This window comes from Poecilia mexicana, unplaced genomic scaffold, assembly GCF_051168715.1.
Source record: "Poecilia mexicana isolate PSO_F unplaced genomic scaffold, ASM5116871v1 scaffold_6, whole genome shotgun sequence".
NCBI lineage: Eukaryota > Metazoa > Chordata > Actinopteri > Cyprinodontiformes > Poeciliidae > Poecilia > Poecilia mexicana.
Window position 1 is genome coordinate 32,179,182 of NW_028263375.1, and position 59,587 is coordinate 32,238,768.

Below are 59,587 nucleotides of genomic sequence, written 5' to 3' on the forward strand. Positions count from 1 at the left end.
TCAAAAAATATTGCCACAACACTCTCTTTATTCACTTGAGCCTTTCTAATCTCATGTTCTAAACATAAAATTGGATCCATTGTACTTCTCCCTCTTCTGAAACCACTCTGATAAGATGATATAAGTCCCTTCTTTTCCATATAATATATTAATCTTTCATTTATCAATCTCTCCATTATCTTACATAAGTTGGATGTTAACGCTATTGGCCGATAATTTTCTGGTTTGGATTCATCTTTTCCTGGTTTTCGAATTGGAATAATCACTGCTTCCTTCCAACTTTTTGGTAATTCTCCATCCTCCCATATCCTGTTGTACATTTCTAATAAAATATTTTTAGAAGACTCACTTAAATTACTAACCATAACATAACAAATTTGATCTTTTCCTGGAGCTGATAGCTTACATTTTTTGAGTGCCATATTTAATTCATTTATTGTAAAATACATATTCAATGGATCATTTGTATCTTCCATTTGTTGCAATAAATTCTTGTTCTCCAATATTGTCTTTTGCCTTCCTTTTTTCCCCTCTTCACTAATATTTTCAGAACTATGGATTTTAACAAAAGTATTTACTAACATTTTTGCTTTTTCTATATCAGTAACTGCTGTTATTTCTCCATCATTTAGTATTGGATATCCACTTATTCTCTTAATCCCATTCATCCTTTTAATTATTGCCCAGACCTTAGAAATATCTGTCTCCTTCCCTATTGAATTACAAAAACTCCTCCAATAATCTCTTTTTGCATTTTTAATAATCCTTCTTACATTTGCTTGCAATTTCTTGTATTCATTCAGATTCTGAAAATTATGATTTCTTTTTAATACTTTGAATGCTTTATTTCGTTTTTTTATAACTTTAGTACATTCTGATGTCCACCAGGGCACCAACCTTCTGTCTCTTCTCCCGCCTTCCTTCCTTATAGCCTGATCAGCTGCTTCAAGTATGGCATTACTTATAAAAGAATTTAAATCATCAATACTACTATTCATGTCTACTTTTAACATTTTTATTTCACTACTTTTCCTAAATTTTCCCCAGTCCGCAGACCTAAAAGACCACTTCTTTATCCCTTTTATACAATACCTCTCTATATTTAGCTTTACTTCCATCCTAATAGGATAATGGTCACTTCCTATAGTTGTTTTATTTAAAACTTGCCATAAACAAACCCCTGCTAAACAATTTGAAACTAATGTTAAGTCAACTGCTGACTCTGTGTTATCTCTAAAATTAATTCTAGTCCCACTTCCATCATTTAAACAGACCAAATTTTTAACATCCATTATTTCTTCTATTATATCCCCATTTTGATCATTATGATGACTCCACAAAGAGCTATGCCCATTAAAGTCCCCACACCAAATAACTTTACCCTCTAGAAATACCCCAATTTCCTCCATTAAATCTAATGATAGTCTTTTACATGGATTATAAAAGTTGATTATTTTAAATCGTCCATTTACTGTCCAAATTTCAGTAATGATATATTCTAACTCTCTTCCTTTAGCTAATAATCTAAACTGAATTCCTTGTTTAATAAATGTAATACACCCTCCTCCAGATCCCCCCTCTCTGTCTCTTCTAATGCTTTCATATCCTTTTATAACAAAATCAAGATTTGGTTTAAGCCATGTTTCTTGAATACATATAATATCTAAATCATCTTTATACTCTCTAATAAATCCTTTAAATTCCTGTCCATTTGCAATAAGGCTTCTAGCGTTCCATTGTAGGATGATCAGTTTTTATCTTCCTGTCCTTCGACCTTTCCTTCTGCCCCTAACCTCGTATTTATGTGTTCCCAAGATATGTCCTTAATACCAAAAAACCTCTCTGCCCCTTTCACAATTATTTTGATTTTTTCTGTTTTGTGCTTAACTTGATCTGTACAATTAATTACATATGCAATGAACAATAGAATTTTTTCAACTGTTAACCCAGTTTCAGTTCCACTCGGTCTCTGTTCTGTTGTTGGGTTTGGTTGAACTTTCCTTATAACTTCCTTAGGTTTCACTCTTTTAACAGCTTCAGCATAACTTATATTATTAGTAGCTTTGACTTGTTCGATTTCCATTGCTTTCCTTCTGACTTCACATCCTCCATAAGTCACCCTATGTTGCCCTCCACAATTACAACACTTATCCTTCCCATTTTTACATTCATCATAATTATGCTCTCCTCCACACTTTGGACATCTTTGTTTTCCCCTACATGCAGCTGCAATGTGTCCATATCTCTGACATTTATAACACCTGAGAGGAGGAGGGATATATGGCCTTACAGGGAAGCACATACACCCGACTCTTACCCTTTCAGGAAGAACTTGTGTTTGAAACTCCAACATTACTGAGAGACTTTCCACCCTTTCACCTTCCACTGTTCTCATCAATCTTTTGATTTTACTTACTTCACCTCCATTAATACTGTGTCTAAGTTTTTCTAGATCTTCACCAACTGGGATACCTGTGATCACTCCTCTTACCACTTTACCCTCTCCCAAAATCTTTATCTCAGTAATCAGTTTTTTACAAATACTGTGGGCGTTCATCACCTTGTTTTTCTGTTCTTCATTCCTCACTGTGATCAACAGATTCCCATCTCTAAGAGTCTTAGCAAGTGTCAGATCTCCAAACTTCTTTTTTAATTCTCTTGACAGAGCTAACGGACTAAGTTGTATCCCTTCATCCTCCTTCCTAAACTTTATGATCAACTTAGTTTCCTGCCCAACAATCCTCTTGCAACCTGCATTATTTTCATCTGAACTATTTTCTTCTAGACTCCGTTTGCTACTACTTTGTGTCTCCACCAACCTTTCTTCCTTTCTACTTCGTTCTCTTCCTGATCCTCTACTACCACGTACTGGAGTCCAGTCACCAAAATCCATTTCATCGTCTCCCTCATCCTCAACTTGAGTCGCCATAGCAGTCCAGTCACAAACCAGTTTATGCCAACCGCCAAGATCAGCTGTTTCTGTATCAATTCTGCTCTGTCAACTCCGCGATCCACCTTCCCTATAAGGCGCGTCTGACGGTTTGGGTGTGGATCCTCTTATGAAGAGCCTGATTGCTGATTGAACGTGCAGGGTGAGGTCCAGGCTGAGGACGGGGATGAGCATGACGTCAATGGGTGAACGGAGGGGGCGGAGTCTTCCAGCTTGAACCTCTGCTAAAGCTCCATAATAACAAGAAAATATTTCTGACAAGCGCAAATAAGTTTGTTTTGCAAAAAGGAAAGTTAACTTCATGAGTCAAAAATGTTTGATTTAAACATTTTTTTTTTTTAAATTTAAGCAAAACTCAGTAGGCTTTTCTCATGGTGACATGCATTAACAATTCAATTTTTGCTTTTGTTTTTTTTCTGCAGTTCCACGTTAAAGTTTGATGCAGCTCTGCTTTCCTGAATGGACCATCTTCATCTCCACTGCAAGTGTAGCAAACAGGCAGCTCTTTTTATAGATTACAGTACACTAAAAGGTTGCATTGTGCCCTTGTTTATATTTTTAATAGTGTAATTCTGTAAAGACAAAATATGTAAATCAGAGCTAAACCACCAGCTCTGATTTACATATCTTGCTAAATTGCGGGTTTGAATATTGCAATACTTTCCTCTAACAAAATAGACCTGCAGAAAGAAATTACTAATAAAATATCTTACATATACATAGTGTTATGCTCTATATAGAGATGTTTGTTAGCTTTGATTGTATATCTCACAATCTTGTAATTTATCATTGTTTATTAAACTCTGAAAGCTGAGAGGCTTTGTTAATATTCTGTCCTAGAAGGCGGTTAGATGTGCCCTTTTTTTTTTGTTGAGCACCTGCCCCTTTAGTGGTCTCTGCATGGCCCTGGTGGCTGCAGACACTAGTGGAGTTTTTCCTGCAGTGTATTCTCTCTGGAACTGTTTTAGTGTGGTTTAGATCTCACCTAGACACCTTTGCAAAGGCGGTGCCTGTCGGGCTGCGAGGCCTCAGTCAACTATCCTCCCTATTCCCCCCCCTCGTATTGTTGCGTGATGGATGTTTGTAACTGAAACTGCAATTTGGTTGTCTTTGTGACAATGACAATAAAATTCTTCTGATTTCTTCTGACTTCTTAGGTTTTACAAACCTACTGATCTGATGCATGGGATACCTGAAGGCTCTGTTCTCCACCTACTTTGTGGACAGGACTGTCTTACCTGCCCACTAATAGGTCCTTTCAGCTTGGTCTTTGTTTTTCCTTTTTGTTGTAATTATTTTGTAATGCTTCTACCCTCTTTATAAAGCACTTTTTCTCATAAAAAATTTATAGTTTTACTTTGTTACTTAAAATTGCAATTTTAAGTAACAAAGTATTTGTACACCATACTTTTAAAGCAAGTTTTGGCATTAATTATATTTAAAGTTTTTTTTTTTCTTGTCACTTTAGACTTCAATAAATTGATCCTTGTGCCTTATAAGCCTGAATGTAACCCGAGTGAAATGCTGAGCTCTATTTTCTAATTCAGTATTGCCCTCCAAAATCTCGCGATAGTTTGATTATATAACTGCAATTCTCGCGAGATTTACTAAGCAGCCAATCACTGCTGAGTGTCTGAGTCACATGTACCACCGTAGCTCATTTGCTGGGTATATTAGCTGGAGCGAAAAGCATGGAGGATTAGAACGAGTTTGGGAGAGCAGAGCTGCAGGTCGGTTAAGCGTAACATTCTGTTTTTCTTTAATCTTGCATGATGCTGATAGAATTGTACCAACTTTAGGATTCTCCGACCGTGAGCTGAGGGATAAGGGAAACAAAACCGATTGTATGCCTTATGAACTGCGGAATTGGTGAGTCATTTTACGAAGACTTAGCGTTGTCAATCTGGATGTCCTATTGCGACTCTGAACAAACAAATTGGAGAACAAAGAGATGCCTTAAATATTTGTTAAATTAATTGTCTAACTTGGTGTTTTTCATTGTTTGACTTTGTATTGAGCATATTTATTGACTTTTTATGAATAAGATTTATCTAGAAAAATTTGTACTTGGAAATGCATTGATTAGGATTATTCTTAGTGCAATGAGTGCCGATATTTTTTGTGTGCACACTGGAATGTTTTGATTATACATGTATATATATTTGAGACTGGTCCTGCTTTATTGTACAGGCCAGGATTCGATGGCGAGCTGAAGAAACGGGTTTAAGAGCCTAGAGGGATTTTACCTGTGGTGTTGAAAGGTTGGGTTTCCCTACCAGGCTGGTGGAACACCTCCTGCAGCCCATGAACAAACCCGTTCCCACTTTGATCTGACTTTTGTCAGCATATGAACTGAGCCCCATGAACAAAACTGTTCCTACTTTGATCTGACTTTTTGTCAGCATATGAACTACAGCAAGCGCTTTAATCAACTCATCTGATCCCGTTGAACCACCTTGGTTCAGGGAGGTGTATGAACTGAATAGTGTGGCTTGCTACTGGAATTATGGAACCGATTTCCTCTTGATTTGTTAATTTAATTTGTTTTCTTTGTGTATTTTCCTTATTTTAATATGGCCATTTAAATGTTTCTTTTCTTTTTTTATTGTAATGTAAATAATTAATCACTGTGAATACAAGGCACTCGCATCTGCAACTTCTAGTCTGTCTACTCCTTCCTGAGCCGTATCTAGACTTCTGAAAACTAGCCTATTGACTTTGTTGGTCACAATCTATTTTTAATTATCCAGAAATATAGTATACTGGTTACACAGATATGCTACATGAAGCACAAAACAAAATATTTCAAGTGAATCAGTGAGTGAATCATCTTACAAAATGATCTTTAGACACATTTTAATAGCAAACATATTTGTTTCTACATGAAGTACAACAGTAGCAGATTTCTATAGCACTTTAATAAACATGTTTGTCCATGTAAAAAGCTTAAATCTCTCTGGCTCTGCCTAGTGCCCTCTACAGGTCAGTTGGCCAGTTGTTGTAAACAGAAGGACACATGTACTGTTTGAGCAGCAGGTTCACTTTTTCCACATCTCCTCCAACACCACTGTGAAAAAAAATAGAATTGTGAGTTAGGTTTGTTTTGTAAAATAGCTCTGAACCATCTCATTATTTTCTGAAGCTTTTAATTTGAAACTTGAGTAGGGAACATTGAATGTAACAGAAACTGTGACGATAATCAGTGGGGCAAAGTCAGCTGACATTTATAAGTTTTATCTTCTTCTTATCTGTCTAACTTTTGATAATGGTGCAGATGACTTTACTGTATCTAGAATTGGCGATTGTCAAAGTCACTTCCTTAAGTTGTTGACCTGTTCATACCAGGCAGTCTGTTTTATTAGGTTTTATTCTGTGTGTTCAGTAGAGTTGTACCTACAATTATCCAGGCCTCATTAAAGGTAGGTTTATTGGCAAAATCCCAAACTGTGTTGTGTAATTTGTAATAAGCAAATTACACCGCAGTACATGTTAAATGAAATAAATGGTACATGGCCTGTATTTGTTTAGCACTTTATCAAGGCTGCTTCTGCCAGCCTGATGGTGGTCAGCGACCTCCTGGACCTCTGACCACCACCAGCTGATAAGGTGGGTGAATTGTCTTGCCCAGGGACACAAAGACTGAGATGGAGCAGAGGTTCAAACCGGCAACCCACAGGATGAATTCCTGTCGTTGTCGTCTACAATCGTCTTATCTTACCTACAGTCTTGCAGAAAATGTATCCTTCTTTCAGACTGCAGTCTCAAAGTGATTAACCTAAGAACTCACATCTGCGAATCAGGTGATGTTATGATTCTGGCCCCTCTGCCTGCTCATATCATCTGTTGCACCTGTTCACCTGCCTTCAACTCTCCTGCTTTTTGGGATCTGTAGTGTGAGTAGTCTTCAGGTCCCCTCTCTAAACCTTAAAGGTTTCCTTGCCTGCCTGATCTTGATCATGTTCTTGTCTCCTGGATTTGGCCTGCCCTGTTCTGCCCTTATCAGATACCTCACCAGCTGGGTCCCCATGACCACCAATCCACATCTAGCCCACGGATTTGTCCGCCTGATTCTTTCTGCTTGTGTATGACACCTGCCTGTCCGACTATCCTGTCTGTTGCCAAAGTTTTCCTGCTCCATCTTATCAAAGCTACCTTCCTTAGTCAATCAAACAACTGTTTTGTTTCAATCAATTAGAAACAAAACAATCCTTTTGTTTCTAAGGAACTGAATCAGGAGTTGCACATCCAGCTGGATCCTCACAGAAACTCACTGAGTTTTCTGCTGTTCCCTGAATCTTCAGCAGCCACTGACCCATTTGTCCACCAGAAAACAGAAACTTTTCAACTTTTCAAATTATCTGCTCTGTGTCTGGTTGAAACTTCAGGTTCCCTCTCTCAAACCTCACAAGTTTCAGGGAGAGCTTCCTAGGTTGCGTTAGGTGTTCTTGAGATGGAACCCTACAGATTCCCTGGAGCCTCATGGACCAAAGGTGCCTACACACTAAAACTCTGTTTTCTCTTTTCCACACTAGTCAGGATGTAACAATGAAATAATCAAGGAAATATGTATATGCAGTTTCCTTTCAGCATTTTTCCAGGTTCTGATAGCAAATCCACAGAAATCTCCATGGGCCCCTGGCCTGTTGATGGGGAGATTTCATTGGGATTTTGAAATATGGCTAAGTCAAAAGAATTTACCAAAAAGTCCAGAAAATATATATCGGTTGGTGGGAGAAAACATCCATCTATCCATCCATTTTCTTACACCCTAGTCCCTTAGTGGGGTCGGGAGGGTTGCTGGTGCCTATCTCCAGCTAACGTTCCGGGTGAGAGGCGGGGTACACCCTGGACAGGTCGCCAGTGCAGGTGGGAGAAAACAATGAACAAGAAAAGGCTATGCCACCTGGTGGCAGAAAGAGGGAGCTTGTAAAAGTCTACTGTCATCCGGTGAATCCAAAGTAAGTCGCATTCTATACACTGAAAGACTTCATATCTGCGCAACTTACCCAAAAGACAATCAGCTCCAATTTGCTAAAGTCTATATAGATAAATCCAAGGTTTAGGGATTCATAACGGTAACATTTGGATCAGTGAGAAAAAAAGATGAGGCGTACACTAAACAGAACTCCATGATTACAGGGAAGCAAAGGTGTGTCTCTCTGATTCTATAGGGCTGCTTTGTTTGCTTGCTGTGGCCTTGCAAACTGACAGCCTGTCTAAGGCCAGATGGATTCAATCGAGTATCAGGAAACCCTGGAAGAAAAGGTCCTGCTGTTTGTGAGGAAGGTGAAGCTTGAACAACATTGGTTCTTCCAGCAGAACAAATATCCTTTGCAAACCCTTCCAAAGCAAGGTATAAGAAAACCTTCAAGATATTAGAATAAGTGAATGAACTAACATAAAAAGGGGTTGCTATCAGAACTACCTGACTTAAAGTCAACTTAAAATATCTGGTGAAGATTTGAAACTCATTAATCTAAAAACCATATATTATGGTTGCAGCAGTTCACAAGCAGGAAAATGGTCCTCTACTAAGTGCCAAAAATGCTTGTCATAAAGGGGTTGAATCATTTTGAGACTGCTTTAGTTTCTAAAAATAGAATTTTGTGTTGAATCCACTTTTGCTGAGCTATTTCAATCGTTCTTGTTTGATTAGTTTTATTGCCACTAATTTGAATATTTTGTCTATACCTAATTTCCTGTGGTGGTTGAAAAATTGCAGGTGCAACTGTTGTGTTAGTTTGCATATTGCATTTCACCTTTTCTTGACTCCTTGCATGCGGCGCAAGAAGGCACAGATGGTTGTGTGTTTAGCTTTAGACCGCAAGAACTCTGCATATCTGTTGGAGAACTCAATATCTCCCAGCTGCCTCCTGCGATTCAAGCCTGCAGACAGCTGCCTGGAACATAAACACATACAGAGATGAGTAAAGTCACCAAACTGTGCTGAAGTAAGAGTAAGAAAAGCAAAGAAAAAATAGAGAAAAGGCTGCTGAAAAGTACTTATCTGATTAATAAAACATGTAATCAAAGATTCTTTTGAAGTTATGTACAAATCCTGCTATTTTAAAAACTAAAATAAAAACATTAATATAGCATAAGTTTGATATGTCAAGAGGAATAAAAGGATTTCTTTTTCATAAAATAAATCTTTTGAATCCGGTACTTATATAATTGCATATAGAACCTGAAATGGCACAGCATGCTCAGTGGATAGAAACAGAATGATGAAGCCTGTGTAGAACCAAGAAGTCTCATTTTAAAGTGAACTGTCTGTGTCTTGCGCATCTTTAGTTAGAACATGTTAGTTCAGGGAAGCAACTAGAGATGTAAGATGTAAGAGTAATGATAATTCAAAATGATATTACTCAAAAAAAAAGCATGGTGCAGTAAAGCTGCTCCTAGAAGTAAATGTAATTGAGTAAATGTAACTAGTTACTTTTTGTCTCTGTTGGCATGTTACAGTGGCCATTTCAGTCCAGTGTATCTGAGGACAGATCAAACTTATCTTATCAAAGCAAGATAAGATTATGATTATGTGTAGAAGTAAATACATAAACTACAAATGTACATTATCTGAAGGCAAAGCATACATTTCTGAGATCTTTTAAAATTAAATAAACTTTTAAAATATTTTTTATTCTTCTATTTTTGTTGTTCTGCTCATGGTGGCAGAATGGTGAAGTAGTTTTTTTTACAATAGTTCTTATTTCTTCTTTTTTTTGGTTCATAATTATTTTTATTTATATATCGCATGTTTGGACAATTGTTATCATGCATAACTGTAACAAGGTACAACCAGAAGCAGATAATTAACATCTCCAAGCTCAAATATTATCTGCAGTGTTACTCCAGATCCCAGTGGAGTTCAAAATCAGGTTTCCTGGATGCAGTGCAGGACCAAAGAGCAGAGAGAGAACTACGACATTCAACCTCTTTTCCATCATTCATAAGAGGAAAGGACATTATCCTTGACTCCAACATCTGTCTGCCCAGATGTCTAACCATACAGCCAGACACAGACTTATAAAGGCGAAAGCAACTGAGATGGATTTGCAACTAATAGTGCCAACCAGGAAACACTGCTGTGGAATATCGTCTTAGCCACTCAGAAACTGAGTTGCTAAGAGTGTCATGACAACCATGAGACTGTCATACAGTAGCAGTCTTCAGTCAGAGGCGTCTTCAAATTAGTTGCAAGACTAACTGCTACCGGAGATCCTTCCTGCCCACATCGTCACCATCCACAACAACTCTTTGAAGATACTTGGAGGATATGAGTTATGACATTTAATTTTCCTTTGGGATGAATAAATATTTTTGAATGGACCTGAATATTTTATTTTATTTGCAACAACACATTCTAGCTTTTAGAACATGTCAAACGCCCTTGGTCCTGCGCATAACAGCCTGTGACTTCTGAGGAGCACTCACCTGAGTCTGGCCTCAAGCAGAGTTTCTACTGAGGTTCCTGGAAGAGACCATGGTGTACTCAGCTGACCCACTTCAGTCAGGAAGTCCTCTACCTCTTCCTCATCCCTGCAAGTAGAATACACCTTTCAACCAATACACTCAGGAAACCTGTTTTTTCAGTCCAGATATGCACTCTTAATTCAGTTAGGTTTAATTAAGAATGTACTTATACTCTTAAGTTGACTCCTTTGTATCCTGCTGATGTAATGGTACCTGACAGGAAGTGATGCAGTGAGAGTGAGGTAGAGGAAAGCCAGCAGCAGGAAAGCCTGAGTGACGCTGACAGATGGCATCATGACGAGGATTAATACAATGATTTCCTGAGGAGACATGTTGACTTATCAAACCCTTTGATAAATACAATAACTAGTTACACCTCGCATAGAGTTAACAGGTTATCTGACAGGGCTGAAAAGATATGCACCAGGTTACAAAGACATGACACTCAGCAAACTGAAGTAAAACCTCGTCTCCCGTGATTCTGAATTAGCCAATTTAGGACATCAGAATTGCTCTAAAAAGAACTAATTTCTAGTTCTGAAATTCCCCTTTAAATCTTTTAAACTTGTGTCTGTATTGGCAAGGTTTTAGTTAAAAATGTCATTGTGTTACTCTGCACCAAACCATTAGACTACTGACTGGTTTGTTCTGAAGAACAAGTTGCTTTGGAACCTTTTAACAATAGCAGTCTCCACTGACGGGAGGTCTGCTTCTTCAAAATTGATCCATTATTCAATAAACACATATTATCTAAACTTTAAATTAAATTCTAAATTTTAAATTTTAATTCTAATAAATTATTGAAAAAAAATGAAATACATAATTATCAAAGATATTTGAGTCTATCTGTTAATTTTATTTATTTATTATCTAGCATATCTAAAATTCCTCGATAAAGAAATCATTATTTGGTAGTTAAATACTGCAGCTCATTTTACGCTTCATACTTCAATGTGCCACAGAGGGTGAAACAAATTTTGTTTTATCAAGTTTCTGCATTAATTAATCAAAATCACATTTTGCATAGAATCACACTAACACATTTTTAAGCTGTTAAAATTTGGAATTTCTGACTTCAGAAACAATAAGTTAGTATTCAAACGTTAAATATAAGTGGAAGGAAAGAATTGACTGGAGAATTAAAGTATACAAGTAAAAAATATAGAATAAAGCATTTTTTAACAACCTCACAGGTTGGGTTTTTTAATTGTTTTTTAAAGCACAAAAATACCAAAATGTTTCTCATTGTTTCCCCATGTCTTATTTTAATAGCATATAAATGAAAACAGCTGGAATATTTGTAAAAATGTATTATTCCTTAGATTTAGACTTCTTGCTCCTTACAAAATATTAACTAAGGCAGCTGTGACACTAATAGAAATGTGATTTTAATAGAAAATGCCACAATGATATTGTTCCAAAATGTTGGCTGGTTATCTTGCTGAAATTGGTTCTGCATGCAGACTTTGGGCTAATGCTTGCACTGAAACATTACCTTCTTTTTGGAAAAACAACTCAGGTGAAAGTAACATTTTACATATTTCCTGTTGCAATATTCAAACTTTTATTTAGTAAATCCTTTGGGTAACATAAGCAGCCCAATAATATAAAATATGTATGTAATAAAAGAAATCAAACTCACCTGGATCCGTTCTGCTTCAAAACCCGGATGAGACGTGTACACTGCCAGTCTGGGCCCGTCGTGCCTTTTATACCACATCAGGAATCGACCTTCTGCCAGACCTCACTCGCACTTTACCGTTGTGATTGTTTACCGTGTCAACACTTTGAGGTTGAGGTCAAAATATCCAGCTGCGTTGCTTTGTTGACTTCCTGAAATCTTAATGAAATTACTGGCTCTTACTTCCCTAATGAGGTATAATCACCTTTAGAGAGATGGGTGCTGTTTGCTCACATGAAATCACCCACACGTCAGAACACACTATTGATCCAATAACACTCATTTATGTTCTTTTATTGCCATGGTTTGAACTATTTACCTAGTCACATCTCTGCTGGTGCTCATTTGGAGGTTAGAAGATTATTTGAAGGTTTTTGCTTTTTGTTGGATTTTTAAAATTATGAGTAAAAAAGCAATTACTCATAATTAGTCAAGGACAATTTTTTTTTCGGTTTTTGGTGTTTGGTTTTTATCCAGATTGTGGAAATTATATTGTGAAGTCAGATTGGGGCTGCCCAGTGCTCTTGGTATCTATAATCAATTTTCAAGATCAAGCATCTTCATCATATCAGGACTGTGTAACTACTTCAGTCATACTAATTTGGTATCATTTGTATTCATGAACCTTACTGGATTCAATTAACCTTAATTGAAGTCATGCAACCCAAAAGTCTGAACTCTCATACAACAGCAGTTATCAAACCGCGGGTTAAAAAAAAGAACAATCTGGACAATTACAGGCCAATCTCCAACATTCCAGTAAAAAGTTGCACTTCAACAGTTAAATTATAATAACCAATAATAATAATAATCAAGGCAAACTCCTGCCGCCGTCGCCCCCAAATAGTTTCTTAACAATGACAAACTGCTTTGACATCTTTCAGTCCATTTTCCATGTTCACCACAGTACTAAGACCAAGACTGCCCTTGTCAAAGTGTTCAATGACAACCACATAAAAACCACAGTCTGACTTGACTAAAGAACAGGGACTTTGTGTCGATAGGTAACGTCTTATTGGAGCAGACAGAAGTCACATGCGGGGTACCATAAGGTTTAATCCTGGGGCCCTTTTATTTAATATCTATTTAATCTGCTAGCTCAAATCATAACAAATAAGATTAGTTACAATAACTACATATATAATACACAGATCTACAATATGTCACTAAGTGACTCAGAAACCATCCAAGCACTGAACACACATTTTATTTATAAGCACTTATAAAACATTTATAGCAAGAGAAATTTCCCATATTATAAAAGAAACAATCTGCAAAGGAACAAGTACTATTTTATCAATTTTAAGGACTTATTGACTTAAAACAAGCTCCTATATCTGGCTGAAAAGTTACTTACCAGTTAGTTTTGTTTTATTCAAAGTCTACTAAGATATTTTCACTAGAAACTAGACCAAAAATACTTGGTAAGATTGTGTTTTTGCCCCACTGTTTTAATCATGTAAAGCATTTTGTTGAAATGTGCTAAAAAAATAGATTTTATTTCATCACCTGAGATCTTTAAAATGCTAGCCTGCAATGTACTGATAGTATTAAAATCTCCACAACAATCAGTGCCTACATTTGATCTAAATAGGGTTTTCTACGTAGATTATAAAAGTTTCATTACAATATTGTCAAGTAACTAAATTTCTACAACTTTCAAACTTGTTATTTTCCTTTCATAATAACCTATGTTGTATTCCATCCATCCATCCATCCATCCATCCATCCATCCATCCATCCATCCATCCATCCATCCATCCATCCATCCATCCATCTTTTTCTGTTTATCCACAGTCGAGTCGCAGGGGTAAAAACCTAAGTAAGGAGGCCCAGACTTCCCTCTCCCCACAGCCACTTGAGCCTACTCCTCTGGCGCATATATGTATATATATATAAAAAAGTAAAAATTCCCTTCTCACCCTCCGCGGGGTGGTATCTCTCATCCTCTGAGCTCGGGTCCTCTACCAGATATATATATATATATATATATATATATATATATATATATATATATATATATATATATATAATATGGACTATATCATATACATATATAGATATATTTATGTAGATTATCATGAACCACACTATACAAATAGTGTGGTATTAATGGTACTTCACAGTTTTTGCCAACTGCCGATAAAAATCTGGAAGAAGATGAAATAGTCTTTGCTGAAACGTGGGGCGTGGTCCTCTTGTGACTGTGCAGCGTTCATTGGCAGATCAGCTACAAATGGATGCTGAACTGACGTAAGCTAGTAAAAAAGCAACAGGAAATGGTTCATGCTAATTTTGGTGTGACGATTTGACAATGGTACCTTTAATCTGTTTTAATATTCACAATGTGTTCTTTAAAAAAAATATTCTGAGTTTGTCTTGTTTGGAGTCAGAGAACAACCATGCACAAAGTGATGTGTTACTCTCTCTAGGAGATTCCAGTTGCAACTTGGTGGAGGTGCTATGCCATTCCTTATCACCAGATGTGCATGTTTCCAACAAGCAAGAGCTCGAGAATAGAAATATGGAAGGCCCTGACCACCTTTATCTGTGGATTTCTGAACACCGGCTTTAGAGAGCCTGTGTGTTTTACATCCTTTCCCCATGAACACGAAAATCCAATAAAATCTTGAATTGGCTTTGCATTACAGTTCTCTCCAAAGAGCGGTTGTCTCTCATTCATCGTTTCCTACTACACATTTTCCATATAATTAATTTTTCATAGATATTATTTTACAATTCCTGAGAAAATTTATTTTCGTTTTTCATTAGTTGTGAGCCCAAATTATCAAACGTAACATTGAAAATATAACCCTCTGTGTGTAATGAATCTGAGTTTGTCGTTTAGGTTTATTTTACTGAAACAGAAAGACCCATTATCATGCAGAATCACATTGTTTGAACCTGTTTGCCTGGGGAGGCATCTTTATTTCATCAAGAGCAACGTCACAGATTTGATATCAAGACAAAATGTATTGTAGTGCCATCGTGTGGCCAATTGCAGAACTATTCAGCACCATCATATCGTCACATTCCTAAAATAATGGCCCGAGTCATTTTTTGCCAAAGAGTGACTGCATAATTCATCTTTTGGCAAAAAAGATTTTGTGATTTTTTTTTTCTCACTTGGCAAGAAATGGCATAAGCTATTATTTTAGGAAGGTGAGATTATACCTTTCATCACTGCAGGAGCTCTTGTCGAGCACAGCACATTATACTGATGAAATATGCCACTGGTATAGCAAAAAAAAAATAAATAAATTTTGGTTTTAGAGTTGTCAGAATGACATGTACAGAACACCACAGGATGAGCTGAACTGAGTTTATTTCTGATGACAGCGACTACAGCAGAGAAGAATACAGCTGGTGTACCTGGAATACAGATGGAACAAAACAGGAGGTTCCCTGATTTGCTCCATCCAACTCATTTTCTCGCTCAGAAAATTATAAAATTGTATGAAGAACAGAGGCTTTAGACTATGTTTAGAAATTCTAAATTCTTCAGTAATAAAGTAAATAATCAGTTTGAACTTAACAAGAATCAGAAATAAAAGATGTTTTTTCTGCATGCCTCTGTTGGAAAAATACACAGCAGATCACAACAAATATGACAGATGAATTCAATATCTGAAGTGAAATCTACATGACCTTATGTTAATAAAAAATATTGAAGGTTACTGATTTATCGGCTTTAATGTACAAATAGTGAAACTGAATTTTTTTTCATACCCCTGGCAGATTTGGGTTTAGTCATCTTTCAGTTTGACAAATATATTTTCCTCTTGAGTATATGCAGGAACACTAATGTTTTAAAGTACCACAGACAGCGACCTGGTAAGTCTGATAGAATCAGTGGAGGAAGAGGAAGATCAGGGTGCTGGAAAAGAAAACCTTTGAAGATTTGTATAAATTATCAAAACACCATGGGGAATATTCAAAAAGCTGTTTAGCAATTAGAAGGATTTGATTGCTGAAATATTTTTTTCCATTGATTATTGAACAGGATGCCATTTTCAACATACCATTTTTGAAATAAATACTTTACTTAAAAAAAGATTCATCCTCTAACATTGTCTATGATCATTTGAGGAGTGTCTGGCTCATTTTCTATTCAACATCTTGGTTAAATAAAAACAATTTTAAATTTAAAAGTTCCAGGAATATGGATTGAATTTTGAAATTATTTGCAGTTACAACACAGGTGAAATTGAAAAATCTAACATATTTTGACCATTTTTCCCCCAAAATTGCAATTATTTCCAGTAGCAAGCGTGAAAAACAGATCAATTCTAAATAAAACTGAGAACTGATTGGTTAGTGATCTTAATCAAAAAGACCTGCTACTGTTTGCTGTTGTATTTGCTGAGAGTCCAGCTTCACATATGCACAAAGGAAATAGAAATGCTAGCCAACAAACAGAGACATAAAAAACAGTCCAGCGCTGCTCCTCAGCTTCCTGTCACAGTACTCCACATCTGCCTTTGGTTTCAGAAAGATACAATGTCACAAGAAAACAAAGTTCCAGCATTGTCTTACTATACATCTAACACTGCAGCATATAGAGCATGAACACAGTGTTAGTTTGACTTTCCCACATTGTTTTGTTTTGGAAATGTCTGCCCCACAGCTTTCACAAGTCATGTATGTAGGCCATGTGAAGCACTGCTTCAGAACCAACTGAAATAATTCATTAAGTAATATTATCTAATCTCTTGAGACACTGCAGAAACTTTACTCACCTCTGAATGCTGGATACCTAAAACCTACACAGGCATGGCATTTTCTTATTAAAAACAGACAAACTTAAAGATACTGAATAGTGTAACGTGAGGTTTCAAAAAAGCAGTGAATACAGATGTGTTAAGCTACAACATGCTTCCAGCTTAATTTAATCTCAAAATAAGGCTACATGTCACGTCATCTGAAAGTTCAGAATATCAAACTCTGGACAGACAGACGAGTCTGTCTAGTTAACTCTACTTGCAATGCATTTTATTATTCTAATAAAACAAAACAGAACTAATGAAACCATGCTACAGAGGCTACAAATTAACATTTTATGCATAATCAATGTTAAAAAGTCTTTATTAAAAAAGTTTCTTCTGCAATATTTTAGCATCCCAGGATTCAACCTCAGTCAACTAGAAATCAGAACCAAGTATCTGTTTGTGAAAGTGCTGCTAATGCTAATGGTGGTTAATGAGTTCAGAAAGTCTGCGATGGACTGGTGACCCGCCCAGGGTGTTCTCCAACCTCTCGCCCAGTCAGTGGGTGAGAGACGATCACCACGTGGTCACAGGCAATCACACACGACCCCAACAGGGATAAGCGTGTTGGAAAATGGATGGATGCTTGGAATTCAGAAAGTTGCATCTTTGCTCCAAATTAAATTCCTTTAGACAATGTCTAGTCTGAACAGTGTGTACACCTGTGGTTTACGACCACTTTTACCAAAAGCGGGATTAAGAACAAAAGTTAAAGGAATGAAAACACAATTACTGTTATGAACAATTTCAAAGCCACCATTTAGCTTGAGACTATGTGGAAAATAAAAATATTTGAAGCAATCCTATAGAAACAGGCAAGAAAACCTGCATGTTTCATGTTTGGTTTAGAACATGTTGTCTACCTCTCGTCATGTGACTTAGGAAGAGTGATTGGCTGGTGTCTGGGACCCTTCAAACATCTAATGGGTCATTTTAATATGTTTAAAGAGCTAACAACAAAGTACTAAAGATTTAGCTAATTGCTTTTCACGATACGCAGTTTTATTAAAATCCTATCTTGCTTTTTAAACATCGGTCGTAAGTTGCTGATTCTGCTCCAAAAGTTAGTAGGAAAGTACTGAGATCAGTGTTCTCTGGAATTAACTGTTTATCTTGATGTTTTACCAGAAACTGCAAAATCTGATGTTTATCAAGTAAGTGTATGCTGGCTCCACAAGCATTTCCAGGTTGCAGAGACAGTGAGTGATGTAAGAGAGCGTATTTAAAACAATGTGGTTTTCTAAGACATCTCTGCTGCTCCTTTAAGCTGCAACAGAATGAGAGCAGATAACAGGGAGACTGAGCTGGGTAGAGAAAGTTACTCTGTGTTATCGTTTGGAGGTTACAAACTCTGTACGTAACATGCTGGATCTGGAAATCCTGGTAGTTTTTGGAAATTTTCAGAATTAGGGTGATTAGAAAGAAAGTGTGTTAATGGATAAAATATGATACGATAAAAAAACAATAATAAAATGGCAACAAGCGCACCACAGCAAGAAATATCTAGAACTGACTTTGGATGTAAAAGCACAAGATCCTACAGTGATAAACAGTGGACCTTTCTGAATGATCCCCAAGAAGAAAAACTAGGAAACATAACTGACCACATGGTCAGTTATGATGTCTCCTGAATCCAGGTCATCAGTCTGTTATAAGTTATTTGTCAACAGGTCAAAAGGTGAAAAGTGGTATGTAAAAACAAATGTGAGATTCTACAGGGTTTTTCACCAGAGGGGTCTAGGATATTACCAAGAACAGCTCCTTTCTAATTCCACCAGGACTCTAGCAGGTGAACCACCTGTCCAGTAAAGACGTGTGCTTGCATAAACAATGCAATCCCACTCTGACATCAGTATGGACAAGTGATCCGTTAGAAACCACAGGTATACGAACACTACATCAATATTCTGGTGGGGAATCCCTTTATTCTTTCTGGTTTTTTTCCTTTATTTTCTTCAATTGTAGACAACGTATAAACCAGCACATCATCGCTTCCTTTCAAGCTCTAGAAAAAACTGCATATCTGTGAGCAGAGGGTGACTCTGAGGCTCAGCTAAAATGAGTATGATTGTATGCTTGTCTGTGAGGTCCAGACATTTCAAGTGCAGAGAGACAGAGAGAGATGTCAGGCTCTTCAGTGCATCAAACGGAAGATCAGCCTGACAAGACGGTTCTCTACTCTGTTTTTTACAGCATTTCCGATGCAGGAACAACTGTTTTCATGACAGCAAATCGCCTGCTAGTTGGTGGAACTTCACATCACAAGGTAGGTGAGTTACTATTGTACAGTATATTCTCCAAGTTGATTGGCTGATTGGTGTGTCTTGCCTTGTGCACAAAATAGCATTGATCTGCAGTTCTGACATGATGGAGGCAGATGTTGGCCTTTTTGGTGTTGAACTTTAACCTCGTAATTGATTAAACCGACTGTGTCCACCAACATAACACAGATAGTCGATCATAGAGATTATTTTAAAGTTTTCTGTGATGAGAACTTACTCTGTAACTTGCAGGTGACAACTGAGAGAACCAACAGAGGAGCTTGCAGATGGTCCACACATTTTCACAATTCCTTTGGACATTAGCGCTCAGAGCTTTTGTTTTATGTGCCTATGTTCATACATTGACCAGAGAAAAAAATTTACATCTGATGTTTTTGCATGATGCTATGTGTGTTTCCCCCATCTAGCCTGTTAAGTTCAGCTAATATCAGTAGAGAAACACTAAAGCCTCTCAGCAGCTGGAAACAGCTCCAGTGTCTGAAGACATCTTGATGGAAATGAGAAAGGTTTATATTACACAGGGGTTGCTGAGGTCTGCAAACACTTGAAGCTCTTCAATCCCTCGTGCGAACAACTTGATTAGCCGGCAGTGCACTCTGATGAAAAAAGAAAAAGAAAACAAACATGGAAGGGTGCTTTTATAATTAAGTACGCAGAGTTTCAAGACTACGAGTATGACGTTCGGTTAGGAAAGCAGCTGTACCTGACATCGATGGCTGTGTGGGTCAGGATCTCACCGTCGCAGTTCCAGCTGCTGTTAGTGCGTGTGCAGCCACAAGCCGGGTGGTCTCTGCAAATCTGGCTGAAGATCTGCCTTTTGCCGTTCTCAAGTAGGTCCAGCTCCAGGTCTGAGTCGCTCTGGCAGTAGCGCGGGGTGAAGCGGAAACGCACCACCCGGTGGACCTCTACAAAGGCCAGGTCGAACTGAAAGAGGACCAGAGGAGAAGGACAGCTCGGTGTAGATGATTCAGACAGAAAGAGGGGGAAAAAAATCCTGCATTCATTGCTGATGTGTACCTGGTCATCTTTGTTGGTGTGTCGCAGGAGGTGTCTGAGGAAGTTGAAGCGCGAACATTTTCTGACAAGGATGAGGTCAGTGGTACCATCAGCCAAGTGAGCAGCAGGGGAGAGTCCTTTGGGGCTGCGAGGACAAGCACAGCTCATACTGGCAGCATTTATAGCTAAGAACTTTCCTCGGATCGTCCTCCACTCTCCGTCATCTGCTGAAACACAAACCCCCACAGAGACACGTGACCAAATGTCCTCTGAAACAACGTTCCCAGTGTTAACCAAATATTTTGTATGTCTGACTGTTTGACGAAAATGAATCCAGTTAATGCAACTACGTAAGGTAAGGTAATTTTATTTATATAGCACATTTTCAACAGCATAGCAATTCAAAGTGCTTTACATGAATTACAAAAGGAATACAAACAAAATAACAATAGCAAAATAAACTACTCCTAGTTGATCTAGTTCTAGATCAATTAGGAGTATCTAGTTTATCTACAAGATAAACTAGATCAGGGTTGCTAGATAAGTATAAGTAAGTATTCTCTGGACTTTCTAAGTGTGCTCTAAATTTGTAAAACTAATGAGTACTCCACAATTTCTAAGTAATAATATAAAACTAAGGGTTCCTGTTCTGGAAGAATTTCTTTTGGATTCTAAGTTTGTTCCAATTCCTTTTCTGGGTTGCAATAATGAACTACAAAAATTATAATAAAACAATCAGAAAAATGTAATTATTGCACACTAGTGTTTTTATATTGGACTTTGTAAGTAGATGATGCCTCTCAAAATGTGAGTTATGCTTTCAATCCTGACTGGACTGATTCAGGGTTGATCAGTCCAGTCAGTGGCCATCTGCAGGACTTACCACATTCTGAGTCTTCATTCGTCTTATACTTCTCAGCTCTCTCTGACTGTATCTGTCCGTTGTGCTGACAAACTGCACAGCTGCAGAGTTAAAGACACAGAAACTGGATTAGCATTACACATTCAAATTCCCTGAGTTTATGATACTTCATTGTTGATACAGAATTGTTTATCAGATTCACTGCTGCTTAGTAATCATTATTTAGCTTAAACTCAACAGTTAGAAATCTAACAGGCCACAGAGACTTTTCAAGCTTATAAATGCTCTATTCTTGTTCAAGATGAACTTCTAGAACCATGACCTGATCAGGCAAACCTGTTAGTTTAATCTGAATTAAACATTGTGTACAGATCACCTTTGACAGGAACTAGTTTAGGTATGCAGCCCAAAGTAAGATGCTATTTTATTCAATTTAATTATTTCAAATTCAATTGTTTTTTTTTAAACACAATATGTCCAAGTCTGCTAAAAATACAACTGCGGGAGAAGACCAAAGGTTTTGTTAATGGTCGCTCTTAATGACAAAACTATCTAAGTGTTCATGTGGCTCATTTGGGTACTTATTTATTTATTAGATAGTTTATACATTTACAGTGTTCATAACCATGTTTACGCTTTGATTGCTAAACTGGCAGATGTGGGAGTGTCTCAGTCTGGACATTTTTGAAATGTCCAGACTGAGACATTTCAGAATGTCTCAGAGTAAAACAAAGTACAATGTACTCACATGCTATAGATTTGTTTCTATTTAACAGTGCATATTGTAGTGACCTCTGACATTTGCAAAGGCTACATTGTCTTTAAAGATGGCGGATAAGAATTGTATTCATACAACAAATTCCTTAACTGTGTGTATAAAAAAAACATCTTTCAGATTAATTATCATCAAAAGCTTACTAAAAACCACTTATTTTTTTTAGCTTGTCTAGTCCTAATGTCAACAATGCAAATTTTTACCACCGTTTGTTTCTCTCTATTGTGGCTCTCTGTACCCTAGATTAGGGCTGTCACGATAACAAATTTTGCTGTGCGATTAATTGTCTAAAAAATTCTTGCAATAAACGATAATATTGTTTCAAGACCTTTTGACACTGATTTAATGGAAATGACTAATAATGCATGCAATTTCCTGCCATAGATAGATGCACTTTATTTTCAGAAGAACACATAACACTGGAACTAATAAACTAAATAAGCAAAACAACCAAAAACAAAAATAAAGTGGATTCTCAGTCTCCATTAACAAAACACGTACTTGAATAAAAACTAAACAACATAAAGCCAAAGTGGAAATAAATACTGCATTCAACCAAAAGAGTGCAGATTATGAAGTCTGTATACTATATTGCCCTTCAGTAATCACTAGATTTAAATAGAGAAGATATTTTCCCCTTACAACAATCTTAGATCTTAGTCGATCTAAAATTGTCGCTGGTGATTTCGTAACCGATCATCCTGCAGTGTCTGGTGGGTTACGGTATATCGTTGTGGCCGCTCTGATCTAAATCAGGGGTTTTCCCTGACTGGGAGCTTAACGCTGAATGTGACAGGAAGCCAATCAGAAAGCGTGGATCCATGCTTTCAGAGGGGAAATTACGGAGGGGAATCCCAAACAACTGACACTGCGTCCAGCAGACATGGAGATGATATGTGGAAACAACATTAATGTTTATTCAACATTTCATGCAAAGAATATAGAAATGACAAGGGGAGGAGTTGGAGCCAAATTGCTACCACAGTCGATGAACCCGGTAAGTTTTCAGCTGTTCTTTGTTAGCGTGACATAAATAGGTTATAATGATTTTCATTCATTCAGGACTTTACACTGACTCTAGTCACATGCATCACAGGTAGATTCTAGTAAAACATCAATTAATGCCCGATTTTAAAATTAGTTAACTGGACTTGTAGCCATTATTTTGTGCCCATGTGGGCACCACACGGCATGATGGACCCGATCGAACCTTTATAGCTAGGATTTCTAACGGCTAATGTGTGGTCTCAGGTTTTGAAAATGGGCCGACAGTCGGCTGACAACTCGTGTCGTGTGCACTGGACATTACACTAAGGAAATGAGGAAGGGAGGGTCAGTGGAGAGCACCAGAATTGAGCCTTTTTTCATTCAGTGTCATCAACAGAAAGAAAAAAAGACAGCCGATAATTAAAATGAAGTCGATAGGTTTAATTTATCGTGCGATTAATTGATTTATCGTTTATTGCAACAGGCCTACCCTAGATTCTTACCATGTCAGACCAGAAGGCTGTGACTCTTCTTGTCTCAAAAGCAGACAGCTTTTACACAACAATTCATGTCTGAACACAGATGCCCAGTGATGAGTAATGTCATTCCAGTAGTCATTATAGTCACCATGGTTCTAGAGGTTACTTCCTTATTTCAAACTCACTTGTCTATAGAATTAACAGTTGTACTCACAAAAGTATTTTCTGAGTACAGAAAATACTTTTCTGAGTATTTTCTGAGTACAGAAAATATTTTTGAGTACTACAAAAATATTGTAGTACTCACAATATTTTTGTGAGTACTACAGGGCAGGACCAAAGGGGATACATCACTGAAAACAATATTAACCAACCAGAACTGTTTTAAAACTATAACCATAATGTAAACACAATTATACATATTTCTGTTTTATAATTCTCTCACCCATATCGACATCTGCCTGCGTCTCGTGGAGTTCCGATGATACCTCTTGCTGGCAGGTAGGACACCGTTCCCTCGTAGTAATGATGAGTCAGGAACATTTTCAAACCTGCACCATCCAGAGGTGCAAGTCAAAACGAGAGAAAGAACAAACACAGAACACCGTTTTGTGTTCAAACAGGCTCCTACCTGATATGTCGTATCTGGCCGGGCCCATCCATCTTTTCCTCTCACTGTCAGTTAGCACGTCGCCATAGAAACCATATCCCAGGAGAGAGACGGAGTATCGCAGGAACATGTTGTGGTGGTGAACTGAACACACATCCATTGGCTGAGAGTCTCCTGAACACACACATCAAAATTCAATCCAGATAAGGCTATGATACTACATACATGTAAGGCAAACATACAGTACCTCACATTATTTACTGTAGGTTGAAAATTTTCATGTGTCACATTAGAAACTCTTACGTGATAGGGAGACACAAAGAAGTGCAAAACTGTGAGGTGGAAGGATAATGATTTATTTCAATAAATTAACAAGTTGTGTGTATCATGCAGTTTAGTTTTTACCCCATAACAAAATGCAGTACAACTATACGGAGCCCCCCAGGGGACATGGAGAAAAAAAAAAAAGGAAAGAAATCCCGACTTATTATCGCGAGATCCCGAGAAACTAAGTCGAGATCTCGAGATCCCGACTTATTATCGCGAGATCCCGACTTATTATCGCGAGATCTCGACTTATTATCGCGAGATCCCGACTTATTATCTCGAGATCCCGACTTATTATCTCGAGATCCCGACTTATTATCTCGAGATCCCGACTTATTATCTCGAGATCCCGAGAAACTAAGTCAAGATCTCGAGATCCCGACTTATTATCTCGAGATCCCGAGAAAATAAGTCGGGATCTCGAGATCTCGAGATAATAAGTCGGGATCTCGCGATAATAAGTCGGGATCTCGCGATAATAAGTCGGGATCTCGCGATAATAAGTCGAGATTTCTTTCCTTTTTTTTTTTCTCCATGTCCCCTTAGGGGCTCCGTACAACTATTTGATTCAGATGACAAAAAAAATAAGTAGAAGTCGTCTAGATGTAATTTGAATTTAGATGTTCTATTTCTAGTCTGAGATTAAAGGACATTAGAGAATAAGGAGCGACATGAAAACCAAAGAAAAAAAAAACAACAAAAAAGAAACACAACAGGTAGGTCAGAGAGAAAGTTCTGAAGAAGTTAAAGGAGACAGCAGTTATTAAACAACATTCCAAGCTTTGAACATCTTTGAGCTCTGTTTGATCCATCATCTGAAAATCAAAAGAAAATGGATCAACCACTTACCTACCAAGACACAGACCTTCACCTAAACTGACAGACTTGACAAAGAGAGCATTAATCAGACAAGCAGCCAAGAGGCTCGTGGTAACGCTGCACCCATCTACACCTCAAGAGGAAGAATGTGTTGTCAGGACAACTGTTTGCTATGCACTCAACAAATATGACCATTTATAATATATATTTTTAACATATTTGTTGAAACTGTCACAAACTTGGTTTTAAATATTCTGCTATTAAAGCAGAATAATCCAGTCCAGTTTTGAAAAGTCCAGGTGTTGTAGTTTTAGAATTGGAGCAGTTCTAATGTGGTCCAGATCCAAAAAAAGGACTGAAATCAGAACCAAGTTTAAAACAAACTTGGTTTAAAATATTCTGCTATTGGCTGACAATAATCTAGTTCAAATTTGAGAGGATAAAAGATGCTGAAGGTAGTGAAGAATTAGACGGAATCTCCCTTTAGCCATTTCCCAAATCAGAAGCTACAATCAGAAACCAAATTCAGGTTCGTGATCATCTGTCTCATGCTGTCATGACACACTAACAGTTTTAACAAGTATGTCAAAAGCATATTCTTTATAAAAGCTGCATAGTGCAGATTTAAGGAAGAGTCCCATAACAACACCCTACCTCCAGCTTGAACTTTAGTCAAAGATAGTTTAGCAGATTATTTACACTGGGGTGCATGATATAAATGTAAATAAAAAAACTGAACAGTAAAAAGCAGCTAATGGGAAAAGAAGACATCTGTTAATAGTCCAGATGAAATATAGCTTAGGCATCACTCAGTCAGTTAAATAAAGAACTTTGATTTTAGTCGCAGTCTATTTTTAATCATGATGGAGCATAAGGGGGTTGGTTGGCTTGGTTAGAAGGAGACTTTGAGACTGACCCACAATGATGTGCAGTGCAGAGGTGACTGGGTCATTGGTTCCAACTGTGGCAAAGCAGATACAGTCTGTTGAACCTGAAACATACAAAACAGTGATGAGACAGCAGCTACAAAACAACAGCGTAGAAAGTTCTGCTGAGACTGAGGCGATGGTCACATGCACTGTTCAGATAGTAAGTCATCTCCCTAATAACTAAGTAAAAATGGCACAAAAGCTGAACAATATGGAAGTGAGAGAAGAGCAGAGTGCAAGATGAGCTTATAGTTAGGACCTGCATGTGCAGTCATCTAACTGATGGGCTCTACACATTAGAAGAAAAAAAGGAGCCCTATGCAAGAAGAGTGACTACACCCTGTTGTATATCCATTATCGAGCAAGAGTTCCCACATACCAATAGTATGCAGGTGAGTGAAGTACACATATTTCTGCTTTAAAGGAAGTGCTGCAATTTAGATTTATCTAAAAAGACATTAGTGAGGATAAAGAACACATTAATCCCATAAGTTTGAGAACAGTGTCTTGTCCTGCAAGGAGTGAACTTAAGTTGAATGTGAAGTCAAATTATCTCTAACGGTGCGTTCACACTAAACGCGTTTTGAGCATCAGGTGCGTCTAGTTTACATTCAAAGTCTATGTGGAGGCATGTCGAGGGGCCGTCGCAGTGCGTTTTGAGTGCCTAATGCGGTGTGATTTCAACCGTTTGGCGAGTTTCGAGTGCTTGACGCGTCGAGCGATCCAATGCCCCATAGACTGACCAAACTCACGCTCAAAAAGTGGTGTGAACACGCCAAAAGTACACATGCGCCGAACTTGAAGCGTCAGATGCGCATAACGCGTTTGGTGTGAATACTTCATAAAAGAAGCACATCAGACTGATTCTACAGTCCATCCACTGGCTCCTTGTAACTCAGAAAACAGCCTTTAAAATACTTGTGTTAGTTTATAAATCACTGAGCGGCTTAGCACCACAATACATTAAAGATCTGCTGTTATTTTATCAACCTTCCAGACCTCTCAGATCTTCTGGCTCTGGTTCTGCTCTGCATGTCAGGGTCTGTGTTTTTTTTTCCCTATTTTTTAATTTGCTTTGTTTTGGGTTTGAGTTTTATTGTCGTTGGAACCGTCATTCCTCATGGCATCCACCAGATGTCACCTACATGCAGAGCCCCTGGGAAGCTGCTGGGTTCAACCAATGCAATGCAGCTCGTTTGGAGGGCGTGGATTATGGATATAGCAGCAGCTCCTCTTCTTCTCATCGCCTGAGTGTTTGCTTACTTCGGTAACTATTCGTTCCAGAGAAAGGCCCTCTGTGATCTGCTCTGCTCTAACTCTTTGTTGTCTTCCTCGTCAGATGATCCTGCTGTTCCCTCGCTGTTCTGGTGAGATCAGTCCATCCCAGGATCCGAGTGAGTCTGTGTCCCCGTTGTTGTGGATTACCTACCTCCTGTGTCCTCCCTCGACGCTGTCGGTGTTACCGGTCAGACGCCACTCCTCGTGTGCTCACCTTTCCCCCCTCGTCGGTCCCTCGCTGGTGGATTCCCCTTCGGAAGCTTCCGGGTCGGGAGATCCAAGCCCGAACCCAGCCGGAGAAAGAATACTATCGGACCACAGTCAAAGCTGCTCCGCCAGCAATAAACAAACCAGTCTGCTCTCCAACGAAACCTAACCGCCCAGTGCTCGGCTCAAGTTTCATCACCTTCCCACCAAGTAAGAAAGAACCTGATTTATTCCGGAAAGATTCTCACCTTCACGTTCTAACCCTGCTTCTCCTGTTGGCAGTAAGACGACCCGGTCATGAGTTCCAGTACTCACTCCCTGTTTCCTTCCCTGACTTCAATAAAACTATCATTGTACATTTTAGCGGTCTCTTCTGCTTGTATTCTTGCATGTGGGTTCGAAAACTGAATACCAACATGACACTGCATCCCCAGAACCAGAACCAAACATGGAGAAGCAGCATCCAGCTTCTATGTACCACATATTTGGAACCAACTTCCTGAAATCTGCAAAAGAGCCAAAACACTGAGTTCCTTTAAATCTAGACTAAAAACTCATCTGCTTAGAGTTGCTTTTGTACCATAATAAATGAAACACTAACTAATATTTTGATGTTTAATGATGGCATTTGGAAAAATGCAATGTTCCAATTGTTGATTTTTTTGTGTTTTTCTGATGTAAAGCACTTTGAACTACCTTATAACTACCAATCAAATAAACTTGATAGTTAAGGAGAAATAACTAAGGCATCTCACTAAATGTGTGCTTCTCATTCCGATTTTATCAGATGTTATAGATATTTCAAAATGAAGCTCAGTTTCAGAGTAAAACTTTACCTGCAGGGATGATTCCAATGCGATGTGAGCAGGGAGAAAGGTCTTCATCAGGACAGTTTGGATCTACACCATTGTCGATTTGTGTCCTCCACACCAGACCATGGATGATCTCACTGAACATGCCATCTCCTCCCACACACACCACACTGAGATTTGGAAAAGGAGGATAGTGGCAAATTGGGAAAAAAAATGAAACTGTTATGTGAGGCTTGTTTGACTATTAATAAATAACAGCTTAAATTTCTTAAACTAGAAATTTAGATCAATATGACCAAGTCTAGGGACTGCCTGATCTTGAGGAAAATAACAGTCAAACAGTTGAGTTGCAGATACTTTCTATAAATACTTGCCTGATAAGACTTAGGTTTTAAAACGACAGATGAAGACATAAGTCCAGTAATGGTGGGCTTTGAACAGCAAGGAACCACACATGTATGAAATAAATACAAACAACTTCTCTCTGATATACAAGGGTTTAAAAACAAAAAAATTAATTCAACCTTCCAGTTAAATACTTCAATCAACAAACTCACCAAGTTTGTAATACTCCGACTAAACTACTGATAAAATAAAAAGTGACAAAACTAATAAACTACCAAAAGTAAAAACAGTAACAATCGAATAATAAAAATAAAATCAATAAAATTATGAACTGATTTCACATTTCAATGAAATCAGCTCATCTCTTAGTTGGGATGACTCAACCTTGAATGTGGAGGAGTTTCATTCTTATCTTCTGCGGTTCCTCAAGTTCCAGCAGGGTGGAAACACAATGAGGCACATATGAATCTGGCTGCAGCTGGAAGAGTGTTGTGAGTTATATCACTCTCACATAGGGACGATGTAAGTTGCCTTTAGCAATGATCCTCACTGAATATCAAAATATGAGTTTTAAGTGTATTATTATACATGTGTAGCACAAGCTGTTCATATCAACCTTTCCCACGAAAGTGTAATAATAAGTCTGATTTGGCTATTAATAACTATAAATAATAATAAAGGGTAATACCAAGGTCGAGAAAGAGTAACATGCTGTTAGACAAAAGGCCCATTGTAAAGAGTTACATTTTTGATTCTGTTAGACACTAAAGTCCATTCCTCAGATAAACAGAAACTTATCAGGGACACAGAGACATGGTGTGATTTCAGGGAGTGTCTTCAGTCCATATAATCAGCTACCCTCCTCCTTCTCCTCAGTCGCTGCACAGACTTTTTTAGAAACTCTTCTCAAATGTAATGGTAAAAGCGTCTCAGCGCTGAAAGTGAATAAAATAAGTAAAGTCTGAATGCTTTTGTTGGCTGATTTTATGCTCCGTGTGTCAATACAAATTATGATTCACCGATTAGGATTTTCATTCTCAACAGTTGGTAGCAGAGGACGGGTTTGTGTTGACACATGAGCAGAGATTGGACTGGCCGTTCAGGTGCAGACTTTCTGAAACGGTACTCTGGTGTAGGGCCCACATGAAAGGTAAGTTTTGCCATCACTTGCTGCAGAGGATCACGTTACATTGCTTAGCCAATCAGTGCTGCGGGAAGGAGTTCCACTCTCAGCATGGATTTGAAAATCTGCTCCTTAGTCACATCTTTTCGGGGTTGGTACTGCCTCTAGTGGCGTGGGGGAGGTAGTACAACTAATATAATTACATTAATAAATCAGAATACCGCAAATTATTTTCGGGGGCGGGGGGGTTGGTGAATGCGCATATGAAACTGGGGGGTTCGGTACCTCAAAAAATGTTAAGAACCACTGGTCTAAATGCTTTCAAGTTGTTCATAGGAGTTAGGTTAAGAGTTAAAGTTAAAAGTTAAGAGTTAACGTTAAAGTTGTAGTAGTTAAAGTAAAAGGTTGATTGACTTTTGCAGTGGGAAATGCCCCCCCCCTTCTGCCGGACATGGGGAAGGTGAAGGCTAGGTTTTGTCGGTTTTACCCTCGGGGAGTACTGCCCTCGGAAAAGAACGGGATAGCCAATCTGAGACTTGCTTGAGAAACGCAAAATGCAGTGAAAGCAGTCCACCATAGGAAAAAAGATAAGATAAGAGAATAAGATAAAGGTTGATCGCGATCTGATCCTCATAGAGTAATGAGTGTTAAAAGAGGACAAAAAATAGGAGCTGTAAAGCGTGGGTCCATTTCTGTGTAAAGCTGTGTGTGTATCTGTCAGCTGTGTGTGTGTAAGCTTCTGCCGCTGAGCAGACGTTATGTGTTTTAAGTGTACTCTTTTCTGTTTATTGCAATGTGTTTTAAAACCATGGTAAGCATTGGAGAATTATAATCTGTGGGAGGTTTTTGATTTTCTGCTGTGTTTGATTTCCTCGCCGGCGTGCGAGAAAAACTGCAAAAAAAAAAAACAAAAAAAAAAAGAGAAAAAGAGAGAAGAGGTGATTTTTTTGAGCCTAAATTTTGAGCCTAAACTGATAGAGGGTGAACTTGATTAGGAGAAATACGATCCAAAGTGGGGCATCGGGCCATGGATTGCGCTCGGTGAGTAAATAGAAGCATTAATAACTTATTTGGTGGAGCTAGACGAATATCAAAATCAGGGAGAAAGAGAAAAACTGAAAAAAGGGATAGAACACCTGGTGCAGAAGAAAGGAGGCGACCTGTTAAACAGACAGCCTTTGGGGAAATACTGGCTGGAAGGAATAAATGACGCTGAGGGAAAACTGATTGAAACTAAACTAATCCTGCACAATCCACTATTTTCACATGTGGTAAATTCACTGTATGAAGGATGAATGAAATTACATAACAGGTAAAATTGTAAACAGATGAAGTGACATCTGATGTGTTGAAGTTTTTGAAATTCGGCTTAGCTGTAGACAGGTTAAAATTTAAACTTAGTGAAATATTAAAAATTGAGGTTTTATAGTAGACTTGAACTTTATCATGGACTAATCAAAATTTTTCTTTCTTATTATCTTATCAAAAACAGGATTTCTTTTCGTTTGAAACTTGGTCACCTTAAAATGTCTAAAGAGGGTACAGGATTGGTAAATGAATAGGAGTATATGTTTGATTCAAAGGGTGATTATGGAACAGCTCTAGATTCAATTACGGTTTATTACATTGGTTACCACATATAGTTGTCTCAAAGACAATTTATGACTCTAAATATAGATTATTCGGTTACCTTACTTCAAAGTGGGAAATAATATGATAGAAAAGGAGTAATCACATTACAGCTTTGGTTTAAAACCAGATAGCATTTATTACGAGACTGTTTCATTTAGTTTGACATTTTTTATTTTATTTTCATTTTTATTAATATTATTGTTGTTGTTTTTTCTAATAACAAACTAACTAACTTACTAACTGAACTAACTGCTGCTTTCGAAAAACATGCATGTCTTGGTAGAAAGGCACAAATTGGACATGATGAAACTTTTAAAGTGGATATGATAGTCATTAATTATGTAAAAACAAACTGATTGGACAACAACTGGCTCACAACACTTGTGTGCCTTAAATTTTGATTGAATTGATACATAAATTCAAGTCCAACAAACCATTTGATTTGGAACGCAATGACATCTTACAGTACTGCATAATCTTTGTCTACAATTTTCGCTCCTTAGCCTAAATTGATCAATTCTTCTTTTGTCAGTTCAAAATAAACATTGACACTGCCTTTTAGGAAAGCAATCCAAATTCTGATTTTAACTCTTTAAAATGGAGCTTAAGCGCAAATTCAAGCTGGAAAACTTCTGCCTCACCTGCTCCACCCAATCGCTGCGTCATGCTCTCCGCCTCCAACCCCAGCGCTGGACCTGGACCTGGCGTGTTCAATCATCAATCAACCAAGCTCCGCTTATAAGGATCCACACCCACGCCAGCAGCCGCTCTCCAGCTGTGCGCAACTGGTACGCATCTCAATGTCTGACTTCGAGTCCGATGTCCTTCTTGGTTCTCCGGCCGCCCCCCGCGGGGTCCCGGATACCCTTCCCTCCTCTCCGGTCAGGCGCAGCTCTCGTCTGGCTACGCGCTCAGGTCACCCGTCTCCTGCTTCCCACCTTAAATCTAAGGGAATCTCCCTTACCCCAGGCCTTCGATCTCCTCAAGTGGCTTCACTAGCGGCTCTCCTCACTCGCAACGACTCCTCTCCGTCTCCTTTGCCTCCGTCTACTCCTCTTCCTCCTCCAGTCAGCGGGAAGAGAACCTGCAAGTCCTCCGCTCCTCCCGCAAAGCGTCGCAAGGGCCGCCCCTCCTCCTCTCAGTCAACCGGATGTCTTCCCGGGCCCGCCTCTGCTTCAGCGCCGGATCCTACCCCTCTTCGGCAGGATCTCACTTCCGCTCCGGAGGCTCCCGGCCCTTCCTCAGACCTCGGCTCTCTCCTCCCTCCAGCCTCCTCTGCAGCTCAGGAACACCTCCTCACGTCCTCACTCGTCACCTCTATCGACACTCTTCAACGTTCCGTCTCCTCGCTCTCAACTCTCCTGCAGCAGGGCGTTTCCAGTGCCGTGGCCACGTCCTCGGTCCCCTTCTCTTTCGGACCTGCCATTCCCCCGCCCGCTCCTCAACCACCTCCATCAGCTTTCACTCTCGCCAGCACTCGTCCTGTGCCCCCTTCTGGTAAGCCTGTCTTTCCTTATCTTGCTTTCTTTATGTACAAGCTCACTGATTTCTCTTCTTGGCCCTTCCTCTCCCTTAACAGCCGTGGCCTATTCGCCTTTACATGCGAATATTTCTCCCAGACTTCACACTAAAATCTTGCAGGGGCAATACGTTAATCTAGCCTCCATTCTTCTCCCCTCCCCTGAGGCTGATCAAACCATTGCTTCGACTGATCAATTTTCAGCGATCATTAAATCTTCTGATCCCCGCCTTTCAAAAGATCTGTCTATTGGTCAATTCCTGGCTGCTTTCAGCATGTATAGGGACGTCATTTGTTCCGTCTATCCCAACCGCCGAATCGAACTGGACACTTATTTGGCATTGATTCCCGATCTTCATCTTCAATACGGCAAGTCCCTGTTTTATCAGTATCATAAGGCTTTTGCTAACAAAGCCGCTGGCGTTCTGTCTCGTCATGGTCATATACTTAATTGGTCATCTCTGGACATGGAGATTCTCATCATGATTACTCAAGCGGTTTCCTGCCACCTATGTGGCATTGCAGGCCATCAAAGCGCTTTCTGCCCTTCTCTGCCTTTCAAGTCTGGACTTCCCGCCGCAGCTCCTCCGCAGCCGCTCCTTAAGTCTAACCCGGTCGAGCGTTACGGCAGACAAGTGCGGATTCACAATAGTATGCCCATTTGCAATAATTTTAACGAGAGTTTTTGCTCATTCCCTAATTGTGCTTTCCTCCACGTATGTAGCTTCTGCAGAGACGCCCATCCCAAGTTGGTCTGCCCACGCCGCACCTTTCCCGGCAGGAGCCGTCGAGGCTCCAGGAATTAGTTTCTCGCTTTCTCTCCACCCCCATCCATGTCCCCGTATTAGCTTCCTTTTTGACTCATTACCCCGATCGTTTGTTTGTTGATTTTCTTATCACTGGCCTCACTCAGGGTTTTTTCATAGGCTTACCCCAACTTCCTGCTTCTTCTCTGGTCATCCCTAATCTTCAATCAGCGCTAAACGACCCAAACGCTGTCTCTCAGTTATTGCAAAGAGAAGTGTCTAAGGGTTACGTCATCGGCCCCTGCGCTTCTCCCCCCTTTTCCCACTTTCGTGTTCACCCTCTCGGAGTCGCAGTTCGCAAATATTCAGGGAAAAAACGGCTAATTCTAGACTTATCTGCACCTCATTCCAGTCCCCACCTCAGCATTAATAGCCTTATTCCAAAGCCGCCCTTCTCGCTGAAGCGAGAAGGGCGGCTTTGGAATAAGGCTATTCGGGCGGAGAATAGTTCAGTTGAACTATAGATCAACTATAGATCACTATAGATATAGATCACGCTGTCGCGCTGATAAAAACGGCCGGTCTGGGTGCGTGGCTTGCAAAAGCCGACATCACTGACGCTTTCAAGATCATGCCAGTGCACCCCTCCCAGTGGCACCTGCTGGGCGCAAAATGGGACGCTAAGTTCTATTGTTTCGTGCGTTTAACTTTCGGATGCAGAAGCAGCCCCAGCCTCTTTAATTCATTATCTGAAGCATTATGTTGGATCCTTTTGAATGTCGTCAGACTTCCCTTCGTTCTCCATCTTCTCGACGACTTTCTTCTTATCGATCCACCCTCTCACTCTTCACGCTCCCTCTCCGAACTGAAAGCTCTTTTCAATCGTGTTGGCGTTCCCCTCTCCGAGGAGAAAACCGTCGGTCCGACAAAAAGGCTGGAATTCCTGGGTATCACATTAGATTCCAAAGAAATGGTAGCTTCACTGCCAGCCGATAAGCTATCTCGGATTCGCGAGATTTCTCAAGCTCATCTGTCTTCCACGACCCTTTCCAAGCATCAGCTTCTATCTCAACTTTACTATGCGCATAATTCCCCAAGGGCGCTCGTTCATTTCTCGGCTGCTCGATTTAGCGAATTCAGTTCCTTCCTTGTTCGATCAGGTCGTTTTAGATGCCGGTGGCTGCTCCGATCTCGCATTCTGGTCCTCACTGCTTAACTCCTGGAACGGTATCTCTTTTTTTTATGATGATGTCATTCTCTCGGCAGATTCTATGCAGTTTTTCACGGACGCAGCCCCGTCCGCAGGTTTCAGGGGCTTTTTTCAGGGCAGCTGGTTCGCAGAGAAATGGCCTCATTCGATTCCAAAGTCCGAGTCCTCTGCCTTTTATGAAATCATTCCCATCGCTGCAGCCTGCTGCCTTTGGGGAAGGCAGTGGAAACGTAAGCACATTGTAGCTTTCTGCGATAATGCAGCAGTCGTCGAAGCTATTAACAAAGGCCGCTCCTCTTCCAAATCTATCATGCCCTTTTTAAGGCGTATTACTTGGCAATCCGTGGTTAATAACTTCATCCTCTCTGCACGCCACGTCCCAGGTCATTCGAACGCCATTGCCGACGCTCTGTCTCGCCTTCAGCTCCAGATCTTCCGTCATCTTTGCCCTTCAGCAGACCTCCTCCCGACACCAGTTCCCTCTTTCGAGGATCTCATCCTGAATTGATCTCCCCCTCTCTTCAGCCTTTACTCCAGTCTGCAAAATTTTACGTTAAGAACGGCCTCGCGCCGTCTACGTTCAAATCCTACACATACGCCTGGCACAAGTATGCTAAATTCTGTTCCCTCCACAAGACCCCACTCTATCCTATCCGAATTAACACGGTTATAGCCTTCATTACCTACTGTTTTGAGCACCTTAATCTCACGCCCTCTTATATTCGCAGCCTTCTCGCTGGGGTTAATTTCTTCTCCCAGCTTCAGCAGCCTTCCTCCTCACAAAGCCTCTTTTCTAACCACGTGATAAAGCTGCTCCTGAAGGGCATTTCCAATAGTCACCCGTCACTACCAGATAGCAGGAAATCGATCACACTTCCTATCCTCATTAACTTGCTCAGTACTCTTAAACGTAGTTTCTATTCTCCTTATCTTAAGAGCCTCCTTAAGAGCTCTTTCCTATTAGCCTTCTATGGTCTCCTTCGTTTGGGAGAATTCACATCCCCGAACAACACTTTTATTTCTTCTAGAGACCTAGCCGTTTCTGACCTTAGTTTTCACCCAGACTTCTACAGTTTATCCCTTAAGCATTATAAAACTAAAGGCGCCTGTACCATCGTCGTGGCCCGCACGAATGGTCAGCTCTGCCCCTTTCGGGCCATGTTTAAGTTTGCGCTTTTGAGACATCAACTGAGCGGCCCCCCTGAACCTCTTTTCTTAACCCCAGAAGGCTCGATCATGTCCGCTGCATGGTTTCTCAAACATCTGAGACTTCTGCTAGCTGCATGCAACCTCCCCCCTAGTCAATTTTCAGGCCACTCCTTCAGAATAGGAGCAGCCACATCCGCAGCAGCCCAGGGCATACCCACATCGTCTCTCCAGCAGCTCGGCCGATGGTCATCTACAGCGTTTTCATCCTATATTCGCCCGGATCTCTCAGCTGTCCTTTCAGCTCAACGCTCTCTCAGTGCTTAGGTGAGCACTGCGCAATACGCTGGTGGTGGTTGGTCTCCTGACCCAGAGCATTCATTTACCTAATTTCTGTCATGCATACCCTGTCCCCGTGTCCTCTCATGCCACCGTTGCAGGTTGCATTTCAAGGGTTCCACCTCTCTCCGCGTCTCCTTCCACCTTACCCCGTAAGTCTATTTTCAGCTCCTCTCTGCCCCTTAACCATGCATCCCCTCAGACTGGCCCGTACCCTCCATGGCTGGCTCTGCGCCGCCTCAGCTGGCCCATGTCCCAGCTGTTCTCTCTGTCTATCCAGCGAGGCACCTCTCCAGCCCGCACCTGTCATTCAGCCTTCCTCCAGGCTATTCTGCATCCCCACAAGCTGACCCGTACCCCCAGGCTGGCTCCGCGCTGCCTCAACTGGCCCATGTCCCAGCTGTTCTCTCTGTCTATCTAGCGAGGCACCTCTCCAGCCCGCACCTGTCATTCAGCCTTCCTCCAGGTTATTCTGCATCCCCACAAGCTGACCTATACCCCCAGGCTGGCTCCAAGCCGCCTCAGCTGGCCCATGTCCCAGCTGTCTGGATAGACAGCGCCTCGCTGTCTATCCAGCGAGGCGCCTCTCCAGCCCGCACCTATCCTCAGCCTTCTCTAGGCTATTCTGCGTCCCCACACCTGACCCGTACCCACCAGCCCGGCTCCGCGCCGCCCCAGTATCCCCATGGCTGGCCCTCATTCACTGCCCAGCTCCGCACCATCCCAGTAGCCCCTCAGCTGACTCTATTCACCAGCCTGGCATCATGTTATGGTTTATCACCGCTGACCTTCTTCCACCGGCTAAGTTTCCATGTGTCACCTGTCACCCTAAATCGATTTCTTCCATCAGTGCCTCACGTTTCTCGTGTACAGCTTCCCTATCGGCTGACCTCTTGCTTCCTATGCCTTTCCTTCCCTCGCAGAACTCTCCTCCTCTTGTCTCAAGTCAACCCACAGGTCTATGGTCCCACTATTCCCTTCTCTCACCTTAAGGCCTTGGCCCCTTTTTTTGGGGGAGGGGGGGTAGAGCATCCCTAATCAGCGTTGGGGATGTTCACCCGAGTTCACGGCAATCAGCGCTCAAAACTTCTGCCGGGGCCCGAGCGCCAAAGAACTGTTATTCATTTCTAAAGAATTGTTATTCATTTTGTCATTAAATTCTTTAATTATCTTTTCTGTGTCTGAGTTTATCCAGATTGAAATAATAAAATTTTTGGCCTTGGCAGTACAGTTTCAGTTGGACATTTTAGAAATATGTACAGAGAAAGAGTCTCTGAAAAATATTTCTGATAACAATAGAAATGTTGTCAGAAATGTTTGTTTTCTATTTACGTAAGAAAACAAAAGGGGGAAATGGTAGATGATAAACATAATACATTTCTGATAAAACTTTACATTTAAAACATTGATAAACATAAAACATTTCTGATAAAACTTTACATTTAAAACATTGATAAACATAAAACATTTCTGATAAAACTTTACATTTAAAACATCTCATAGCAGTGTTGTGGTACTCGAGATCGGTCTTGGTCTCGAGTCCGGTCTTAAGACCATTTTCTGATGGTCTCGGTCTCGTCTCGGACTCGACCGCATTTGGTCTCGGTTTTGTCTCAGTCTCGGGCTCTGAGGACTCGGCATTTTATTTCAAGACCAGTCGAGACCGCAACTGTGAAAATATCACTAAACATGCAGCATACTGTCCAGTTTATTTGTTAACATCTTTGTTTTCAGTGGATGCAAAACGCACCAATTAAAATCCAAGCAACTACGTGTTTCTCCCTCTCCCCCACCCCTCCCCACCTTTCACTCGCATGCGGCGCTCCAGGACATGCGCAGTGGTTTTCTCTCAGCGGCAGAAAATGTTTGTCTAATCGTCAGTAATATAATAGCACTGCATAAATAGTAAGAAATCCGATGGCCAGAGCTAACTCAGCAGCGCTTCGCTTTCACAGACGATGGGGACAACGTCTAACTATTTTCGTCACTTAGAAAAGTAGCTCAAAGAAGGTAAGCTCCGTTAACGTGATGTTAGCAAAGCTAGCTGTACAGAGACACATAAGAATTTGTGATGAAAAAAAGTCACTCACTGTCTGAATTATTGTGCGGAGATGTTGACTGACTTGTCGCATATATAGGACAACGCTATGTCCAAAAGTCTGCAATATAGTGATGTGACATTCAGAAACAGTCGATTCTTCTCCACGGCTCTTTATTTATTAGATAGGACTGGAGTGTCACTCACTGAGAGCCGTTCTATCAGATTACCATACACTGTCAGAATAGCATACGTGCAGTGAGTACCATGCCTGCGCATGCGCATTAAGAAGTCCAACCGTCAGAGGAGTTGTCAGTTCACCATATGCAGCAAGTTATGACGAAAATAAGTCATTAAATTGTTTTCAATGATAACTATATAGATATACATGTGTTGTTATGGTTGCAAAGTGTATTTAAAGCAGGTCTGGCTGCAGCTGGAGTCAGCTACAACACACGCCCGTGTAAAACTAACTTAACCGCTAAGTCAGGATGCCATACAACTGTTAATAACAGATCTACGTCATGATTCTATGTTCCTAGCATACATGCAGTGAGTACCATGCCAGCGCATGCGCCTTAAGAAGTCCAACTGTCAGTGGAGTTGTCAGTTCAGCATATGCAACAAGTTATGACGAAAATAAGTCATTAAATTGTTTATAATATGACATAATATGATAACCAGATGGAAATACATGCGTTGTCGTGGTTTCAAAGTGTATTTAAAGTAGGTCTGGCTGCAGCTGGATGCCATACAACTGTTAATAACCAAGTATATGATGATCTACGTCATGATTCTATGTTGCTGATTAAATAAAATCATATGGTAAACGTATGCTGATCTGACAGAACACCGTGAGTTCGTGTTAAGTGTATGACGATCTGACCTGACAGAACACCCGTTTTTTTTTCCTAGTAATGCTCTTTGTACACTGCATCATTATTTAATTATGTACGTTGATATTTAAACTAAAAAATAACTAAAACACAAGAACGAAAGAGCACGCAGAGCATGCACATTGCTCTTTGTTTTTGTTCAAAGTGGCAACTGTAATGTCTGCCATGGTGTCAGACTACTTGGCTTCATGTACTGGGATAGAGAGTGAAAACAGTCACGATGAGCGCCTTCTGTTTGGTTACTTCTTGCTTGTTGCTCCTTGGTCAGTGTTCATAGTTGAGTGTTATTTACCATCAGGGCATTGCCTCAATTGCTATGTTTAATGGTGCAGACAGTGGTGGATTCTTATATGAGCAATATGGGCAAATTCCCAGGGTGTTATGTTTTTAGGGATAGCACGAGACCATCACACATTGTAACACAGAAATGGAATATTTAATATTGGTAAAATGTATTAAGTATTTAATATCTAGGTGTTTTTATGGGAATATGGATCTTTCAGATTATTCTGAGAAGCAATTTCGATCATATTTTACATTTTATTGTGTCATGTAGCACGGCCGCTGGTCTTGGTCTTGACTCGGTCTCGACTTTCCTCGGTCTTGGTCTTGACTTGGTCTCGGACCCTAAAAGTCTTGGTCTTGTCTCGGTCTCGACACACTCTGGTCTTGGTCTTGTCTTGGTCTCGGGTTAGGTGGTCTTGAACACAACACTGTCTCATAGTCTACTTTCAATTCTAGACAGAAGATATGGAAAACTTGTAACACACCCTGTAATATTTTAGTTTTGGAGAATAGTAAATGCAAAATTGCTTTCAAATTTTTTAATTTTATCAACGGGGGTGAAGAAGAAATAGACTCTAATTCCTAGTCGGTTTATAGATATGGTTAATTATGAATTTATTCATTTGACACTGGTATATTGTGAGTTTATTTAATGAGTATTATACAGTGCCTTCCTGCATGACTGAAATACAGAGTTATATAGAAGATCTTACTAAATTAAAATTAGTAATGTAAAATTGAATAGCTTCAATCAATATCTATGCCATGTTTATTTGCATATTGATGAATTTCCTGCATCACCTCTAATTTCAATTGTATAAAGCTACAGTTGGATGCAATTGTTATAATTAAGAAAATTTTGGTTAAAAGTACTATAAACTTCTACGGAGCCCCTTAAGGGGACACAGAGAAAAATTCAAATGTGAACAATTTTTTAAATTCTAAAAAAACAATACATAAATACAACACTCAGCCGTTTTGAAAAATCTCATGATAATGGTAATATTTTCATTAATGGTATAAAGAATATTTGATTGCAGTTTTCCTTTTGATCTAAATTATTAAGGAAATTTGACTGGTTGTCTTAAAGCATGGCATTATCACAAGGATGCTTTTGTGTAAAATTGGACACTATTAAATTAATTTTTTTGAATAACAAATTTCTGAAATTTTGTTTACATTTTTAATAATTTTTAAGAGTTTAATTTTTGAGAGGAGTTGATTCCACAATCGGTTAATTCTGAAACATCTGAGGATGAATCATCTTAACGCATTTCTATTTTATGTTTTCTTTGGAGCTCAGGGACTGAGGCAGTGGACCTTATCTGAGCCGCTCCAGTGACCCTGAGCCTGGCTGAAACAAAAAAAAAAAAAAAGAGGCAACGCTTCATCTACATCACAAGCTACAGAAAAGACATTTAATTTATAATTATGTGAGCAAAAGGTGGCATACACTTCTATTTTCTTAATTTACTTTGTGTTTTACTCTAGTAGTGCTGATTCCTGTGGTCTGACAGGGACCGTGGGGGCTGGGTTTTGCGGGTTCGGGGCCGTGCAAGGAGGTGAGGAGAAAGGCCTCTGGCTTCGGCATCAGACCTCTGCTGTTCTTAGCCACGCTGACTTGGACATTTGCACTTTCTACACATATGAATTGTGCCATCTTCTGCTGGACTGCTGTCTGAGAGCAAAGACCTATTGGACTATTCTTACAGCTTCTACAGAGGTCAGTGAGGTTGGATTGCTTTTTCCTGTTGTTACCTGAAGGCGGACTGCAGTTTACAGGATCTGATCTCTGAGGAAACACCTGGCTAAAGGACGAGACCCAGGCGTGGTTTCTGAGGGTCTCCTATGGCAGAAAAGATCAACAGCTTCTGAAAGATGAGTCAATGAAAACATTGACTCATCTGCTGTATCTCTCCGTCTCTCCTACACACTCTGTCAAGGGGGGCCACATACTTTGTCCAGATTTTTCTGCACAGCGGGAATGAATGCTGCTCTGGACAGCTTCTGATGGAACATCACATGTAAAGTCGGGCTGAGACTCGGAGGCGGTCCTGCTTGTCTGTTGGCATGGTTGGTCCTGGGTTCTTTGCCTCTGGTCATGTGGTCTGGGCCCCAGGGCCCCTGGGATTTCCCTCGGTCTACAGGTTGGAGACAAAATGGCTGCCAACAAAACTTGGTAGTTTTTAATGGTTCTTCTTGAATTTTCGAATTGTGTGATGCCACTTTTTCTCACCTTAGTTTATTTACAGCACATTCACTGTCTACCGCCTTTGCATTCTGACCTCTGCTATTTGACCCCCGGGATAAGTTTAACGGTACAAGTGAAGGCTCGATGCAGCAGGGTGTTAGAACTCTCTGCATTTTACAGAAATATTTTGTTTGCCTGAATAATTTTCATTCTGTTTGTTCAACATCTGGCTAATGTGTTTTTCTCCTCCAGCTTTACAAGGATTGAAAAAGGATAAAAGTACGGTAATAGTTGTTAATTTCCTGATTTACAAAAGCACAACCAACCACGATTCAAATACAAAAGAGACAAGTCCTAAGTTAAGTTCTAAGTTATACTAAGTTCTATTTGGCTCAAATAACAGTGGCTACAAATATAAGGACTATTATTTCAAGTTATGATTTAAGTGTATTTGGAATCCATTTCAAATCTTAGGAAAATCTACTCTTTGGAAAATTACTGAACCAAATGATTGGTTTACTGCACATATTTTCAATCAACTATTGAATTCTTTCACTGAGATGTAAACAACCTGTTTTAATTACATCCAACTGTTATAATTAGCAATGAAAAGAAATGTGGGATAACTGATTTGCGTGGGTTTCTTAGGAGTTTCTGTACCAAAACACTATACAGTGTTCCGATACAGGGGGGACAGGGGACGATGCATGGAATTACTCTATTCAAGCAAATTGTGAGTTAATCTATTGAGAAATTTTTCAGTTTCGGGCTTCAACAAAATATAAAAGAGGTTAAATCAAAATTCACAAATGTTTTAACTATTCGAATGAGTTTCTAAAGTAATACTGAATATTCTGAATTGAATACATTAAAATTAATGATGTCATGTGTCAAATAGATTTTTACAAAATAGTTTCTTAAAATATGGAAGGGATTGTTTAATTGTTGCATCTCTCTTGCTATAATTTGAAATAATAGGTGGTTTAACCAAGTCATGCAGAAAGGTCTAACCTGAACATTTATATAATTTATATAATTTAATTAATTTAGTTGTATCAAAGTTCTCCCCAAAACTGCCAAAACGTATGAATATGATAAACACTACAAAAGAGGGTAATTCAGTTAAATAAATATTAGGGGTTTCAAAAGAACAAATTGTTCAAAGGTTAAAACTGGGATTTAAAATCATAATTAGAATAAAATAAGTAAGTTAAATATGTAGTGACAGGGTTAGCTTTATTCTTGTAAAAAAAACAGGCTAATCAGTACATTAAGTTTTAAAATGAGAAGAAAATATGAGGATTCAAATTGAATTGGTCTAAATTGGGAATTTGCAAATTAGCAATTATGGAACTGCTTAAAGGGGGATAAACAGATTGACAGAAAAAAAAATCAAGTTCTATGTGTAATTGTTGATCCAAGGTAATAATGTCTAAACCTTTCTCATAATCATAATTTACAGATTTTGGTTTGAGACAAAATAAGGTTGTCTTTTATTACATGAATGGAATATATTAGAAGGGATCTTAATTTAACACGGATCATTAACGTTTCACACCATTGATGATATTTTACAAGCCTTTAGTATAGCGGGTTAGTTATTGTTAAATGAGGACTATTTGATTGAATTTGATTAAAATAACAAAAACAAAAGATTTATATATGGTTTAAGATTTCTGGTAAAGTTTCTATTAGGAATAATTCATATATACATTTCAAATGATATTTATTTGATAAAACATGACTGTAGGCCAGGCAGTTTTGCACATTAATTTCATAATCTGGTCCTTTACATGATTTTTGTTTGGTTTCTGATTTTGTCTGATCCTATGAATATGCCAACACTTACAACAAGCAATGTTATTTTTGAAGGTTGAAATGTACAAGGTGTTACTGACTTTAAGCATTTCTTTAGCTATTAAGAGGAGAACTTAAATAACAGATGTTATTAATATATTGATGCTCTATTAGCTTAGTATGAAAAAAACAAAACTGATCTTCAGCTTCAAGGAACAGCCTTTAAAAAAAACAAAGAACATTATGTTTTCTAATCAGATGATGGCCACTCTTAAAGAATCTTCCTTGCTCTCCTCATCACCTGTGGATGCTGCTGTTCCCTGCCTGAAGTCCTTGGCTGTTCAGTGCATCACTTCCAACATAGAGAAGGGTAGTGGTACCAATAGAACCCCACCCCCCTATCAGATGGTTTCCCGGGACCGAAAGATGATCGTGGAACTCCAGCTTTCTAGAGAATATGGGCAATACTAGTATCTATAGTATAAAAAAAGATAATATTTTTCCTTTACTTTAGTGTTCATTATATAATACATTGATTTCACATTTTTGTTGTTTTTTGTGTTGCAGAATGAAACCCTATCCTTTCTGGGTGTGCCAGGATGTGAGACTGTGGGCGCCTTCCACGATTGGTGGACCAATTTACAGCTGAAACGCCACATTGAAGCCTCATGGGCTCTGTCGGGGTTTCCTATCGAGTTGCGCCGCCTCTGCATCTGGACACGCGCAGAAATTGATTTGATGATAGGTCTTGCTATAGCAAAAACTGATCTGATTCCATTTTATTGATTTCATTACAATTCAATCTTACTGCATTTTTATGGTTACTTACTGATTTGATTTTACTAGTATCATTACATTTTACTTATACGGAATTTTAAACATTTAATGTTAGTTTCGTAAAATCATTAGATTTTGATTGTACTGCCTGTAATGCTAATTTACTTCATTGGTTTGCAAATTCAAAATGTGCTCGTTTTATAGTCTGTGCCCTTAACATTTCTTTTCATCTGTTAACTTTGCATCCTTTCATAGCATATTAACTTCTTCACTATTATCTTAACATTTAATTGATTCATGATGTATTAACTTTAGAAGTAGTATCTTAACATTTCTTTGCCTGGATTTTCTATTTTAAATACTATCTCACATTTATTCATTACTTCATTCATTTTATATATAACTTTTATAACTTTTTTAATATAACTTTTAACCATTTCATATGTCATTATATGTAACATTAATCTCTTAACTTTTATTACTAAAAAAAAAAAAAAAATTCAGATTTTGCTCTTTTATAATTTATTACCCTCCCGTGGCATGACGTTGACCTGAGGTAACAAAAAGAAATAATAAATAAATAACAAGCAACATGAAGGTAATAATAATAATATTTGGTTCCAGACAGTGTCATGGTCCGACTTAATGATTGATGTGTAATTACAGAAGACAAAGCTCTCACAAAACTGCAGGAAAATATTTTCTTCCACTAAAAAAAAAAAAAAAGAGTCATGCCATGGAGGGTTGACTTGTATTTCTCCAAATTTAACACTCTAACATCCTTTAACAATTTTCTTCCTTATGTGTTCTTCATTAGATTGTAAGAGGGACATTGTGATTTCGATCCACCGCCTAAGAGGAATAGGGGTGCCCTGTCCGTTTTTACCCCCAAAAATGAAATGAAATGAAATGAAATGAATGAAAGACAACATCAATGACTGAAATGATGCTATGTATGTCAACATCTGTAATAGCCTCGGGGGATGTTTTCCGGAAGGGACAGTGTCTACTCTAGGGTTTTTCTCCCCCTTTTGCGCTGAAAGTGAATAAAATAAGTAAAGTATGAATGCTTTTGTTGACTGATTTTATGCTCTGTGTGTCAATACAAATTATGGATTCATCAATTAGGATTTTCATCCTCAACAATAACTATAAATAATAATAAAAGGAATTATTAATTAATCTATCAATTTAGATCAAAATTATCAAGTTGGGACACCACCTGATCAACAGGAAAATAATAATGGTGCTTTGTTGAATCAATAACAGTCCCCTGCAGTTTGAGAACTGATTAAAAGGAAACCCAACTCACCCGTCAACCTTGCTGAGATCAGCGTCCGTCTTCAGATGATCCCTTGCATGATTGGCATAGTCAGTGACTATAGCAACATACAGAGAAACATACTCAAACAGAAGTTCATTATGAACTGATGTCAGTCTTAGCTACAGGGTGCAGGACCTACCAATGACATGTGTAGAGATCCCAGCTTGAGCGAACAGTGGCGCCACCTTCTGCTCATAGATGCGTTTGCCCTGACGCTTCCCACCGTATGGATTGATGTAGACCAGCAGATTTCTGGGTCTGGCGGCTGTAACAACCAACAGTTCTTCATCACAACTGTTTTAACACTCGTGTTTAATTTCCAGTCTGCTTGTGTGTGTGTGTGCGTGTGTATGTGTGCATGTGTAGGAGCCAAGTCGTACAGATGCTGGCTAGCTGCTCTCTGATGCTGCTGACCCAGTTCTGGCAGAGGACCCCATCTGGACACGTGAAGTTAACTTCAGCACAGCGCCAGTGGTGCTGACGACACCTCTCCACGTACAACACTGAAATAAAGCAGAGGCCCCAAGTCGATTTTAGCTGTTGATTTTTGCTGACCACTGACAAGTTATTGAAACAGTAAAGTTTTTTAATGATAATGATATAATTATACATCACTATATAATTATATCATTATATAAATATTATATTCAACAAAATAATAATTACCATGTACGTTGCACTACATATCAATCAATCAATCAAGTTTATTTGTATAGTACATGTAAAGAGTGAAAAGGAATGGTGAGAGTACAGTTTCCTGTGTTGCTGATTTCCTGGTTAGACACTCAGTCCTTCAGTCTTACAAACTGTGTTCTGTTAGTCAGGTAGTCATAGATAGAGGTGATTGTTGAGTCCTCCACCTCTGTCTTCTGTAGTTTCTCACAGAGCAGATCAGGCTGAATTATGTCAAATGCACTGGAGAAATCAAAGAACATAGTCCTCACAGTGCTGCCCGCTTTGTCCAGATGATTGTTGAAGCAGGTGGGTGACGGCATCATCGACTCCACAGTGATAAGCAAACTGTAGGCGTCCTGATATGCACTTGTCTGCTTATTCAGGTGGGCCAACAGGAGTTTCTCCTGGACTTTCATGATGTGGGATGTCAGGGCAACAAGGTTCATAGTCGATGACTGATGGAGCAGCTTTCTTTGGAACCAGAACCAGGCGGGATGTCTTCCACAACCAAGGAACCTCCTATTAAGTCAGGCTAAGGTTGAAGAGGTGCTGCAGAATCCCATTGACCTGCTCTGAATAGGACTTCAGGACTCTGGGGCTGACACCATCTGGACCTGACTTCTAGATAGGGTGAGAAGCTTGGTCATCCAGAAGGGACTCAGAGTAGAGCCGCTGTTCCTCCACGTCAAGAGGAGCTAGTTGAGGTGGCTCGGGCATCTGGTAAGGATGCCTCCTGGACGCCTCCCTGGTGAAGTGTTACGGGCATGTCCCACTGGGAGGAGGCCTCGGGGAAGACCCAGGACACGCTGGAGGGACAGGGACTATGTCTCTCGGCTGGCCTGGGAACGCCTTGGGGTTCCCCCAGAGGAGCTGGAAGAAGTGGCCGAGGAGAGGGAAGTCTGGGCCTCCCTTCTGAAGCTGCTACCCCCGCGACCCGACCCCGGATGAAGCGGAAGACGATGGATGGATGGATGGATGGATGGATGGATGGATGGATGGATGGATGGATGGATGGATGGATGGATGGATGGATGGATGGATGGATGGATGGATGGATGGATGGATGGATGGATGGATGGAAAAAAGTTTCCTGAATTCCAAACTAAAGTCTTTACTGTAATGCTGGCCCACACAATGACTTACCCTCAATAACTTTCCTGTAAAGATCTGCCTCATGATGGGCCAGTTTACCAATGAAGGTCAGACTACCTGTGAAGGCCTGCCTGCAATCCGATCTGTCTCCACCTTTGATCTTCTTCCAGCTGCTGTCATCTTTTTGATCACTGCCGTTCATCCATTGTTCCTCTCTGACTGAGATGATTTCTGTCACCGGCACACTGCGATTCACGCCTGCAACAACACAAACAAATGAGGTTTCAAAATCAATAAATGATAAAGGGAAGTAGAGCTAAATATCTACAAAAATCTTTTAGGTTTTACTGAAATTTTTGTTACGTATGCTATTAAATATGAGGATGTTTAAAGGAGGCAAAGAAGCCTTTACAACTAGCTACTGTCCATACCTAGCAGGAGTTGTAAAATAATGGCCCAAAACCTTGTAAGGTTCAAACTGGGGAAGTCACATCCACAAACTGTCACTAGGCAACCCTAGAATTATAAGAGGCAAGTTCGTCAAGACAAGGAGCAGAGATGGGGTTGGGTTTTTATTTGCAGGGCTTTGAGAGGAAGACGATCCCCAGACTGACCGTAGATTTATGCCTGAGTGAGAGGACAGCCCAATGATCAGATTTTGTTCAAGATAGGATTCCCTAATTCTTGCCGTTTTGTTGGACAAAAGATCCAGATATTTGGGTATGAAATTCTCTCTCTTGCTCCATTGGTCAAAAGTTTTTACATCCAAAAGTAAATAACAGCCTTGTGTTAAATAGATGGATTGTTTGTTTGTAAACGGAGCAGATGCACGTGCAATCTGCTTGACAGGAGAAGGAGCCTTTAAACTCTCACTGGCTGCCATGATTACCTTCATTTATCTTACTGTTTAAACATTGGCTAGCATGTTGTCAGCATATTACAGCAGTGTATCACAACGTGACAAAATAATTTATGCTATCAAACTGACATTAGTGAATGAGATGTGTAATAATGACCTATAAGCATTAAATGCAGGTGAGTCGATAAATGACGGGTGAAATTGCCCATATATATACGGTGTGTGTGTGTGTGTATATATATATATATATATATATATATATATATGTTATATTTGTGTGTATGTGTGTGTGTGTGTGTGTGTGTGTGTGTGTGTGTTCGTGTGTTTGCCCCAACACTATAGTTGGCGCTTCAGTATTTCCAATAATGTCTTCTTATAACATATTTAAGCATATTTTCAAATTCCCTGTAAATTAAAAAAAAAAAAAAAAAACATTTTTAATATAAAAACACGCTGGGTAGCCGTAACACCCCATCGGAATTAGCGAGTTTTCTGGGGAAAATCCCTGCCTAGGTTGTCCTTAATGTCATCAATGTATGTCATTTTGACGTTTAACGTTGTCTGCAAACGTTTAGTGATCGTTGGCTGGACGTTTGCTACACTTCGGACGTTTAATGGAACGTTGATGACAACGTTCTGGGGACGTTGGTTGGACCTTTTCAAATCTATCATATTTGGGGGCAAAACAGCAGCTAAACCCTTGGAAACGCAGTAGGTTTCGTGTAAGCTGGTGTTGGTGTGTATCGTTCCCGTTGTGCCTCTGGGTCCTCAGCATTTTGTGACAGACTGGATAACAGACTGCTGTGTTATGCAAGCGGATATGCGGTGTATGTTTGTGTGTCTATCTATAGTTCCAAATAACTCTGTGCGTCCAAACATGTCCCCTCTGTTTTTACAAACAGAGCAAAAGAGATTAGCATACAAACAAGAAAACATGCTACAAGCTCTTACTGGCTCTGAATGGGCGGTACACCGGACTGGAGGCCCGTCTTTTCCATGTCAGCAGTGACCGACTTAGGCTTACATCGTACGCCACGTTCCTGACGCAGAGTTCGGAGAGCAGAAGCAGCCTGCAAGGCCTATCCATGGGAGTCTAGCTCGTTCCTTCAGCCGGCTGAAGAAGCAGCAGCAGTCCCTTCCCGATCACGTTCTTCCGATCATTTTGTCTTTTTCGTCTTTTAGATACGGTTGAAATCTCGAAAATATGCAGCTTTTTCAGGAGCAGCTACCTGGTTCCGTGAGGCGCATTCCTGGTTGAGATGTTCTTTTTCTTTGTATTTATTTTTTTTCTACTGATAGATAGCGGTTTTCCACCGGATGTGGGAGGAGCTTGGGGTTGCGTTCAAGTGCTCCAAAAATTATAACCCATAAGACTGTAGTTCACTACACTAAAAACGTAAAATTTTTTAAAAAGGCTAGCTGAAAAATTTCTTTGGGTCAGGGGCGCTGCCAGGAATCGTGGGCCCCTGACAAAAAAATTGTTTGGGCCCCCCTGCGCAGCTGCTGTTACAATTTTTTGAGTCTATTTGATCCATAAATAGCATCACAATTTTAAAGGCTTGCATCTGCCTTGCTTTCTTTGGTTCAATACTGATAATTAGCACAATATTTACTGCTCATGAATTTAACATCCAACAGTCCACATCCAGTATGTTAGTAGGTTGCTTAAATTTTTTCTATTAGTTTTAGATACTGAAATGTCTCTCCCCATGAGCAACAGTCTAAACCAATGTGCAAAATACACATAAAGCAATCCAGACTTCTCAAAAATGCTATGCTATGCTATGCATTTTATTCAAGCTGCAGTACATAACTTCAATAAAAATATGTTTTCTCCATATTTGTTAAAGCTGTCATGATGTTGTAGCAGTTTGTTATGAGACAGATAATCTGTGAAAACAATCAATCTCCTCCATCTTCTTTCTGAATTACTATTATTGGTTAAAGTAATCCACTGTTCTGACCAAAACAGCCAATCAGAACTAGTAGGACGCTCTTAGCACTGTGAATTAGCCTCATTCACTCACTGCTAAATGTGCTAATGGTGGAGAAACAACTTATCATTACAAGAAACCATTTATCTGCCATCATTGGTAGCTATGCTAACTTAACTGAGCATTTACAGTTTGAATCTGCATAGCTCTGTGCTATGCTAACTGCAGCACGGCACAAATCGAGGGTGAGGAAGGATGAGCAGCACCACATGAGATTGTGATTGACAGCACTAAAATTGCCACTTATTGGTTGTTTCTAGCACTGGGAGAAGGCAGAGGAAATAGATTTTTCACAGATTACCTCTCATACCATACTGTCACAACATAATGTTTTAAAAATATGTGGAAAAAAAATATTGATAAAAAAGTGACATATTGCAGCTTTAATTTCACTCAGAAGAGAACGGGTCAGGAGGGACGTGGGTTAGAGCTGCTGCTGACTGACTCATCTGTCGTTATGTGGTAAAAGGTACAAGGGACAAGTTAAATATATGAATATGTTGGTCGTTTTTTTCCTTAATTCATTAAATGCTAGTGAAAAGGAGGCAAACAGTAGTTTGTAGCTAAGCTAACTATGCTCCCCTGCTTTGGGTCCTGGACAATGGATATTAGATGGCCCATCAACCACAACAGTCCGTAATTAGTAGAAAATGACTTAATATTTATCATTTAAAGACTGATATTGGTGCCATATAAATGTGTGAAAGTAAAGTTTTATCTTTAATAGTGAGTTCTTTCAGAAATGAAGCTACACCTTTTTGCCTATTTAGCTTTTTTTTATGCACTTGTTTTACACTTTATAAGATCAGATCAATATATAACTGCACTCTAAGTAAAAAATAATGTTCAGACCTCTCAGGATGTTAATGACTGGCTAGATCTGTAGTACTTTCACGTCCACAGTTGTTAGACTACTGATTCCAGTTTCCACTTTTCACAACATATCAGAAAGTATTTAGTCAACTGTCTAAATTGATATTGATCAATAAGAGATCTATAGTAAATTGCCTACTTCTTCAACACAAGGTCCAGCACTTTACACTACATTCAGTAATTCACCTATTCATGCAAACATTCACCAGCAGGGACAGTGAATGAAGTGTCTTGTCAGAGAACGCAACAACTGTGACAGACGGAGGAGGAGTTCAAACCAGCAACCCACCAGCTATGAACTCCTACCATCGTCGCCCAAACTCCTTTGTAATATGTGTAAGGATCTGGGGATGTGTGAGTTTGTTTTTTTCATTTTTTATGTTCCTTAGTTTTTTCCATTAGTTCTGTCTTGTTTCCAGTTCTTCATTAGAGATCGTAGTTTATTTCTTATTTCTAGTTATTCTTTGTCACTTTATTATGTTTCTTTAGTGTAGTCATTCTTTAGTGTTAAATTCATTTCTTGTTTCCCAGTGTACTTTCCCTCGCCCCCGTGTCACTTTCTCTCACCCTCTCCTCAGCCTTCCTCCTGCTCTCTACATTCGTACCTGCAACCCTATCTCATCAACCTAGGTCTTTGGATTAGTACTCAACCTTCCCAGTATTTAAGCACTTAATTGCCAGTTCCTTTCATCTACTTCCGTACTTCCTCGTTCCACCCTGTGTACTCATATCTCCTTGCCAGTTTCCTTCTTCTATTCTACAATTGCACATTTCCTCTTTTCCAAACATTCCTTTCTGCCTTTTTGGTGAAAAATTGCTTTCTTTGGACAACCACTTCCATTTTGTTTTGGATACTATGAAAAAAAAATATATTTTTTCCATTTTGTTGTGCATATGCTGAATACTCTCCATACATATACATACTTTTTTCCCCCAAATGCTATGCATCACTGTTAAGCGCCACTTTAAGCCCTTCACTTAAATGATTTCTGATTATTATATTTAACAATGACACCAACTGCTACGGTATTTGGCAGATAAACATTATCGTAGCGGTTTTCGGAATAGCACCGATAGCTATCTAAATGCGATATGGTAAGTAAATCTGATGAAGTAGCACAGCTTGTCAGAACACAGTAACAATGTATCAATTCACATTAGAAATTATATTCCATCACTTATAAAACTTTATCAGAAGAGCTGTCATTATTTACATTATGTTTGTACCACTCCACAAACATCCATAATAAGCCTTCATAAATTTAATGTGGCAGTCTCCATTTCAATCTAAAGATGGAAACCCCAATAGGATTTGGCTTTACATAGCTGTTACAGCCTGCAATTGCTACAAAAAGATAAAGACCATCCTCCTGCTCCCCCCAAAAAACAAATCCTAAATCAAAGTAGCAAAAAAAAAAAAATATGGTAACACTTTATTTGAAGGGGGTTGAATAAGACTGTCATGACACTGTCATAAACATGACATAACACCTGTCATGAACATCAATAAGTCTTCATGAATAGTTATGACTGTTGTCATAAAGCGTCATTCGGTAAATAATGACACTTTTAATACAAAGTTGACATTATTCAAAATGTCTTCGTTATGACAACTTGTCATTAACCTCGCCAAAAATGTCTTCGTTATGACAACTTGTCATAAACAAGAAATCATGATCTAACATAAATTTGTCATAATAGTAGTCATAATGATTTAATTATTACACTAGCAAAAGCTTTAACAAAACAATGATTAATATTTCCACTCCCTGAAATAAAGCAAAACAAGTAGGACAAGCAATAAAGATTTCACTAAGCTTTATTACACGGTCAAATGATTTAATAACAGACTCATTAACAATTTCTTTTACATCAACTAAAGTGGAACAAGTAGCACCAGTTATGAATATGTCATTAAGTGTTATTACAGTGTCATTAATATTAACTGTTACCTCAAGTAAAGTGAAACAAGTTACAACAGTTATGACAAAGTCATTAAGTGTCACTACGGTGTCATTAATATTAACTATTACCTCAAGTAAAGTGAAACAAGCTACAACAGTTATGACAAAGTCATTAAGTGTCATTAATATTAACTTTTACCTCAAGTAAATTGAAACTAGTAGCAACAATTATAAAGATGTAATTTAGTATTACAGTGTCAAATGCAATGCTAACAGAGTTATTGATATTAAGTCTTACCTCAAATGAAGTGAAACACACTGGACTACGTATAACTACCATCATAACTGTAGAACAAACCCTTTGTACATTGGAATAAAACAAAAGATAACTTGTTCTAAGATAACAGAGGGTTTAACGTCTGGTCAGTATATTGTTACTCTGAAATGCTGATTGAAAAACTAAAACAGAATTACTTAGTCTTTAACTTAAGAAAATAGGTTCTTTCAACAGTAAATTTTTTTGCTTTGATTATGTCAGCCATCTCCTTCGTAATAGTCTTCCTGTAATGCTCTGAAAACAGGAGATCTTCTTGTCTTCATTTCCTGGAAGCAGCTCTTTGAAGGTGTCCAGAAATGCTCAGAAATTACAGCTGTTCTTGCAATAGTTAATCATGGCGAAAGCCTTTTCATGAATTCAAACTTGGTGAATCTGTTCTGGACATTCTCATAGTCAGTGATGACTCAGTTCATTCACTTAAAAAAGAACAAAAACAAAAAACAATGTCAACATATCCCAGCATTTATTTAAATACCATTTCAAAAATGTCCCTTGCTGCACACTGTCAGAATGGTAGACTGGCAGACAAATGCCTAGTTAACATGACTGGTTGTTATAAAGTGCAATACAACTATTTCTTAATACAAGTCGAATAATAACTGGACCTGAACAAAATTATTCTGATCAAATATTTGTCTGGCAGAAGTTCAGACAGACTGCCACTGTTATTCGAATGCATCATTTAACATATAGTTTTAGGCACATGAGTGCATCTTTTTACTTAATGATCATTCTAAATTATTTCTAACCAGTTACTCTAACTTAGGGTTGTTCGCAAGAAGCTTATTAATAAATAAATAGATTTAACATCAGTTTTAGTTGTCTAAAACGTAACTTAACTCAGCTGATGAATGTTGATTCCTGCTCCCCATTCCCCACTTACCTGGCTGTCCCACTCCACTTCACATGGTGAAAATATTAACACAAAAACGACTTACTTAATTTTCTTGGGGAATATTTCATCTGCTTCTTTCTCTTTGGTCAAATAGGAACTTCTTTCTCTGGTGGCTGGTCCTTATTATCATCCTCCACACTCGTAGCATGTCTTCATTAGCCAACTTTGTCCTCCCCACCATGTGTCCTTAGGCTAGCCTGGGTCTTCATGTGGCTAAACTTGCCAAAGCAAAGAACACAAGCACTGTGTCACATCAGCCAAGTCGCTAAATAATGCACATGAAGGATAACTTTGACTAATATATTAGCTTTTAATTTGCTAGATTAAAATTGGAGGGGGAAAAAATAATTTGCCTGTCTTTAAAATATATTTAATATTAAGGGCTAACGTTACAGTAATTGTGTTTAATAACTTTAGCTAACATTAACTTACAGCAAGGTAGGATTGGCTTGAATTGCTTATAGCTAACATTACAGAGAAAGAGAACATAGTCAATGTTATTTTCTCAAAGAAAATGTAAAGTTAATAAGACACATACCTCATATGTATTAGGTATCAAACTTCGGCTTCTTTTTAAACAGGAGGTCTGGCCGTTATAACCATAGACATAATATAAGGGTAGACGCCGCATTGGCTGCTCCGGCGCAGGAAATACGGCGGCCATCTTAGAGCGGTATAAACTCCTACTTTCCTCAATCAAAACAATAGACGATGCCTCAGCTCTGAGGGATATTATTGTTCGGATCTATGGATTATTGATGTGAGGGCTCCACAGACAGCATTTCACAAGTAAGATGGACATATTATTGTGTATATATTGTGATTATATTATATATTAGAATATTACTTTACTGTATTTATGTCCACCGGCGAGATACCAGCTAATATTAGCTACAGTGCTTGGTGTAATACGGGTTCAGCCCCGCTATGAAGGCTAACTGAGATTCTGTACATCTAAAAATATTAATTATTCTCTAACATTGACTTAGATTATATGACACAAGGGCATTAGAAATGAAACAATATATATTATAAAACTTATGTGTTATAACATTCACCAGCAAAGTTTACACAGGTGGTAAAGACTATTATTTATATGTAATTCTTTCACTAGTAAGATACATCCCAAATCTTCCGTTTTTGTTTTGAAAGTTTCATAAAGACACGATGTGAGGAAGAAGAGGGAGAAATCTATAAAGAGAGACGAATTCACTGCAGCAGGATGGATCTCATCAGATTTTGGACTTAATCTCAGCTGCTGAATCTCTGAAGCTAGAAGTCGGCAAAAAAAAAAAAAAAAAAAAAATATATATATATATATATATATATATATATATATATATATATATATATATATATATTATTCAGTATTAATTATTTATTTGTGCCATTATGAATCTTTATTTGTGTTGTATAGTTATTTAAATATGTATTGATATTACTAAATAATTTATTAAATAAATTATGAACGGCTGTGTGCTTTGTAATATGCTCTTTATACATCAATATCAGAATATTCCATTCCTATTCTATTGTTTTAGCCACTAAGCATATTTAAATACTTAAATAACTTAAATAACATACTTAAATAATACAATTGTTTATAAATGTAGCTTTGATAGATGTTTGAATATGGTTTCCAGTAACAAAAAAGCGTGTTATGATCGATTAAATGCGCTGATCCGTCACTGTGCCTGTTAAACACATAGGACCGAGTGGAGTGGTATACCGCTCCAAGATGGCCGCCCTAAATCTCGTCAGCGACAATAGGCGACAGCGGGGCATGAGGCGTCTATCCTTATATTATGTCTATGGTTATAACTAGTGTTAGGTTTGCGCCACAATATGAAGATTTCTTTTTCATCAACACACTGCACGCCTGTTCGTGCACTGCTGCCTCTCACTGGTGGAAATGGTGTATTGCACTACTTAGCCCTTGTGTTTAGAAATGGGATCCATACCAACCGATCTTGCTGTAAACCTTTAGGATCGATTCAGTTAAGAAAATTAAGACTAAACAACATGGCAGAGCTTTATAATATTACTACATAAAGCTAATTTTTAAAGTTTAATCGGTAATACTTTTATAACAAATTTATGTCAGATCATGATTTCTTGGTTAATGACAAGTTGTCATAACGAATACATTTTTGGCGAGGTTAATGACAAGTTGTAATAACGAAGACATTTTGTCTAGATTAATGACAAGTTGTCATAATGAAGACATTTCGAATAATGTCAACTTTGTATTAAAAGTGTCATTATTTACCGAATGACGCTTTATGACAACAGTCATAATTATTCATGAAGAACATTGATGTTCATGACAGGTGTTATGACATGTTTATGACAGTGTCATGACAGTCTTATTCAACCCCCTTCAAATAAAGTGTTAAATATATATATATATATATATATATATATATATATATATATATATATATATATATATATATATATATTCAGTTAAGAGTATATAATATAGTATATAATCTGTTGAGTTTATATAAATGTAGTTCTTCATAGTCATACTGCAGTTCAAGTTAAAATATATAAATAAGTATTCAGATCAGTGAAATTTTTATTAAATACAATATTTATGTTAGTCTCGTCAGTGGAGTCTCCTTCACTAGAATTGGTCCAACAGTTGTTTCTTCCTCCAGTGGTACGTCTACAAAACATTTACAACTTGTGTATTAGTGACTTTGTTGCAGAACTGTACAGATAACTGCAGGATGAATCCTAGGTAATATTTACAGTTACTACAACATTTCCAGAAAAAAAAGAGCTTGTCACAATTGTTGAGATCAAACTTAAGGATTCCTTTTTTCATGGCATGCGCTGCAGTCTCACGAGAAGCCCTGTAAAATTACATATGATGTCTTACTTTTTTACAACAACAAAAGCTCAGATATCTGAGCATTAGAATTTTAATACTCCATTCAAGGCAGAAGAAAAGCTCGAATATCTGAGCATTGCCAGATTTACTGGATTCTTTGACTTGACCCAGAAGTCCAAAACCACTATATTAAAGACATGCACTTACATTAAAGTTATTGGATTTTAAAAAAATATCAGCTTTATAGGCTGCACTGCTGAAATACTCAAGGTAAAAATAAAAACTTGCTGAAGACTGAGAGCAGCTGTGAAATGTTCTGGGAAAACATCCATCAGTGGCTTGTTCTCATTGTGGAGAAATGCATGCATTTCTCCACAATGCTGATGCTGGAGCATATCTTATGGTTCTAAAGTTGTTGTCTGACCGGAGCCAGCACTCGTGTTGTTTTTAACTTGTTTCCTCTCTTCTGGCCTGCAGAAGTATGCACTTATTTTCCCTCTTTCCTCAATGCATTTTACTCTGGATCTTTTTAACCATATTCCAATCCCCACCAATTAAGACATGTTTTCTAGACGACCTTTAATTCCTGAAGCTAATCTGCTTTCAAAAAGTTCCTACCCATTCCAGTCAGATCAAAACCACCCACTTTTCCACAGTTTGTCACAGCAAGAACAGATGTGATGGTTGCCACTGGACTCCCTCCACCTGGTCAGAAAACAACAACTTTGTATTCAATGAATTTTCTTTACTTTATGATGGAAGAAACTTTCTAATCATCATCTTACCCATCAGCAAATGAACAGTCTTTGTTTGTGGCACTGATAGGTGAAGATGCTGGTATTGCCCCCAGACTGTATGTTATGTAGAACTGTAGGACTCAATAAGGCAGCAATGTGTTGAACTAAAGCCAAAAAAAAAAGAAAAAGGGGAAACAAAAAACACTGTAGAATATAGTGACACATGACTCACCACGTCACGTGTCACTATACGTGACAAGGTGACGTAGTGGAGGCCTTCAGGTTCGAGGTGGAACCTGAAGGCCTCCACCTGGAACTGTACTTTGTCATCCTGAGAGCGAGGCAAGAAATGTGAACCAGAACTGGTCAGCTGACCGTCAAACAAGCACCTGAACACAGAAACAACACACCATTTTAGAAACCGACTGAATACATAAATCATTGGCCAACAGCCATACACTCACTGATGTAGGGACGCATGATGAGTAAAACAGGGCAGACATTACACTTCAGCAGGAAATGTACACAGATAAGCCCCAATAAGGTATTGCCTGAATTATGGGTGCAACTTCCGCCCCAATCCAAACTGTTTACAGGCTAGGAATGTGCTAAACTGCTTTCATCAGAGGTTAAGGAAGTCTTAAGCTTTGTGGAAAAAGGAGTAAAGGGGGAGGATCAAAGAATATAAATCTTGATGTGTGAACTACACTGTAAAAAAAGTCAGTAAATTTACGGTAAAAAAAGGTAAAAAACCAACAGTTTTTGACAGTGGTATCCAAAAACATTGCATTACCGTAGAAATTACATGGAACCACCGTAAGTCGAAACTGCAAAGAAAGTCAGTAAATTTACGGTAAAAAATGGTAAAATACCAGCAGTTACTGACCGTAATATTCACAGCAGTATACTGCCGTAGAAAATACATGGCATTATCATAACTGAATAAATATATATCCTAAGTAATTTTGACAGTCACGAATGTAGAAAATACATAAAAATAGTGTAAAAATATAAGTAATTGTAAAGTTCATAAAAAAATTGTAATATTGCCAGCAGTTAATTACCCTAAACTTAACAGTAGTAATCAGCCAAAATTACAAATTTAGCTGATATTTAGATCTACAATGTAAAAGCATAAACAAGACTGCAAAAGAATTTTTTACAAAGAACAGAATGCTGGTGTGATATTTTGGTTTCTTTTTTAATAATGCCTTTAATACAGTGTTTTTCAACCTCTTTTGAGCCAAGGTACACTTTTTTAATTGAAAAAATCTCGAGGCACACCACCAACCAAAATTGTAAACAAAGATACTCTGTAGTCGCCTATATTACATATATAGTCATTCTTATCAAAGTGTCTTGAATAGGAATCAAATAAACACAAAAATGTATTTTTATTACATTTTACATTTCTTATTTCAAATTGCACGTAACATGTCCACTTCAAAAATACACCTGAACAGTCACAACACTGTGGTGTTAAATTTAAAGAAATTGTAGAAAACTTCAGTGTTTTACAAACCAACCCACAAGCATTATTTTAGCCAGATTACAGAAAATAATTCTTATTCTGAAAGAAGCAATAATATTTGGGAAAGATTTCACTGTTACAATATGAAGATTTGCATGTACAAAATGTTAATATCTGTATATTTTACCCATCTAGTGTGAAACCTGTGAATGTTTGGATGAAAACAGCTGATTTCCTGGCAGAAATTGAAGAAAGACAAAGCTCTTCCTCAACAGCTCTCAGTCTCTCTCTGGTTTCAGTTTTTATAGTA

At 38.7% G+C, this 59,587-nt stretch overlaps 2 protein-coding genes, 3 long non-coding RNA genes and 1 pseudogene across 8 annotated transcripts; 2 read left to right on the forward strand and 4 right to left on the reverse strand.

Moving 5' to 3' along the window:
- The first annotated feature begins 3,248 nt into the window (after nucleotides 1–3,248).
- On the forward strand, nucleotides 3,249–5,606 carry LOC148159507 (uncharacterized). The gene is made up of 2 exons (XR_015763099.1): nucleotides 3,249–4,819; nucleotides 5,141–5,606. It is a non-coding gene; the product is annotated as an uncharacterized LOC148159507 (long non-coding RNA).
- A 185-nt stretch (nucleotides 5,607–5,791) lies between these two features.
- LOC148159508 (uncharacterized) lies at nucleotides 5,792–8,968 on the reverse strand. The gene is made up of 2 exons (XR_015763098.1): nucleotides 8,710–8,968; nucleotides 5,792–6,017 (listed from the first exon to the last, which is right to left on the reverse strand). It is a non-coding gene; the product is annotated as an uncharacterized LOC148159508 (long non-coding RNA).
- A 6,025-nt stretch (nucleotides 8,969–14,993) lies between these two features.
- On the reverse strand, nucleotides 14,994–49,814 carry LOC106903964 (ceramide kinase-like). Of its 4 annotated transcripts, none has more exons than XM_088006609.1 (13): nucleotides 49,457–49,814; nucleotides 47,486–47,626; nucleotides 45,982–46,104; nucleotides 45,741–45,866; nucleotides 45,590–45,656; nucleotides 28,258–28,403; nucleotides 25,924–25,998; nucleotides 23,883–24,035; nucleotides 23,697–23,802; nucleotides 21,032–21,111; nucleotides 20,170–20,375; nucleotides 19,856–20,076; nucleotides 14,994–19,748 (listed from the first exon to the last, which is right to left on the reverse strand). In XM_088006609.1, exons 1-13 carry the CDS (start codon nucleotides 49,473–49,475, stop codon nucleotides 19,661–19,663), a joined length of 1,551 nt encoding a protein of 516 aa, XP_087862735.1. In that variant the 5' UTR covers nucleotides 49,476–49,814; the 3' UTR covers nucleotides 14,994–19,660. The 4 variants fall into 4 exon arrangements, with proteins under 4 accessions (XP_087862735.1, XP_087862736.1, XP_087862734.1 ...); XM_088006610.1 differs by having other exon boundaries at nucleotides 49,252–49,813; XM_088006608.1 differs by having other exon boundaries at nucleotides 20,170–20,372; nucleotides 49,179–49,813.
- Nucleotides 31,990–33,705, forward strand: LOC148159509 (uncharacterized). Its single transcript, XM_088006611.1, has 2 exons — nucleotides 31,990–32,830; nucleotides 32,913–33,705. Exons 1-2 carry the CDS (start codon nucleotides 32,134–32,136, stop codon nucleotides 33,656–33,658), a joined length of 1,443 nt encoding a protein of 480 aa, XP_087862737.1. The 5' UTR covers nucleotides 31,990–32,133; the 3' UTR covers nucleotides 33,659–33,705.
- A 3,081-nt stretch (nucleotides 49,815–52,895) lies between the features above and the next one.
- LOC148159510 (uncharacterized) lies at nucleotides 52,896–54,400 on the reverse strand. The gene is made up of 2 exons (XR_015763100.1): nucleotides 54,274–54,400; nucleotides 52,896–53,751 (listed from the first exon to the last, which is right to left on the reverse strand). It is a non-coding gene; the product is annotated as an uncharacterized LOC148159510 (long non-coding RNA).
- A 2,427-nt stretch (nucleotides 54,401–56,827) lies between these two features.
- The window catches only part of LOC106913280 (zona pellucida sperm-binding protein 3-like), a 14,855-nt pseudogene continuing 12,095 nt past the window's right edge, over nucleotides 56,828–59,587 (reverse strand).

Bases quoted from the DNA above. Each gene is read 5' to 3' on its own strand.
- LOC106903964 (XM_014968013.2), bottom strand. From the start codon at position 49,314: ATGGATAGGCCTTGCAGGCTGCTTCTGCTCTCCGAACTCTGCGTCAGG. The intron at 45,867-45,981 runs GTACGACTTGGC...TGGTTGTTACAG, and splicing joins AGAGCAGCTAGCCAGCATCT to CCGCCAGACCCAGAAATCTG. The intron at 20,376-21,031 runs GTAAGTCCTGCA...TTTGTGTTTCAG, and splicing joins GAATGAAGACTCAGAATGTG to CAGATGACGGAGAGTGGAGG.
- LOC148159509 (XM_088006611.1), top strand. From the start codon at position 32,134: ATGTCTGACTTCGAGTCCGATGTCCTTCTTGGTTCTCCGGCCGCCCCC. The intron at 32,831-32,912 runs GTAAGCCTGTCT...CTCCCTTAACAG, and splicing joins TCGTCCTGTGCCCCCTTCTG to CCGTGGCCTATTCGCCTTTA.